At 51.6% G+C, this 69,337-nt stretch overlaps 2 protein-coding genes across 2 annotated transcripts; both read left to right on the top strand.

The window, feature by feature from the left end:
* The first annotated feature begins 17,287 nt into the window (after positions 1–17,287).
* Positions 17,288–27,109, top strand: OAF (out at first homolog). The gene is made up of 4 exons (XM_050323237.1): positions 17,288–17,541; positions 23,634–23,768; positions 24,630–24,810; positions 25,543–27,109. Exons 1-4 carry the CDS (start codon positions 17,314–17,316, stop codon positions 25,815–25,817), a joined length of 819 nt encoding a protein of 272 aa, XP_050179194.1. The 5' UTR covers positions 17,288–17,313; the 3' UTR covers positions 25,818–27,109.
* Positions 27,110–30,493: 3,384 nt separating this feature from the next.
* On the top strand, positions 30,494–69,024 carry POU2F3 (POU class 2 homeobox 3). Its single transcript, XM_050323236.1, is given in 15 exon segments — positions 30,494–30,779; positions 34,655–34,708; positions 35,358–35,426; positions 46,103–46,137; positions 59,568–59,604; positions 59,607–59,671; positions 60,663–60,765; positions 63,423–63,505; positions 63,616–63,798; positions 64,103–64,244; positions 64,808–64,944; positions 66,096–66,257; positions 67,638–67,704; positions 68,177–68,309; positions 68,897–69,024. Coding segments are annotated over 15 exon segments (1,596 nt in total). The 3' UTR covers positions 68,937–69,024.
* The last annotated feature ends 313 nt before the right edge of the window (positions 69,025–69,337 follow it).

Below are 69,337 nucleotides of genomic sequence, written 5' to 3'. Positions count from 1 at the left end.
GCTGAGCCCTGGCTGGAGCAGAGCCCGTGGCCTCCTTCCCCTCCTGTTCCCACAGAGAAAGAGGATGGGGAGAAAGGCAAAAAGAACACAAAGTGAATTAGTCTCCCAGCTGGTAGCAGAGCTTCCATGGAGCCATTCCAGAGGCCTGTCCAGCCCCTTCTCCCTTTGCCAGGTTTGTTGCAGACCCTCCCAGGGTGTCTGAGGAGCTGAGTTGTTCTCTGTGCTGATTCCTCCCGTGGGCTGGGCTGGGGTGTCTGCCCCACACGGGCACCTTCCCACCCCTCTCCCTCTTCCCTCTCGCCTCACATTTCACAAAGATATTTTTTTTCCCCCTTCCCCGTGTAAATAACACCACATATGGCCCCAAACAGCGTGTTCAGCCAGCGAGGCTGCTCCTGACAGGAGCCAGAGCTAAGCTAAGCAAACAGTATCACTGAGCAGCCTGGCCTGCTGCCCACCTGAGCAGGCTGCAGGAAAGCTTTAAAGCTCAGGGAGAAACTTCAGGAGGCAAAAGGGAAGATTTTTTTTTGTTTCTTTTTTTTTAAAGAGGAACTCAAATGCAGATTAAAAGGAGAGGAAAGCAAATCCCCTTTGTGCATGGATTGCTTTGGTTTGTTTCTTGCAGTGCTGTAAATGATGCTCGTGACACATCAAAACAAGGTGCTGGTGCACTGGGTGCTTTGTGCTACTGCCCTGTGTCCACATCAGCTCTTTGTACTCATCCAGCAGCTGCTGTTATGGTGACTGAGAGGAAAATTGAACAGAAACTACATCTTAAGCGTACCCTTGGGTTTTAAGTCTGGTTTTTGGAGCTGGAGGAATTAGAAGTGAGAGAGAAGAGTAAAACCTTGTCTATTCTGGGCTGAATCCTGGTTTCAGTGGTTCCCTAGTTGAGGGAACTGCATTTTATCAGCATTTGCAGCCTGTTCTGCTTTCCAGGCAGAGGATGTTTTACACCATGAGATGGAACGTGTCTCTGATGAGGTGCAGGAACAGCAGGAGAGCTGAAAACCCAGCTCTGAGACCACATCTGAAATAATTACAGTTCCCTGAAGGCGTCTAGAGCAGAAGGGGCAATACAGAGCTCTATAGTGAGAATCCTCCAAGTCTTGACACGCTGCAAAAAGGATCTATAAGGCTTAAGATGAGTGAGGAAAGAAAGCTGGGCTGGTCCTGACACTGGGAGGGGGCTTTGCTGTGCATTCCCAGGGTCACACTGGCACATGGGCAGAGAGTCCTGCAAAATTATTCACCTGGTACAGACTGAAAAAGTGGGTTTTTACTCAGGAAGTGAGTCCCTTATTTAGCCTGAAAACTCAATGACACTAATAACAGTAGGGAATATATTCTGGCACATGAGAGAGGGCGAGATTTCTTCACCAGTTTGCACTGAACCAGTGAGGAAAGATATTGCCCTGGCCTGGCTGTTGATAAGCAATGGGGGCACCGTACTGAGAAAGCAACCCTGGCCTCAGAGATTAACTGCTGATTGAATCAAAACCAAATGGAAAGACAAACAAAGCCTGCAAAAAAAGGTCCTTGGTTTCAAATGGGTAGAATCCTTGTTGGTTAAGAGGAATCCACAGGAATGAGAATTGGACTCAGGAGCTCAGAGGAGCAATTGCAGTTGCGATTTTGCTGAGGAAAAAAAAAAACAAGAAAACAACAACCAGAGTTCAAAACTTTTGAGAGGTGGGGGGTGAGCACACCTTCCAAGGGAGGTTTCCAGCTCTTGCTGGATGAATAACCACCTCAAAAGGATGCTAACAGTCATCAGAATGCCTGCAAGGGATGGGGAAACGGGCCAGATCAGCAGAGAGCAGTTTAGAGATTGCTGTGTGGAGGACTCAGAGCTGTCAAAAGCCAGGCTGACTAACCTTGCAGTGGGCACTAAAATAACCAGCCCTGAATTCTTCAGGTGCAGAACAAAAAAAAAAAAAAGGCAAGGAAGGAAGGAAGAATTGGTGATGCTCTGCAACCAGCACAGGGTAGAGATTAAGGCAGCTCTAATATTGCCTCAGAAGGGCTTAATCATCAGCAGGGAAAAGGGCTGAATGCAGGGCAAGTGAAGGCAGAGGTCTCCCAGGGAAAGTGCCAAGTTCCTGGTAGAAACAAAACCCAGAGCTTGCTTTCTGGTGTGTGTGGGGGGATGTAGGGGAATGCCTGCTTCCCTCTGGTTCTGAAGAGTGGAGGAAACCACGAGTCCTTCAGCAGGGTTTTTGACAGCTCTGTGTCATCTCAGCACTATCACCACAGCACCTAATTCAAGAAATGCAACTAGAAAGGGGATGGAGGTGGGAGAAATTATTGTAAATGGCTACAGAAATGCTGCACAGGATGAGTTGGGTTGGAAGGGACCTTAAAGCTCATCTTATTCCACCCCTGCCATGGGCAGGGACACCTTCCACCAGCCCAGGTTGCTCCAAGCCCCATCCAACCTGGCCTGGGACACTTCCAGGGATCCAAGGGCAGCCACAGCTTCTCTGGGCAACCTGTGCCAGGGCCTGCCCACCCTCACACAGCCAGAGCAAATTTTGCAGGAAGAGAAGTGAAAATATGACACATAAATGGAAAACGAAACTAGTTGTGGACACCAAGGAGGAGGGACAAGTTGTTTCCCTAACTAGTTGGTTTTATTTTCTAAAATAATTCAACTTGTAGATAGAGCCTGGGAGAAGAGGGAGCAACTCTCTAGCTTGCTTTAGGATGAAGCTTGAGCTGCTTTGATGTGATTTATCCTGGGACCACTGCAGCAGGTCAGAGCCCTGTTTCGGTGTCCTACTCCAAATTGTGACTCCACCTCTGAGATTCCAGAGGTCAGGGAGATGCCAAACATCTCTGCTGTCATTTCCAAGCCCAGCATATCCAGGTCTCCTCTGCTTCACTGCACACACACACACACACACACACACAAACACACACACACTCTCTGCCCCAACAGCTCCCAGTAACCCGAGTCTGTCCTTCCCCTTTCCCTTACTTTCCCTCCTCTTGCTCAGACATGTTGCTGAGGAGGGCCAAAAGTCAACCTTTGCTCCAGGAGGGAACCCCTCATGCTCCCAGCAGTGACATGGGGGGAGAGGATCCAGCTGGCCAGGGCAGGAGTCTGGGAGAGGTGGCCGGGAAAGGGGAAGGCGCGATGTGAGGGGAGAGAAAAAGCAAAGCCCTGGTTCGTGAGAAATCTCTCCACTGTCCTCTAGCAAATTTCTCCTGGTTCTGCAGCAGCTGCAGCCCCGAGCTAGAGCCTGGAAGCAGGAGAAGATGAAAGCAAAGGAAGAGGTGGGAGAGGGCCCAAGCCTTGGTGGAGCAGCGGGATGTGAAAGCCACAGCACTCACTGGGTGTCAGCGCTTCCCTCCTGCTCCCTGGCACTGCCCTGGCAGCAGTGCTGAGCCTGCAGGAGAGGGAAGGGGCTGCAGGGGAGCAGCAAGGGAGGCAGTGGAGATGGAGAGGAGGGAAAGGGTCGAATGGGAGGGGAACTGTGATGCTCAAAGTTTCCGGCAAGCCCTGCAGGCACCTCGGTCCCCAGCAGTGGCAGGGACTGCAGAGAGCTCCCTTAGGGCCTGCCTTTGCCAGGCAGCAGTTTCTCTCCAGGGCTGCCTGCTCCAGATAAAAGCTTCCTCTCTTCCTCTCCCTGCCCTGGCTGGCAGGAGCAGCTCAACTCCAGCGCCTGCGTCTCCTCTTGGCACTGGAGGAGCAGATGGGAAGATCTCCTCGCTCAGTTGGAAGTGTCTGTCCTGACTTTGGGGTTTTTGTTCCTTTTTTTTTTTTTTTTTTTTTCCTAACCACAGTTAATGTCTCCAGCGCTAAGCTGGGCTGCTCATAACTCTCCAGATCTTGCACCAAGCAGGTCTGCTCCTGCTCTGACTCAGGGGAGATGTTCAAAGTGCCCCTGCGGGGCAGGGGAGGGGGTTGGCAGCTGGTTGCTTCATCATCTCTTTCATAAGTGTTTATTGACCTTGCAGCTCTGCACTTGCTCCTGTCCACCCCAGACCGTGGCCTCTGCCTTTCCTGCACCCCCAAGAGTCACTCCTCGGTGTGTTCTGTGGGCAGAGCACACCTGGACCCTCATGGACCCTCAATGCCCTCCAGCAACGCCAAATAACGCCCAGGTCATCGCCCATCCTCACAGGTGGGCTCTGAGTGCTCGCCCCCAGCTCTCAGAGACAAAGCAATCATCCACACCTGTGCACGCCGGTTTTTATACCAGCCAACAGTCCAGGATTAATCATTACACCAGATGCAACACTTCCACCAAAACCCACACCGGCTGTTAAAAAACCCTGAGTGACTTCTGTGCCAAGTAAGGGCACTGTCCTGCCCTTCTCTGCCCTGCCCTGGCTCTGACACGGTGCATTTAATGCTGCCTGGCATCTTCTGCTGCTTTGCCTCCCAGCTGGTGGCTGTGGTGGCGGGGGAGGCTTTGCTCCAAGGCAGGGAACAGGACCGTGTCTGTTTGGAGCTCGTGTTTTGAGCGGGGCCCCTCTTTCTGACCCCACCTCCTTCCCCCCTTTTACGAGGAGCTGGCCCCTTTCAACTGACAGCAGGGCTTTCCTGCCAGGCTTGTTAGCTTTAGCTGGAACAATTTCCTTTGAACTCAGCTTGAATTAACATCTCCATGGCAATAGGATCGGGGCTTTGTCTCCTGCAACCTGCCCTTCACCCTCAACAAGAGGTTCTACCGGGAGGTGGGAAGGGAAGGGGATGGCACCCTGGCCAACACCAGCAGCCCTTCCTGGGGGAAAGCAGAGGCTGGGAGGACAAGGCAGGGATGATGCTGCTAGAACTTCCTAAGGGGAGGATGGAAGAAGCTGCAGCAGATGCTGGCAGGTCCTCACTCAGTGTAGGTCTTGGTGCATAAAGTGCCAGTGAGTGGCTTGTGTGGTGGGGAGAAAGGAAAGCCTCTTGTTTCTCTTCTCCACAAACAATCCCAGACAAACATTTTCCCTGGGACTGGGTTTCTCTGGTGCTGAGCCAAAGCAGTGGAAGGAGAGCAGTGCTCCAGCTTTCTCCAAACTCAGGGTTTTCCCTTCTGACCCTTTGTGTCTTCCCATCTGCTCCTTCACCTCCAGGGCCTGGGAATGTGCTGCTGCCCAGGGATGTTGGTTGGGTGGCTCCCCCACCCTCTCAGTGACCCTCTGGCTGTTTGCTCATCGGATACTCCTCCCCAGGAGGAAGATCCCTCTCTTTGGGCTCTTATGAAACTTGACCTTTGCAGTTCTGCTGCCTGTGCCTCACCCCCAGCCCGGGCACCAGATAAAGAGCCACTTGATTCCAGCCCTGGCCCACGTGGGTCAGTCTGTTTGGCAGCACTGGGCTCTCACCAACAATATGTTTTTTTCTCCTCTTGTAGAGTGAGAGGCTGCTTTTGCAGCCAAATCTGTAGGTGGGGAAAAAAAAAAAAAAAAGAAAAAAAGACAGGCCCTTTTCCTTGGAATGTCGGGTGAATTATTTGGGAGCTGCCTCAGGGAAATCAAATCTCAGTTTCTTCAGGGGGTGATGTAAGCAGTGCAGTAACCACTTCCCTTTCTCCTGCCCCTCCTCTTCATCCAGGTCCCTGCTCCTAAATACCCTGGGAAGGCAGTGCCCTTCCTGCTCCCCACTCCTGCCATCCTGGGATGGGCTGGAGGTGTCTGGGCAGAGTAGGAAGCCCCAGATGGATGTTGTGTGTGCAGAGAGGTTCTACTGGATGTTACATTGGTCCCCCAAAAGTCTTAGGGAGCAGGACAAGGCCCTCTCCCCCATGACACACTGGGGTCAGAGGGTGCAAGGGTTCAGAAGGGGCAACACCACAAGGCTCAGAGCTCCTGGCTCAGTTGTGCCTGTTTGATTTCCTCTTTTTTTACCTCTCTCTTCCCCCCACAGTGCTTTTCCCTCCTCCAAGGGAGGTGCTGCAGCTGGATCACAGCAGGCATTTCTCATTCCCTTGTTAATGAGAAACTCCTGCACTTTGTCCCTTGAAACAGAGCCACGCTCAGCCACGTGATGGTGGGGAAGGGCTCCAGGGAAGGTTAGGAGTGAAGGGATAAAGCAGCTCCCGTTGTACACGTGGTTCCTGAGCTGGGTGGTGGGAAGGCACCAGCTGAGCACCAGTTGCTGGGAGAATCAAAGCCTGTCTGGTTCTGCCCTGCTGACCCCGTGCTGACTCAGCTGTCTGGAGCTCCTCATCCCAGGGGAATTCATCCCCCCTCACCACATACACACACACACCACTTCCCACCTCCCCCAGCTCCATCCCGGGCTGGGATTAGCACGCAAGACCCTACACGCACGTCCCAGCCTCCACGCTGCTGTGAATCATAAATGGGAGGGATGGTTTCCTGCAACTGGACAACTGGGGTCATTCCTCACCTCCTGCTGCAGCTGGGCTGCTGTTTTCCCAGGGGAGCAGCCAGGGAAACCCCCAGACCCAGGGGCAGCTGCAAGGGGTGTCTCTGAAGGAAGGAAGGGGAGATTTCTCTTCCACAACCCAGGTTTGCTGCTAATGGTGCCACGAGCCTGCCTGGCATCAGTCCCCCTCTGTGCACCCCCCGTGGGCCTCCTGAGCTCTTCTCTCCTGCCTCTCCTCGGAGCGAGCAGAGCACAGAGTCCCTCCCTCCCTCCCGCTGCGCTTAGTGCCTCTTATCTCCAGCAAAAGGCATCTCTTTCCTTGCTAATATAGACAAGCACTGCCCTGACCCTTTTGTGGCTCCATCCCAGCCAGGAATTCATGTTTCCCTGCCATCCTGGCCCGCGAGCTGTGAAGGGAATATAATGTGATTTCTCCCGCAGCGCGAGGAGCCGCTCAATTAATTCTGGGCCGCAGGTTTCCTTCCAGCAGCGCCCCACCAACAGCAGGACGGGTTCTCTCAGGCCTGGCACTCTCCACTCGCAGGCTGCCCAGCCTGGAAGTGGTTGGCAGGGCAGCCACAAGCAGGACCATCTTTGTTTTGTCCTCAGCCAAGCTCTGAGCTTCGTGCCACGGTGCCTTGGTGCTCACAAAAGGGGCTTCCCGCTGGTAGCTTTGTCTTGCTCCAGCTCTCGTGCCCCCTCGCTGTCTTCTTTCATGCTCTTCTGCTCCCCTGAATCACTGGCTGATAGCAGCACTCCCTGCTTTTACTCCTCAGTGTGACTGAAAGGCACACCCCAAACTCCAGAGTAAGCAGCTCGAGCCAAACCTCTCCAGCCTTTGAGGTGTTCAAAATTCAGAGCCCAGTTCTTTGATGAGGGAGGGCTGGGGAGCTCTGGGATTTGGGAATCCTTTTTTGAGGGGGTTAGCTTCTCACAAAGTGCTGCTGATTCCCCTCGCATGCCACAGATGGGGAAGGCAGAAGGATCTTGCTTTTGATGTGCTGGAGAGAAGAAAATATTTCCCAGCTCTAAAAGCTTTTCAGCTCTTGCATTCCTGCTTTTCCCACCTCCTTAATGGGGGGAGGGCGAGTGAAGGGAAGCAAAGCAACAGCAAACTCTCGGCCAGCTGCGATTTTTCACCAGAATCCGAGAAACTTTGAGCTGGGTCATCAAAATGACACAGCAGCTCTGCTGGGCTGGGAGGGGAGGAGAGTTTCCCAGCATGGGGGGCCTTGGGGAGCAAGGCTGGGGGAAGCCCATTCTCTGAAATAACTGGCAGAGAGAGGAAAACCAGAAAAAAATTGGAATGACTGACCAGGGATATAGAAAATATTCCTCTGCAGTGCTGGTGCTGTGCCCAGCTGGTGAATTGCTGAGGTTTTTCACCCCTGGTCTGGGAGCAGGACAGGGGGTGTGTAAAGGGTCACCTGGAAGAATTTAGTTTCCTTTGCTGGCCTCGTGCTTCTCCAGCTTTATCAGTCCCCCAGCAGTGCTGGAACTGAGGCCAGACGGGGAAGAGATTATTTATTTTATTCTGTTTTTGCTCCAGCCCCCAAACGCCACATCAGCAGCGAGAGCAGGATGACCTCAATGAGGAACAGATTGTCCCTTGGCCTGTCTCCATCTCCCTGCCCCTGGGGACAGCAGGCAGGAGGACCTTGAGCTGGGAAGATAGAGATGAGGGAGAGTGGACTGTTTCCAGGAGCCACACACTGGGATAACAATACCAGGGAGCTGCAGCAGGGTTTGGGAGCTGCAGCAGGGTTTGGGAGCTGCAGCAGGGTTTGGGAGCTGCAGCAGGGTTTGGGAGCAGCAGGAGGGACTGCAGGAACAGGCACAGGAGGGATTTGATTCCCTCCTCTCTAGTTTGATGGCTTGTTGGCAGCGCCCAGCGAAGATTTGCAGCAAGTGTTAGTCAAGAGCTGTGCTCAGGGCAGAAGCTGCTCTGTGAGCTGGACCTGAGGTGCTTTCACTGTGCCTCAGGCTGGTCTGGACAGCACTTGTCCTCCTGTAGCCACCAGAAAGGCTTTAGTGACAGCCCAGTGAGTGTTTCATGCCTTCAGGGCTTCTGTTTGCTGACTGGATCGGCAGGGCTGTCTCACATCTGTGTGCAGTACCCACTGCAGCCACCTCAGCAAAGAGCAGGGTGAGAAACAGCCTGGTGGTGAATCCCTGCTCAGCCCCGGGGCTGGATCCGGCTTCTCTTTGTCCTGTGTGAATCCTCAGCGCCAGATCCTGCCCCCCAAATGCCCACCTGGACCAAAACTGCCCCTCCCATCTCATTCCAGGGCAGGAACAGCTGCAGAGAGAAAACCCTTCTGGGTGTAAAAGTGCACAGCTCGAGGCCAGAAGGATAACTCTGGTGACCTGGGTGATTTATGCCATCAACACAGACTGCAGCTGAGGCTTTTTGCTGTTCCCAAATTACTGGCAGGGTTATTGGCAGCCAAGGGAAAGCAGGAGGCATCCATGTGCCACTGTGGGGAGCTCGGTGTGGATTTGGTGTGTCACCTGTAGCTCTGTGTGTCACCAGACCTATTTCCCGATTTCCAGCTCAGTCAGCAATTCCAAGGGTCTCATTCCCTCCAGCCTGGGCTAAATCAGGCTTGGATTTTAGGTGATGCTGATGGTCTGCCCAGTCCTTGATTCCAGGAAATGGGTTCTGTGGGGTTTGGCTGGAGGAACCTTAAAGCAGAGATGGGTTACAAAGAGCTTGTTTGGTCACTGTCCTGGTCACCCCCAGCTCTTTAACCTGCTGATCCCCACCATTATGAGAAGAATATAATATAATATGATATAATATGAGTTTACAGAACTATTTCCTATGAGTTTTAAAACCACATTGACACGGAATGGTGTCCACAAGTGTCCCTCTGTCCACAGAAAAAGTAAACAGACATTCAGACATCAAAATAGAAATTTTAATTGATTTGGGGTGGGTTTTTTAAGCTGTTTGATTCAGTGGATTTTTAAGTCCAGCACGCTGCTGAATCATGCACTGCTGTCTCAGGAAAGCAGAGGAAATATTTCCAGCTTAATCTGCAAGAAAAATATTTGCATTTCCCTCCAGGCTGATTTCTAACATAAATTGTTGGGGTTGGGGATTTGGGGAAGGGGTTGATGCTTTCCGGGACGTTTCCACAAAACAGATATTTTCCTTTACCCTGGAAAAAAAAAAAAAAATTCAGACCACTGCAGATGCTCAAGTGCCAAATGACATTCAAGCACAGGAAAATGTTGGAATCATAAGTATAAAACATATGGCATTTTGCTTTGGAGTAAGATTGCAAGGGAAAAGCACGGTTGTAAAGCTGAAGCGAGGATGTTTTATTATTCAGAATGTGCAGCCTTTCTTTTAGCTAAAGGAAGGCAGAATTTTGAGCAGGTCTGGCTGTTTTCTGAAATGAATTTTCCCCCAAAAGACAAACAGCCTTATAAACTATTTGGATTGTGGCCGTATTAGGTCAATCATTTCAATTATTGGGTCAATCATTACATGAAAACCAAAGGATCCTTAAGGATTTATTTTATGTGCAAAGTGGGTGAAAATGGAAACTACCAAGGAGATTTTTTTCCAGTTTAAGACTAAAGTGGCCCTCACTGTCTCTTGTCTGCAAACACAGCAGATTTGGAACAGTTCTGCCTTTAAACATAGGAGGTGAAGGGGGGAGGTGGAAAAAAAATCCCCAAATACTTCTTTTTTTTTTTTTTTTTCTTTTTTGCTTCAGCATTTACAGGAAAGTTTGGGATGGGAATGAGCCCTCCCTGGGGGAGGAATTTCATGCAGGGTTGACCTGGGGCTGTGGTTCCCCACTCGTTATCCTCACCACATTCCACTCACCCTTCTTCTGCGGGCCGTGATTCTTTCAGACACGTCCATTTCATAAATCACTTTAATTAGCTGTAGATCGTCCTGTTGTATTTATATCCCTTGATTTAGGGGTCAGGTTGCCTCTGTTACGTCTTATATATTGCTTTGATTTTATTTATGGGGTTTCCAGTGCGTTTGTATTGCTTTTCCTCGGATGGATATCATTTTGGCTGGATTTACAGTGTATTTCTCCTGCTAGATTTATATCACTTTAATTAGATTTATATCCTTGTAGAATTTGAGGGCTTCACCTAGATTTATAATATCTCTTATACTCAGCTTGTCTTGCATGGAGAATTCACATCCTTTTTGTTTTAAAGGATCTCGCTCAGCTCCACACGGATGGTGCTTTATCCGGTCTTTGATCAGCCTCCCAATTAGAAACATGAGGCCAGAACTCACCACCTGGGGTTTTTCCCCCCCTAATTTCCACAGGAATTTGATTTAAATCAACCCCTTCCAAGTCAGCACCAGGAGGGCCGTGGTGGAGAACATCTCACCGACTGGATTCCTCACGAGGGGAAGGACAGTTGGTGAGATACCACTTTGATTCACAGAGTCACAGCATGGTTTGTGTTGGAAGAGACATTAAAGATCCTTCCCTACATCAGAAGCTGTCCCTGGGGGCTGTTGTTTCAGATGTTCACAGCAGGAGATCGGGTTGCTTTCCTGGGAATATGGGATTCAGGGCTCAGCTGGAGGGCAGGGCATTGCTGCTCCCAGACCTTTCCCAGTTTTACCTCCAGACCCACTGAGGGCCTGAGCTGATGGAATAACATTAATTAACCTCCTGAATCTCTTCATTCCCAAAATACAACCAGGGCCTTACTGTGTGCCCAGCTTATGAGACATCAGTCCCACAGCTGTGCTGTTGGGGGACCTGCCAACCCAAGAGCATCCCATCAGCAGTGCAGAGGCTTCCACGTGCTTCCCATCCCTGGAAATGGCAGGAAGCTTTTCACCTCTGTTCACTGTGACTGCTTGAGAACAGCTTTTCATGGAATCCCAGAATGGTTTGGGTTGGGAGGGACCCTAAAACTCATCCAGTTCCACGCCCTGCCAGGGGCAGGGACACCTTCCACTAGACCAGGTTGCTCCAACCCCTATCCAACCTGGCCTTGAACACTTCCAGGGATGGAGGGAGAGTTTTATAAGACCTTTTTCAGTGGATTTTAATGGGATTCCTGTATTTCTGCAGCATTTGGGAACCCCATGTCCCACAGGCCAAGAGCTGAGTTCAGGAAATAAAAAGGAAAAAGGCTTTTCATCTACTAACACCTTCCTCCTGCCCTGTCCTTCTTTTTGTCTCTCTGACCTCCCCCTCTTTGTGTTTATTCCCTCTGAGAACAGGACATGAAGCAGGGAGGGAGGCCAGGAATGTGTTACAGAATGCCTTCTGTTTGCTAGTTGAATCCAGATGTTAAGGGAAGCAGCAGCAGTTGTGTGAGAGGGACAGAAAAAGGCTGGAGCAGGAGAAAACAAGGAGCACCAAGATTTCCCTCCCAGTGCTCAGCCCCTGAACCTGCTCCACAGAGCAGCTCTTACTCATCTCAGGAGCTGTAGGACAGTGTTGGCCACAAGACAGATTTTTCCAGCCATTTCCTATTTAGTTCCCAAATCTTCACCAGCAGTGTGAATTCTGGAGTGTCTCCTGACAGTCCAGATTTCTCCACATTGTCCTTGCAGCTCTCGTGGCCTTTCCAAGGAAGGGCAGCCCAGATCTTGGCTGGGTGGTCTCCACCAGCTCCCACGCTTTAGGGTTTCTCTCTTTGGGATCCCTGGCTGCAGGGTTGTTATTTTTGTGGCTTTTCCCTCTTCCAACCATGGCAGGAACAGGCTCGTGCTCTTGAGTCTCTTCTCATTAATTTACCCAGCAGCAAAGGGGCACAACCCCTCCTGCACTCCCCAGGAAACATTCCAAGTGCTGTCCTCCCCCCTTCCTCTGCCTTTCTCATCCTCCCTGCAGCTGCATCCAGCCTCTGCTTAAATGAGCATGGAATCCCAATTAATGTGCCTCTAATCAGGACATCAGCATCTCTGGACAAGCATCTGCAGCAGCTTTAGGGGCTGAGCACTCAGTCAACTTCCCAGTGCTCTGCCACTGGGGCCTGTTCATCTAATTACACCCAGGCTGCTGTGCTGCTCAACCTTTTAATTGCCCAGGACAGAGAATAGGGGGGTAACCAGGTCAGAGCTGGAAATCGCTGGGCATTGTTTTAAGACAGTGAAGCTGTTTTTGACCACCATTCAGAAGCCTTGGTTTATGTAATTGCCAAGGAAAGGAGGGCATTCAGGAGGGGCAGCAGGGAACACTCAAAAGGGATGGCTGAATCGTTTTTAATTAATGAAAAATGACTTGAAGCCTGATTTCTTTCTGTAACAGTAAGATCTCAACTGAACACCACAACACAAATCCTTTCCCAGAGCTTCAGATCAAGCCATGGGTCCTTGATAGTAATATTGCTGGTAATAGCTGGGATTTAGTCTACGAGATGGGGGACTGAGAGGGTAAGAAAAAAAAATCCAATTAACTCTCCCAGAGCTCTTTTAGTTCTGTAGTGCTGGGAACAATAGTAAATAGCAGGTTTTTATGTGTTCAGATCCCCAAAATAGTTGCCCTGATTGAATCCTTCAAAAAGCACTGATGATTCTTTCATGTAGCTTTAAAAGTAGAGTTTGGCACAAAAATGAAGGATGGAGATTAAAGAGATCAAGGCAGAACATTTGGGGCTGATCCCTGACCCCAGTTACACCAACTTTACTTGGGATTAACACCAGTGAAAATCAAATGAGAGGCTTGGGGACTGGGCAGGGAGTAAAAGCTTGGGTTTGGCTGACTGTAATTTTGAAGACTGAGATCTTCCAGGCTGATCTGGGGGGTTTTCAGAGCACAACCAAAAAACCTGGTGTTGCTCCCCCTTGGCTTCACATTCCTGCCCTGAACTCCATGAGTGTGAGCTCTCAGGCAGAGCGCTGGAAGGAGAAGCCTTGCCTGGCTGAGTGACCTGAGGCTGCAAGGATGGGATGTCTCCTGGGATGTGCAGCCCCTGGGATGAGCGACCTGCAGTGTTTTCCCTGCTGGAAAGCACAGCAGGAAAGCTGCCCGTGGCTCTCAGAGAAATCCATCGCCCCAGGAGGGCAGGGAAGGCCCCTCGAGCCCCTGTTCTACCTCCTTCCAACTCCATCCTGCTTCCCAGCAGCAGCAGGGTCAGGATCTTTCAGTGGTGTCACAATCTTGCTCTTCCCATGGCAGTTTGGGAGCAATCCTGGTCTGTTATAAGTGAGCATAACACTCTTGCCTCGACCCAACAGGTGGATGCAGCAGCTTTGGTCCTACTCCATCCATCTCCTCCACACCTCAACCACGGTGCAGTTCCTCAGGCACAGCCCAATTAACCCCCTTGCAGGGGGAGGGCTGAGGCTGCACATTTAAGGCTTGTTGTTGCTTTTAGGGCCCCAGCAGTTGGGAATGGCACAGACCTTCAGAGGGTGCCCCTGCCTGGATGTGTCCCTTCCCCCAGAGCCAGAGCTGCCTGCACTGGATTCCCGTTCACAGACTCCACGGTGCCAGAGGTAGAGCAACCCAAAATGGCAAAACAAGGCCTTTTTGAAGAAGCAGGAACAATCTGGAGGACCTGCAGCTTCTTGGGAAGCGCCGTGGTTGTTGACTCAGCGGTCTGAGGGGAACCACGCCGGCGTGTTCCTGCAGCAGCAGAGCCGCGTGGGACCGAGAGAGCAGCTGAGACCTGGAAGAATTGTGGTGCTGCACCTTCATGCAAGCCCCTTGCAGCCCTCCAGGCACCCCATCCAGGCAGGGCAGAGGGTGGGAAGGGTGTGTTCTGCCCCTCCAAGGCAGCAGAGCAGCTCCCCAGCAACCTGCTCTTCAGCCTCCCACAGCCCAGCTCCATTCGCTGAGTCCCACAGGTTGTTTCTTAGAAATAAGCAGCTCGTTCACAACAAACACCCTCGCCCTTTGATGTGCCCGTGGTGCTGTTGTTGTGGTGTTTAAAACGCTTTGGTTTCATGCTGGTAATAAGCAAACTGGCCGTAGAGTCTTACTGTAAGTTGCTGAGAAAGTAGCAGTAATTATTGCTCTCTCTCCTCCACGGGAGGGGAAACTTTGGATGCTAATGGCCTCTGGAGTATTGACTGATTACTCACATCGGGGTGAAACAGCACCTTCACTCTCCTTGCTCTTAAAAGCTCCTGTGTTCAGGGCAGGAAACATCCTAGACTGTGTAAGAGAGAGTTGCGGCAGGTTTTGGATTAAGAGGGGAAAGGATTTTATTATTATTTTATTTTTGGTGGTGGGAGGGCTGACACAACACAGGTCAGATGTATTCCTGGGATGGGGGAAGGGGGAAGAAGGTGCAGGTATTTATTCCTCATCCCTGACAGCAGGCACTCAACAAGTGGGTGGCAAGTGGTGAAGTGGCTACAAACATTTTTGTTTGCCTGGTAGATTTGCATGAAAGGGAGGCAGGGCTCTTGCAAGAAGTTTACCCACAGAGCCTTGTGAGGATGCTAGAGCACTTCTCACACCCTCTGCTTCTGTTTTTCTCTGAGCTCTTCCAGCAAGGCTTTGAGTCCAGCTTTAGTGCACATCAATCCCTTCCTGGTTTTCCGAGGCACCCGTGTGACACTGAGCTGCTGTAAATGAAGTTTTGAGGTGAGGAAGAGGGAATGAAGATTTGTAGCTTGGCCAAATATTAGTGGTTTTCCCCAGGGATGACAGAGGCACCAAGGCAAACTCTGTGTCAGATTGTAATTCCCTGCTCCCACGCACTGGAACTTCACAACAAAGCACAGCGAGGAGTGTTTTCTTTTAACAGCATATTTTTTCCCTTAACCTTGTTCTCAGTCGTGGCTGAGGTATTTTAATGGAAGTTTCCTCCCAGTAGAAGAGTGCAATGTGCTCACATACCAGAAAATCTTGGCCCAGATCATTAACATTCAGGAAAATTAAAGGCAACTGATCCTGCCACGGGTGCACTGAGCGCAAGGCGTGTTTCACCTCTGCTGTAGTTCAGAAAAGAGGCTCCAGAGCAAACAGCAAAGACAGAAGAGGCTGATTGACACCAGTGAAGTATTGCTTCAGTCGCTGTCCCCAAGTCTTTGAGCTGTACCTGCTCTTCAGTAATTCCCAGTGTCACCTGCTGACCAGTCTGGTCCTTTCACTTGGCAGTTTTCAGTCTCTTCCAAACCTCAGCAAAGTTCTCACCCCTCCTTGTAACCCCTGATTGCTTGTCTCTCCCCTGCCCTCTGCGAAGAACTACTCGCTCTCTAGAATCCCCTCCCCACCCTCCAGGATTTCTTATCTTGGACATTCATTTTTGGGGCTGGCATCAAGTCCCCCATCCTCGGGTCAGAGCTGTGCCCTGCTCAAATTGCAGTCTGCAGGACTACAACATTCCTGGCGAGCTGCTGAGCCTTGGGAAGAGCTCTGCTGTCACCTCTCTGTGCCCTGGTCCTTGGGGTTCAGTTGGGAGCTGATGGACCCAGTGCCACAGGGATGTGGATTCCAAATCTGGGCCTTTGGACTGGAAGTCCTCCAAGGGTTCTTTGTGCCCACTGCCCTCGTGGCACTCTTCCTTCCAGCCCCTCCTGTCTTTTTGCATAATCTCCTCTGAATAAATTCCCTGTGAGTGGGGCCTTCTCCTTCGCAGCCTTTGTCATGAGGATCTGCCTTCCTGGGGGTTCCTACCTTGTGGGCCCTCCCTCTCTTTTTGTATCCCAGCTGAGCCACTGCTTTTTTCCCCCCCTGTTTGCACCTCTTAACTTTTTCTTCTCTTATTTGGAGCACTGCTATTGTCCTGAAAAGCACTCCAAGGAGCCAATTTGCTGGAGGGAAGCTGTGAAAATTTAGGGTTAAAACTTGTGTGAGGTCACACAAAAAGCACTATTTGGACAAGAGCGATCTCTCTGCCTGGAAGCGTGGCTTTAAATGGTTGTTTCTATTTATTTCTGTGCTTCTCCTGCAAAGCTCTTTCTCCGGGGCCCTGATCCTGCTGCCACAGTGACCTTTGTGTTTGCAGAGAGACCTTTTGAAATCAAAGGGGCCCTTCAGCAGCATCTGCCCATCTGGAAGTGATCACAGAACGGGGTGGGTGGAGGGCAGGTTGGAAGCATTTTGAGTGTGAACTGTGGAGTCTGAAGTGACCCAGGCCCACAGGCCTGTGAGGGCAATTCCAAAGGGGGCTGTGTTGCATCCTCAGGCGCAGGGATGCATCCAGCACGGCTCACACCAGACCTGTGGCACCGTCAGAGCCTGAGCAACCCTGCCAGTGCCACTTGATTTGCAACAACCACCTGCTCAGAGGGCACTGAGAGTATTTGGTTGTGCCTGGAACACAGCTGGGGGTGTTCAGGGCCAGGCTGGATGGAGCTCTGAGGGAAGGTGGGGATGATTTTCTTTAGGGTCCCTTCAAACCCGAACCGTTCTGTGATGTGCGCAGGTGAGAGAGCTGGGCTTTGGGGAAACGCTGCCCTCTCATCTCCCTCCCAGCTGCAGTTTGTGGCCAGCTGGGTACCCGAGGAAAATAAAAACACAGCGGGCGTATGGTAGAACCCTGGAGCGGGCAGGAACAGACCCCTTCTCCGTCCTCCCGGCGGGCAGGAGGGAGCGGGAATGGGGCTGGACAATGGATGCGCGTGTGTGCGGGGCCGGCATTCCGCACGATGGATCCGCGTGTGCGGGGATGGGACTCTGCAGAACGGCCCCGCGTGTACAAGGACGGGACTCCGCAGAACGGCCCCGCGTGTCTGGGGCCGGGGCCGGGGCCCGGACGATGCTCCCCCGCCGCATCCCCGCCCGTCCCGGCGCTGTTCCTTTAACGACGGGGCGGGCGCAGCTCGGCGGGGCCGTCCCGGGTCCGGGCGGGTGGAGGGGGGAGTGGGAAGTGACGGGCGGGGGGCGAGGGCAGAGCCCGCGGAGGGACGGACGGAGGGACGGACGGAGGGAGGGAGGGAGCGATCGCTGGATGAGAAGGGCGAGCGGGCGGCGCTCGGAGCCACCCCCACGGGGCCGGGGGCGCGGCGGGGCCGCCTTTCCCCCGCCGCCTTGCGCGCCCCCGCCCCACGCCCGCCCTGCCCGGAGCCCGTGGGCGCGGGGGGGATGCGGGGCCCGCGGCGCCGGCTCCCGGCGCTGCCCGCGCTGCTGTGGCTGGCGCTGGCCCCGCTGCCCGGCCCCGCGGCGCGGGCAGAGCTGCGGGTGCGGGTGCGGCTGCCCGGCGGGCAGGTGACCGAGGAGAGCCTGCAGGCCGACAGCGGGGCCGACTGCGTCAGCCTGGAGCTGCGGGCGGCGGACGGGGCGCTCGTCACGCTCACGGCTGATTTCAGACAGGTACGGGGCCCAGGGGAGCATCCCCGCGGGGTACCGCGGGGCAGGGATGCGCGGAGCGCCCGTGCCCGCCCGCCGGCCGGTCCGGGGCTCCCTCGGGGATTCCCGGAGGAGAGGAGAGGCAGAGGGATGGGAGCGCTGGCCCCTGGCACCGCGCGGGTCACGGCTCTGCGAGTGCTTTTTGTGGGATGAGCGGTCCTTCCCCTTTCTCCGTCCAGGCTGGGATGGACTCGGAACCTGAGGGTCCAAGGGCCAGAACTGTTTCATCGAGCAGGCGAGGCGGTGATCCCACACTGAGAAGGAGCCAGGATGACCATGGGGCGATGTGCTGGGGAAGGGTCCGGGCAGGCAGAGAGCGGGGAGCTGGCAGGACAGGCACGTGTAGGGGAAACTCCGTCCATCCTCACGCACGGTTGGGGTCTTTGTTTGAGGTCTCCGCAGAGCACATGAGCCGATGAACCAGGCTCGCTGTCCCCACTGGTGTCACACCCGTGACCTGGGCTGCCTCCGTGGTGGAAGTAGCTGGTGAAAGGTCCCGGTGGGATGGGTGGCGGTTCCCCTGCAGCCGGCTGACCCCGCAGCCCTGTGTCTCGCTGTGCACGGCACAGCTTTGCGTGGTTCTGCATAGTTTTGCATGGCAGGCTCAGCACAGCCGGGCACGGAGCAGGGTCAGGGCAGGAGAGTCTGCAAAGGGAGATCTCAGGTTCCTGACTCCGGGATGGGGGTGTTTGTGCTGTGCTGTATCTCTGGGATGTCTCTCTCCACGATGCCGTGGGGTACAGTTAGTTCCTTAGGTGGGCTCCTGCTGTCTCTGGGAGCTCGAGCGTGTGTATTTGTGGGGTGGGAAGTGTTTGACTGACAGCTGTCTGTGGGACTGACAACACCCTCTCCCCCCCAGCCCAGAGTGCCAGAGGTGGCCTCTCTGCAGGGAGGTGGTGCTGGCTGAGCTGGAGCCCAAAATCCCACACTTCCCAGTGGCTCCTTGGCCAGCCTGGAGCATTCCAAGCCCGGCTGGACGCAGCGAACTTCCTATTGCTCAGAGAAGAGCCGCTTGCAGCCACGTGGGTGGCACGGCTTTGTGGGTGCCAGGGCTGTGTTATCTTGTTCCAGCCCCCCTTTCAGGCTGTTTGCTCAGGTGGACTTTGCTTTGCAGCAGGAGGAAGCTCAGGCCCATGAGATAGAAAGGTGTTGTGTCCCAACCTGCTGTGAACCTTGGAGCCTTCTGCCAGGGGTTGCTCTGGTGCCTCTCCCCCTCTCAGCTGCGCTCCTTGCAAGCTCCTGGGGTCCCCTCTTCCATCTGGGAAGGGGGGGTGCAGGGGCAAGCCCACCTCTCTCTGAGGTGGCAGCAGAAGCCATGAAGATTTTGGAAGCAATGCCATGCTCCAAGTACTCCAGCACATGTGCAGGGAAGCAGCCCCATGGCTCCTATTAAAAAAACAATATTAAAACATTGCAAGAAGACATGGCCCAGCAGGGAAGCTAAGGGAGAGAGGGAGGACTCTCCAGCCTGCAGATTGCAAACTTGCACACTCCTGTGTATTCCCAGGCAATGGAAATCCAAACTCACTACAGATCCTCTAGGTAGGCCCTTGGAGAGCCTAGGATGTGACCTGGGGACTGCTGGTGTCCTGAGGTGTTGATTTTTTTTTCCCCAGCATTTTTCACTTCCTCCAGCTCTTCTGGAGAGCTCAGATCTCACCCACAAACCCAGCAGAGTGTGTGTTATCTCCTCTCTGGCTCTCATCCTTATTATAGTCGAGCTGCTTCTGGGTTCAGGTTCTCTGAAGGTATCTATCTGGCTGCAGTCTGTTAAATCCTCAGCTCCATGCATCCCCTCAGCTCCTGCTGGAGACACACAGATGGTCCCTGGAAGGCTTTGCAAGCCTCAGAACTGGCAGGAGCGCCTTCCTCATCTTCAGTTTTACAGCAGTTGGGAACTGGCTCCCTCTGCTTCGTGGCTTTGCTGGAAAAAAATAGCTGAAAAAAGCCAGGAAATCATAAAGGAGCGTGGGGAGCTGGCTGTGCAGTGAGTAATGGGGTGAGCAGCCAGCAGCCTGACCAGGCTCCCTCCTCCGCACCCAGGCAGTTCCCTGTGCTGAGCTGCTGCTCATCTCTCCAAAATTACACAACTTCTCTCCAGTGAAGGTCGTGGGGTTGGTTCTGAGTGTTCACAGAAGCAGCTGGGGTTGTTGCCCTGCTGCCCCAAGCCAGATTGCGTGGCTGTGCTGTGGCCAGGATGCTGGGGTTTTTCCACAAATGATTTTTCCACTTCCCTGGCTCAAACTGCAGGGGGTTAGTCCAAAAGGCAGGTTTTTATTTTTTTTTTTTTTTCCCCCTCCTCTCTGCTGGCAATTTGTGGTTGCCAGACCAGGGGCTGGAGAAGAAAGGAGCTAAATGAGATCACTGTTCATTGCTTTCCTCTGACACTGGTGGGACTTGAGCAGTGCCTGAGGCTTCCACAGAGCTGGGATTTTCATTTCTCTTCCACCCCTGCCTCCCCTCCAGAGCTGAACCTGGAGGAGCTGTGTCCTCAGAGCACACCAGCTTTTTTTTCTCTTTAGTGCAGCACATACTGGTCAGTGAGAGTCCTGCCTGGGACTTGCTGTTTACTGGGCAGTGCAACAGTGACCATTTATATCACATTTGCAAGAATGGGGTGAAAACACTTACTTTGCTGCATAGCAGGGGGGAAAAAAAGTAATAAAACAGTGAAGGGGGACAGCAACCCTAAATGTTGTGTCTTATCTGAAGAGCATGATCTTGCCCGTCGTTAAAAACGTCCTGAGAACAAAGTGGGTGGTTTTATTTCAAGGTCAGCACAAAGATGCAGAAAAGTTTCTTTTCCCTTTTGACTGCTGGAAAAGTTGAGTTGGAAACACAAGGGAGCAAGTCTGGGTAATGGTGTTTTAACACTTGCCCTGCCAGTCCATCCAGGGTCCTTGTTGACAAGGCTGATGTTGTGTGGTATTTTGGTGTGGTGTTTTCAGAATTTCCTTATGACCAGGGGCCATTGTGTTTGTTGACAAATGACCAGGTGACACAGGAAAGCATCTGTCCGAGATTGTTATCTGTGTGATTGGGAAAGCAGGCTGTTCTCTGGAGAGGTGCCAAAAATAGAAAGGGAGGGTCATTCAGGGCAGGAGGGATGGGGTGAGCTCGTTAAAACACGGTGCTGTTTGTTACTCTGACCTGTAGAACCTTATGGCTGTGAAAATGTGCTCTTTTTTTTTATCCCCCTCTCTCCCAGCACATCTTTGATTCACCCTGAATATGAGGCAACACACCAAAGTGACTTCATTCCAGTAAGAGAGGGGTTAAAAAACATAATCCCCACCCACTCAGGGTAACTCAGCTGGACCCCCAGTGTGGATGCAGGAACACATTGCAGTGTGCTGTCCAAGCATGTGGAATTCTGGCCAGCTGTGGCTGTTCCCTGGGGCCTTGGCCACAGCAAAGGCTGCTGACAGGGCACAGAATTTGGGCTGGTGTCATCCTGTGTCCCCTGCAGCACATCCCCTCTGCCTGTCCCCCTTCCCGGAGCAGCCACGTGACAGCAGAGACAAAAGTGGGTCCCACAGCAGCACTGAAGGTCTTAAGGGGAGGGAAAAAATGTTGCCAGGAAAGCTGAAGGGGTTGCAGGGAGGAAGGCATTGAAATAATTAATTTCCCTGGGAACTGGTTTGCTCCACTCCAAGTGGAGGGATCTGGACCACACAGGCTCGCGAGTCCCTGCTGGATGAACCCCGAACACGGGGGTTGGATTGTTCTCACCCACCAGATGACAGTCCCTGGAGGAGCTGGCTGAGGACAGCACAAGGAAGGGAGAAGCTGGGTGGTTTCCCTGCTCCTCCTTGCAGGCCAGTCTTTGCTGCAGGTCCCTTTGGTAGGCACAGGGATGTTGGGAGCTCGGATTTCCTCCCTTTGGGAGCTCGGAGCTGCTCCCCCCTTGCCGTGAGGGCCCAGGCTGTGATTACCTGCAGTGCCAGTGAACTGGCTGCCCCCTGTTACACCAAGTGTTTGCCACTCAATCCAAACAGGAGATGAGCTGTCCCTGCCACGGGAGTGCAGGTCAGGGCCGAGGATTCCCGACGCCCCCGCGGTGAGTTCACCCGGAGAGTCCCCACAACGCTCTGCTGGGACTTGTTCCCTGCTGGGAAATTTTGCAGAAACCCAGAGGTTAAGAGTGCTGTTTGTTGCCTTGGCTGGGTACCCACCTTGGCACTGATTCACTCTGCTCCTGCTGCTGGGAAAGAGGGGAGGTGGCTGAGGGGGGAAAGGTGCTCCCTGAGGAGGAGAAACTTGGGTGGCTCTTTGCAGGTGAGGTATTTTTTAAGTGACATGCTTTGGTTCTTGCTCCCCCTGAGCCATAACCAGGGCAGGGAGAGCTGGGAAGTTGAGGAAAGCCAAGCAAGGCTTTGGGACAGGCTGGGGGAAGAGAAGAGCCTGACTTCTTGCCCAGGACAGGGTGGCCACTGCAGGGTACCTGTCTCCCACAGAACATGGGCATCCCCAGCAAGGATCACTTTGGGTTTGCTTGAGAGCCAGGGAAAGGTGGGATTTCTCTCCTCAGAAGGACTCGTGCCACAGGAGCCAGGTCCTTGAACAAAACAGCTTTATTAAAGCTTGTTCTTGGCTCACTGGCTGTTTCAGTGCTGGCAGCACGGCCCGTTCCTGCCTTTTCCCAGTGCATCTCCCTCGGTGTCAGCAAATGTTTTGCTGGAAATCCCTGACACCTGGAGTTGAGGCAGGGGGAGCTGTGAATCTCTCACAGGTCTCAGCCACGAGGAGGAAGGAGTTGGCTGTCTGAAGGCTAATTCCTAAATAGACGGATCAGGAGGATTAATCAGTTGCTCAGCACGTTCTCATTTTACAGAAATTGCCTCCAACCTGGGAAGTGCTGCACTGTTTTTAATCTCCTGCCTGTAGAGGTTTTCAGCCTGAGTGCAAAACATGGTTATCCCTGTTTGCTTCTTTCCAGACTGAATGCTGATTGTTCAGAGTGAATTAACATTAAATCCACAGCTGAAGAACATGCCAGAGTCAGCTCCTGGTTTCAGTCCACTCATCTGTGGGCCGTGCTCAGTGTGGGAGCTCACAGCTGGAAGGCAGCTGGACTGAATGTTAGGTGGCAATGTGAGTCGTTCCAGTGGTGCCAGTGTCTCAGTGGGAAATCTCCCCATTAAATCTGTGAAAAAAATAATGACTCCATAGCAATTTCACAAGCATTTTTGGAATCTCTTCCTTCCCAAGCCTTCTTCGTGCCCTGCTCTTTGTTGTTCAGTCAACAAATGCACATTCCCACAGGGGGTATAAATGCCCCTGGAGCCAGAGCCGGATGAATTGATACCTGCACAGAAATCAGTGTTGATTTATGCCAGGGAGGTTTTGCTGCTGAACAAGGTGTTCTGTGGCTCTACATGAAGGTAACTGTGACTGGTTTGCAGGCTGATTTTGGAGAAGACTGTCAGGACTAGGACTATGACCAGGTCAGAAGGTCTGTAGGTAAAATGCCAAAACTGTTGACCCAGGCAGAAAAGGAGGCCTGCTGTAGCTGATCATAATGGGTTATTCTGGCTTTAACAATTCGATTTTCATTTGTGTTCCACATGCTGTTGGGTTGAGAGAAACTAATAATTTTTTTTCTCCAAGATACCAGTTGTTCAAAAGCAAGGGAGGGAAGGCTGCAGAGGAGATTTGGGACTGCTTACTCAGTGAGGCATGGAGATAAAGGCTGTGTGATACTTGCTTAACAAAACCAAACAAGGGTCCTTGGAGTGTTGCCTCCCTTCTTGGTGAAGGACAGAACCCCCAGCTGTTGTCTGAGGAAGCTGTGGATGTGGGATGTGACCTGGCAGCAATTTGTCCTTGCCACAGTGGGGTTGGGAAAAGCCTTAATTCTTTACATACACCAGTGACTCTGCTGCAGCCTTCTGGGTGGGATTGGACCTGGGACTACACCCCTGTGCTCGGGCAGCACGAGGATGAGACCTTGGACTTTGTTTTTTGGCTGGAGCCAGAAGTTCTTGGTTCACCCCACTGATGGCAAAGATTTGTGACTCTCACTCTTGTTATTTCTCTCTCTCTCTATCTGTCAGGAGGTGAAGATCTTCCGTGCCTTAATCCTGGGGGAGCTGGAGAGGGGCCAGAGCCAGTTCCAGGCTCTGTGCTTTGTGACGCGGCTCCACCGCAACGAGATCATCCCCAGCGAGTCCATGGCCAAGCTGCGCCAGGTACGAGGCTCCATCCAGGCTTTCCTGGGGCTAGACACCCTTCCCAGGCAGCTGCCTGACTGCTCAGCTCTCACACACACCTTTGACCACCCCTCCTGCTTGAGGGACTTGGTATTAAACCGAGTTCCTCAGTGGTACTGAGCCTGAGAAGGAGGCAGGGTTTAGTCCAGCCTGGATCAAGGGTAGGTGAGTGGCCATGAAAATCCTTCCCCCAGTGAAGTCAGGTCAGAGCTGGGACTGTTTATCACGAAACCATCACAGGCAAATCACAGCAGTGGTAAAACATGATGGTTTCAGCACCAACAAGTTTTTAAAGTGCCTTCCATCCAGCTGCGTTTCCAGAGGAACATCCATTCACACATCTCTGGGACAGGCTGGGGGAAGAGAAGAGCCTGACTTCTTGCCCAGGACAAGGTGGCCACTGCAGGGTACCTGTCTCCCACAGAACATGGGCATCCCCAGCAAGGATCACTTTGGCTTTGCTTGGAGCCGGGGAAAGGTGGGATTTCTCTCCTCAGAAGGCCTCGTGCCACAGGAGCCAGGTCCTTGAACAAAACAGCTTTATTAAAGCTGTTCTTGGCTCACTGGCTGTTTCAGTGCTGGCAGCACGGCCCGTTCCTGCCTTTTCCCAGTGCATCTCCCTCGGTGTCAGCAAATGTTTTGCTGGAAATCCCTGACACCTGGAGTTGAGGCAGGGGGAGCTGTGAATCTCCAGGTCTCAGCCACGAGGAGGAAGGAGTTGGCTGCCTGAAGGCCGATTCTTAAGTAGATGGATCGTGTGTTGGCGTGAAATCACAACGTGCTATGAGGGATAACCCATTGCCCCCAGGACTGAAGCTCTGATTCTTTCATCCCGAGCAGAAAAACCCCCGGACGGTGCGTCAGGCCGAGGAGGTTCGGGGGCTGGAGCACCTGAGCATGGACGTGGCTGTGAACTTCAGCAAGGGGGCCCAGCTGAGCTCCCACATCCACAACGTCTGCGCGGAGGCCAGAGAAGCCATTTACACCCGGGAAGAAGATGTCAAGTTTTGGCTGGAGAAAGGTAAGCTCCCCTCGGTTTCGCTGGAACCGCTCCTGTCAGCGCGCTGGCACGGGGCTGGCGTCTCTCCTGCCAGGTTTCCTGGGGATCAGCACAGATTGTTTTGGCTTCCTCTCCGCTGTCTTTAAGGCACGTGTGTCACATTGCACTGGCCTGTGCTGGTGCTCTCCTGCTGAGCCTGGTTAGGTATTTCCAAAGTTACTTTTCACCTGGTCCATCACCCAGAAGAAATAATCATAGAATCACAGGATACGCTGAGTTGGAAGGGACCCCACAAGGATCATCGAGTCCAACACTTATCCCTGCATAGGCTCATCCCAAGAGTCACACCCTGTGCCAGAGAGTACCATCCATGCTCTCTCCTTGAGCTCTGCCCCAGCCTTAGTGCCGTGACACCAAGAGCCTGTTCAGTGCCCAGCCACCCTCTGGGGGAAGAGCCTTTTCCTGAGATCCAGCCTGACACAACTCCAGGCCATTCCCTGGGTCCTGTCCCTGGTCCCCACAGAGCAGAGCTCAGGTCCTGCCCCTCCAGGCCCTTCACCATCTTCATTTCTGTGCCTTGTGACTTACTTTCCCCGAGGCACTTTGTTCTCCCCACGCTTCCTATTCCATCTCACGCCCAAACAGCCCCCAGAAACACCATCCAACCCCCTCCTCCTCGCCCTGGGGACTGTGCAGGGAGCAGTGCTCGGTGGCCGTCCCTCCCTTGAGCGGTGTCCCTGCTCTGTCCCGCAGGAGTGGACGGCTCCATGTTCGAGGTGCTGCCGCAGGGCTCGGACCTGCCGGAGCTGCAGCGCTGCCGGCTGTGCCCCGACCGCTGGAAGCCCTGCATCTGCAGCTACTCGCTGAGCATCGAGTGGTACCCCTGCATGCTCAAGTACTGCAAGAGCCGGGACGCCGGGGGCAAGGTCTCCTCCTACAAGTGCGGCATCCGCAGCTGCCAGAAGGGCTACACCTTCGACTACTACGTGCCGCAGAAGCAGCTCTGCCTCTGGGACGAGGAGACTTAGCTTTCCAAGGCTTTTCCGAGGGGCAGCTCGTCTCCTGCCGCTCTTCGCGATGCCAAGGGCTCCTGGAGCTGGCTGCTCCGAGGAAGGAATGCTGTTCACGGTGGTGCCTTGTGCCACAGGAGAGCTCTGTGTGCCTTTCCTTCCGGCCTCCTGCGACTCCCTCCCCGCCCGCCGCTGCCTCATCCTGTGGCAGGCAGGCTCAGCTCGCCGTGTGGGATGCTCTCCTGCCAGCTGCCAGAAATCCAGCTCCCTGGAAGCGGGGGATGCAGGTTTTTTTGGGGGTGAGGCACTGGCAAGGGGATGTGTTGCCCTGCTCTGGAGCGAAAGGGGCAGCTCTGAGCAGTCCCCAGCCTCGAGCTGCGCGCTCAGGGCAGGGAGAGAAATGCTCTTGCTGACCCGGGTTGTCAAACGTCTCTACCACTGAAGAACTCCCTTTGCTGACTTCACCACCTCCTGGTGACACAGCAGCCTTGCCCAGCGGGAAGACAGCTGATTTTTGGGACCACATCCCCTGAGCAAGGAAGGTACGAAGCCCACCCAAAGCAAGAGCCTGCCTTGTAGCTTTCTCTAGTGCCCTGCTGGCTGTTCTGTCCCTCCTGTGGCCAGAGATTTATTGGGGGGATATATCCCAGCAGGGGCTGATAATTAGGGCTCTAATTAACCCCTGTGTAGACTAGTGAAGGCCCAACTTTCTGTGCTGGTCCTGTGACTCCTCCACTAAGCAAGAAGCATCCAGAGACCTGTGACTACCATCCTAACACTGCGGTTGCAAGGGGAGAGGATGATCCCAGGTGGGTTCTGAAGGAGACAACATTCTACATCTACGTCCAGTTTTTATGTCCTACTCTGCCAGCTATTCACAAGAAGCTCTTAAATAATTGTACTGCTTTGCTGTGCCTTGATTTCCCCCCACATGATAAAGAGGGATGACACTGAAGCTGACCTTGGCCCTGGTATGTACCTGGAGGGATCAGACAAAAAGCACTGTAGCAGTGCTGCCTCAAGTTAGAACAAGGAGGGAGGGGAAAGAAACTCTTGGGGTCTTTGGGACCCCCCTGTGCCTCCTGGTGAAAAGCCTTCACAACGTGCCTTTTTGCCAAAAATACAGGAATTTTTGACAAAAAATAAAAATTTGGTCACAATTATTTTTGTATCGATCACTTAAAGGGGGGAGAAGGGAAAGGTATTTTAATATTGGAACATGAAGTAAAACACACTTGAAATGATTTTTTTTTTTAAACAAATTATTTATCGTTTGTAAGGTAAAATAAACTGATTTTTTTTTTAAAGCATCCTAGGCCTAAAAGTTTCTCTGTGCATGAAACTGTCTGTGGGTTTGTCCCATCCAGTTTGGGTTCTTAAGAATGGGTAAGTCTCAAACCTCTACCTCTTGCAGACCCACGGACTCGGGGAGAACATCCTGCCCTCAGCATGACCAGGAATTTTTGACACTCAGCCAACGTGATCCTGCATCTCAAACATTCCATGCTTTCAGCCTCTGGACAGGGAGACAAGTTTGACTCATCCCAAGCAAGTGTGGGAGCTTTGAGCTGAGCTCTGGTGACTAAAAGACCAGCAGGTCCTGGGGTTACAAGGGCTGGTTCCTGCTCCTCTCTCCAAGTGGTCCCATGGGGGGACAGGCTGGAGGCTTGTCTGGGTCCTGCAGCCTCCACAAGGTATTCCTTGTGAATTCCTCTGCAGGCACAGCTGAGGAGAAGGGAGGGAGGCAATTTTGGGCCAGCTCGGAGCTCTCAGGGGCTGGAGGGAGAAATGTGGAGCACTGATTCCCTCTAGTGTGGAGAATGCAGGGCTGGGACGAGGATTCCAGCCCTTCCCCGCTTCACCCGCCGAGGCAATTTACCCTTCCCTGGGATTTCCGGGGAAGGTGAAGTTATTTCTGTTTCACTGGCGTGGTCAGCACTGACAGGGATTTGTCCCTGGGTCTGCAGGACACCGTGGGATTTGTCCCTGTTGCCGAGTTAAACCCAACTGTGGGGGCAGGTGGGCTGTGAGAGGGTGGGAGGGGGTTATGGGCTGTCCTGTGTAGCCCATTCCCACCACTCCCTGCTGTGCAGGGATGCTGGGACGGACACAGGGAGCGTCGGGTCAGATCCCTGCGAGCTTCCATGTGCTGATTTTGTGGCTGGGAGGCTCTGGGGTACCTGGAACCTGGTGCAGGATCCTCAGCCTCCACCAGTGGGTGCTGGCGGAGCGCGGCTGTGCCCGGCCCAGGGAGGGCTGTGCGGGACAGGGATGCTCGCGGTCCAGCAGCACATCCCGCAGGATCACGCTCTCCCCCAGCCCTGCCAGAGGAGAACTGAAGCTCCTTTGCTTCCCCCAAGAAGAGTCCTTCTTGATATACTTAAATAACACCCCGGAGAGCAGGTGGTGCAGGTGGAGACAGGAAACCTCCCCGGTGCAGTTGGCCACGGGCATGTGGGGGATTTTGTAACATCTCTCTCCAGTCCAAAGGCCATACCCCATAAATCAAATGCTATCTCCAGGGCTTATCTTCCCCCAAGAGGGGAATAAACATTGGCAGCAGGACTGGAGGAGCACAGCGAGGATGAGAGCAGGAGGATCATTCACTGATGGCCATGGAAAAGAGGGGCAGCGTGTCTGCTGACAGCCAGGGGTGATCATCTCAGGTGGGGTACAAGCAAATCTGCTTTTGCTTGGTTAAGGGGATTTTATTTCAAGTGCTGATGCTGTGATCCATCCCCTATTTTTAATAAGGAGGATGAATTCTCTCTTGCCTGCACAGCACATCCCCAAAGCCCAGGGTGTCCAGGTGATGGGCTTTGCTCCCATGGCTGTTTGGGGAGAAAAAATACGGAAATACTATTTCCCCCGCTGTTTCATTGACCACTAAAAAAAAAAAAAAGTCACTCACAGCTTTGTTTGGGGCCAGGAGAGGGCACTGGTGCCCTGTCCGTGGCCAGGACAGCTTCCCTGCCAGGAGGATGCCCAGGATTCCTGTCCAGCTGGAGATGCCACCTGGAAGAAACTGCCTCCCTGGGGCTGCAGGACAGGCTGCTCGGCTCTAGAGGAAGGAAAAACAGAGAGAAAAGCCTGGTGTCGGGTAAACCTCCTGATCCATGTCCAAAAGGTGCTGTGATGTGGGAGAAGGAGAGTTCTCGTGGTCCCCAACCTCTCAAGCTGGCCTGGAGCCACCAGCGGGCTCGTGTTTGACGCAGTGAAGACACCTGATCGCCTCGGCCTCCGGGATGGGGAAAACCCAGACAAAAACACTAGAAAACGGAGCAGCAGCTGCCCAGGAACGCCCCAGGGCTCAGGGCCTGAATGGCTGGAGCTGGGGATCGGTGGCAGGAGTCCAGCCCCTCCAGCAGCTCCACAGGAGCTGCCTGTGCCAAGCACCCCGTGTCACCTCGCCGCTTCCTGGAGCAGAAATCTCCAGTCCTGACAATGTCAGTCTGACCTGGGAACTTCCCCTCTCCCACCTCTTCCCCCAGCTTCCCTCCACGTTTTCCTTGTTGGAGCTTCGTTGAAGTCACCCACCCTTTCCTCCCAAGAGCGTGTCCTCTCCCGAGGATGGGGGTCCCTGCTCCAAGGGCAGCTCCAGCCCCCTGACTCCGGACTGGGTTGGAGGTGAGGCTGGAGATCCTGCCCGCCCACCCATCTCTTCGGAGAAACCTGTCTTTCCAGGGAGGCAGAGCAGCATGTGGGAAAGCCGGGAGCCCTGGAACGTGAATTACCCAGGGAGAGATGAATGTGCGATAGCTTGTACCTGGCAGCTACCGATTGAGCGTTAACGCTTTCAGGAGGGGGCTGAGGCAGCGCTGGGCCTCGGGCTGTCACAGGGATGTCCAGGCTGTCACCGGGATGTCCTGCTGCTCTGGGGGGTGGTGGGGTCACCAAGGTGGCACATGGTGACACCTGGGGCCATCGGGGTGACTCGGTCCCTTTCACAGCGCGGAGCTGGGGCTCTGGCAGCTTCCGACAGAAGCAGCCAACATTAGGCAATCTTTTTTTTTTTACCTGTCTTCCCTGGAAGTTGGTAAATACTGCAGCTTTAAACAACGTGGATGAGGAGGAAGAGCTGTCTGCTACTTCTCCCCTCTTCCTAGGAACACAGATGTGCCCTAGAGAGCCTGTGTCAGGGGAGGGAGTCTCCATGTGCCAATCCTGACCCTGTCCCGTATCTTTAGCTGAGGCAGGTTCCATTTCTGCTTTTAACTTTCCTTTGTGTCCCATGTGGCCTCATTGAGGTTCAGGGCAGACTGAGGGGATGCAAAAAACTCGACAGCACAGGCTGGACCACCCTGAGCAGACCCCAGGGTTATCAGCGGCCAAAACGAAGTGCTCGCCGGAGGGGCCGTTCCCGCAGCTCCAACACCTTCCCTCCGGGCTGCTGGTGCTGCTGCCCAGCCTGGCTCGATGCCTCGGCCTCTCCTACCTGTGCACGGCAAAGGGCAGAGCCAAAAGCTCATCCGTGGGGACGGCTGGGAGGTGGGGCAGCCGGCAGAGCCCCCCGCTCTCTCAGCCCAGCAGGCAGGTGCTGCGGGTGCATCCGCGCAGCCGAGGGCGGGCAAACCCAACCCGCCTTTCCTTCCTCTCTCCTCTCCCTCCTTCCCACCCCACCCCACGCCCTGGCAGCGCTGCAGGGACTCATCCATCCATTCCCGAGTTACTAATATGCAAATGGGCGCTTTTGCATGGGCCTGACGCCAAGCTGCTGGGTGTCAGGGCACCCGAGGGAGCCGGAGGTGGGGCGAGGCGTGGCACCGCGCCGCATGCTCACCTGGCCCTGCATGGCAACAGGCAATGGAGCTCTAGGTCCCTTCGGGAGCGGACCCACGCCCGGTTCGAGAGGCAGCGGGTGGCAAGGGAGGGAGGGCAAACTGGCAGCCCCTGGCAACCTGGGGCTGACGGCAGGAGGCTGGGCACACCGCGGATTTCCCTCCGCCAGCAGGATGGTGAACCTGGAGTCTGTGCACGCAGGTAAAGGGCGCTCGAGGAAGGACCGGGCTGGAGCTCGCCGCGTAGCTGGGACCGTGGGCTCGGGGAGGAAATGGGGTTGCTCTGATTCCTGCCACCTTTCCTCCCTTCTTTCCCTCCTGTTTTCTCCCGCTGGAGCGCCTGGTGAAGTGCCCACATTCCTAGCTGGGGATGGATGCTGCCCCGGTTTATTTAGGGGGCTGCCAAGCCATGCCCACAGTGTGGGCGCAGTGCTCCCGCTGCCAGCCCCGACGTGGGGCTGGCAGAAAGCTTAGAAACGGCTTGGGAAATGAGTGTTTAGTGGGACCTGTGGGTCCTGCCATTGGGATAGAGCTGGGAGGAGTGAGAGGGGATAAATTCTCGGAGGGATGCAGCAAGGGTGAAGGGAGGTGTGTGTGTGTGTGAGAGAGAGATGGGACACGGGTTGGAAGGAGAAAAGTTAATGGCAAAGAGGGAAAAGGAGGGAGAAATGAATGAGGAGGGAGCTGTGGGAGGCTGGGTTGGGTGAGGAATGAATGAACAGGGATACTCAGAGAGACTCCTTCCAGAGGGGCTGATGCAGAGATAGTCTCACCTTGTCTCTGAGCAGACCTTGCTCTGCAGTTAGCTGGGCAATCCCTGCCAAATCCCTGGGAGCTGTGCTCAGCTCCAGCTCACCCTGACAGAGCTTCTGCCCTCAGCTCAAGCCCCTGAGCCCGAGGGGAGGGACCACATCCCTGGGCACACGGAGCTGAGGGCAAGGCTGGAGTGGGAGCAGCCAGATCCCGACAGCCCTGCCTGTGGCAGGGGCAGGCAGGAGGCTGTTGGGGTGCAGGAGCCACGTGCCCTGCTAGTGACCTGTGTCTGGTGCTTTGTGCAGCACAAAAGGCTCTGTTGGCCCCCAGATTGGAGGGTTGGGGAGGGTTCATCCATCAGTCTTGTCCAAGGCTCATTCCCTTGGGTGCCTATGGGCATGCTGTGGGTGCTGGGAGTCCTGCTGTGCAGGGAGAGCTGGGGAGGGTCTGTGCTCAGGGCTTGTAGCCCCTCAACAAGCCCTGCCTGCCTGTGGGCTCGCAGACAGGCCTGAGGGCAAGGCAGATGGTGCAGCAATGCCACCGCCTGCCACAGGTCAGGCTGGCAGAGGTGGCCAAAGCCTCTGCTCCAGGGCTGTTTCCAACCTCTCCAGAGCTCTGGGATGCCCACAAGCCCCTCTTCCCTCACAAAAAGATTCCCCAGATCGATACTGTGCCCTCTGCCAGAGCCAGGGGCATCACTCCCAGGGTGGGTTTGGCCAGGAGCTGCGCAGGGCTGGGTTCCATCCCCCCCGTGCTATCGAAGCTTTTCCCTTTGTGCAGGGAGGGAGCCCAACACAGGTGGGAAGGGGTTTTTTTTCACCCTTGTGCAAAGGCAGTTTAGTATATTCAGCTCTGGGGGCCCCCAAAACCTCAGGGTCCCTTTGTACCAAGCTGCTGGCAGAGGTGTGCTCCCATTTTAACGTGGTCTTTTCCAACCTCAGTGATTCTGTGGGAAGACACACAGAGTGCCAGGTGAGGGTGGGCTGCTCTGGCTCTGCACACCCTCCTCCCTGCTGAGAGAATTCCCTGGTGGGTACCACCATTTTGGATATTTCCCCTTTCCTGCAGCTTCCAGAGGGGCTCAGGCACCTAAAGCACAGAGCACTCAGCAGATTCCAGGTGATGGTCCCCCTCCTCCACCGCCGGATTTCAGTTTTAAAGTCATCAGGCTGGTTTACCCTTGCCCATGTCTGAACAGCTACGAGGAACAAGGGCTTGGGAAAGGCTTTATTTGCTGACACCGTTTGTTTCAGCAAAAATATAGATGCAGATATATCCCCAGAGAAGTGTCTGCACTGGTAGAGCTCCTTTGGTCTGGGTGAACAAACCAGCTACCCCTACTCCAGGTATGTTTGGGAGCTGAGGTGCAGCAGCACATTTTTAATATGGCCCAGGCCGCAGTGGCGGCTCCTAATAGGGCTGTGGTTTAGGATTAGGCAGTCCTAAGTTGTGTTATTTTTCCCAGAGAGGTTTGCTGGTTATTTTTTTTTTTCCCTAGCCTGCTTATTCTCTGTGCCTTGCTAACCTGGCAAAGCTGTGTGCAGTTGGACTCAGTCTCACAGCCTGCCTTGTCTCTGAGGGACTTTTCTTTTTGGATGGAGCAGAGGTCAAACCTAGATTTGCATCACTCTGTCCTGGTTATAGTGGGAGACCCTTAAATGTCAATAAAAAAGGTGTTGGCTACACTTCTATCATATTAGAAAGTGATTCCTCTGTATGTCTGCTGCTTGTTCTTAAGGATCATGGGAGGATGATCCACAGCCAGCCCCAAACCTCTCAGATCAGTAGGTTTCGATAAAAAAGATTTTCCTTTTCTTCCTTCTCTTTTTTTTTTTGTTTGTTTGTTTTTTCCCCCCACAAGATATTTAAACAGCAGTAACTTGTGCACGTTTCTGATGGGCATTTGAATCTTGGTGAAAATCAACTCCTGGTGCTGTTTTCACGGGGATCTCAGGGCATCTCAGTCATCTCCCGGCTCCGGGAGGAGGGGAGCTCACTGATGGATAACATGTGACATTGTATTCAAGTTGCAGCAGCAATTCCTCCTTCCCTCCCCACCCACCCCAGGTTATGATGGCTGAGGGGGTGGGGGATCACTCCTGCAGGAGGGACAGAGCTTCTCGTGCTTTGCTTTTTCTTCCCTCCCTCAGCTCTGTCTGAGCTCTTCCAGTTCTTGCTCTGTGCCCGTTCAGGTCTTGGGGTTTAAATATTTCCTTTCACTAACATATATTTGTTTTTGTTTGTTTGTTTGTTTTATTTTTTTGTTTTTTTTTTTTAAGCTTTCAGGCTTTCTCACCAAAGCAAGCACCAAACTTCTGCAGGCTTTTAGATTTTTCTTCCTCTATTTTATGAGAACTTGCCTCTTTTTTTTTTTTTTTTTTAAGATACTTTTTTGGCAGGCAGCAAAACTTTGTGCTTTGTAGATTGCCTAAGTTAGGGTCCCTTGGCAGTGTTACAAGACAAGAAGATGTTTATAGCTGATGGTAATTACTCTTCCTGCAGTAGAAATGCTTTAGAAGCCCCACTAAACATTCATGTCTTAATTGCAGAGGGTTTATTTGAAGGGGAAAAAAAAAAAATCCCACAACTCTTTTCTCTCTCTCTCTCTTTCCCCTTGCTCCTTAATATAATTTGAGGGAAGGAAGTTTCTGAAGTATGTGAAAGTTTCTGCACTCAGATATAAAATCCTGATTTTTTTTTCCCCTGCCTTTATTCGTTTGCTGAAGAAAGTTTCAAACATTAACTTGATCAAAGATATTAAATCTTGGCCAAAAAGCAGATTATCTGCTGTTTGAATAGGGGGGAAATAGAACCTGAACACACACAAAGCTCTGCCTGTTTTAGTGTGAGCAACAGAGGGAAATGGGTATAAAACCCTACAGGGCTCTTCCAATCCTTTTGGCCGTTTGGAAGTAATAAAAGGTGGATATAGGGAAGAGGAAAAGGTTTGCATGATGCTTTTAGATGGCTTCCACCTGCCTTCCCTACCCCAAAAAACCCACAGCAAACAGCGGCCCAGCTTCCCTGCTGTTGTTGTTCCCGATGCAAATGGGATGAGCTTGTGGCCGGGATTGGCTGCAGGAAGAACATGCAAATCACTTGGGTCTTGATTAGAAAAAAAAAAAAAATTATCTCTTTTTTTCACCCCTATCTAGTCTGGAAAGAGTTAAAATTCCCGTGCAAAAAGGTGTAAGAGCTGAGGGGGTGTCCATCTGAATTTGAATAGATATTCTCCCTTCTTTCACTGGCGTGTCCTTGGCCTCTTTTTTAAGGAGGAGATGAGCAATCCAGTGTGAAGTTGACCATTGCCACCTTTTCTTTCAGCCGTGCCCGAAGGAGAAAGTGGCCCCGGGTGTGGTGGCAGCCATCACTTCAAGGGTAAATGACAAATTTGTTGGCCTTGATAAGGATGGGAGGAGAAAATTCAGGAGCTTGGTGGGGAAGGACTCTTTGGGGACGACACTTTGGAGCAAAGCAGCTTCTCGGTGGCTTGTGGGGGGTGTGAGCACGTGAGAGAAAACAGGGAGAACGGTGGGCAAATAGGGGATTGGATGGAGTGGGGAAAACAAGCTGAGTTTGATGGGCCATCTTGAGGGACAAGGAAAGGATTTGGGAGAGGAGGGGAGAGCTGGGAGGGGTCCCCTGCCAATCCAAGTGTGGTGGAGGACGGTGTCCAAGGGAGGCCACCCCAGCAGGTTTGGGAAGCTCAGGGGAGAGGCCCGTTGGGGTGGAGGGGGCTCTCTGTGGTGACTTGACCCCTTATCCTGTAGGCTGAAGGGTGGGGACACAACAGCAAATTGGGGAGGGGGGGGTAAGGAGTGAGGGGGATGCAAAGAGCAACAGGAGGGAGAGTGCATCCTCGGAGCTGATGAATATTCTAGTGCCTGTATGTTGAGGAATCAGAAATTTGAAAGTCTGATGGTTTATTATAATTACACATTCATTTGTGCTCTTTGGTGGAAGCCACATGTGCCTGTTGCCTGGGACTGTGACCTGTTATTAAAATCAGTTGTGCCTCCTTTTGCAGAGATCAAGATGAGCGGGGATGCGGCAGATTCCACAGACACCCGGCACGAACCGGACCAGGTGGAGCCAGGTAGGGATGGTCTGGGATGCGAGGGACACGGGCAGGGGAGGGGGAAGCAAAGGGAAGCAAAGGGGAGTGTGGGTGCTGGAAGTTTCTGCTTTGCTCGGCTCCTGTTGCTGCTCCACCGAGCTCTTCCAGCCAGCCCGGGAGTCGATCAGGAATGCGCTCTGGGCTAGGATTGCGCTGCTATCTTGATCAGCATGCAAGATCCTCTCCCTTAATGCCCTCTGTGGCTTCAGCAGGGAAATGTGCTCAGGCCTTGCCAAAGGAATAGTGGCACTGGAATGGTCTGGGTCCCGCTCAGTGTCCATCGCACAGGGAATCAGGGAATCCTGGCAGGGACGTTTCCTCAGGCAAAATTAAGCCCTTTTTTTTATTTTTTTTTTTTTTTTTTCTGGTATGTGTGTAGAGAAAAATGGGAGGGACTTCAGGATTAATCAAATCCAGTTAGGTAGTTCCAGGAAAAAAAAAAGCACGCATTGCTCTGCATCTTGAGGCACGATTGGGTTGTCACCTCCTCTGACGCCTCGCTGCTCAGTGGCTGGAAGAAGCCTCAGGATTCCTTGAACAGGGAAAGCTGAGGAAGAGGGTGATGTTTTAAAGGGGATAGCACTGATTTCTGCCAGGTTACCAACCCAGAGCTGTGAGAGGCACCAGAAAAAGAAACACATTTCTGCCATCAATTCTCCCTCCCACTGCCTGCAGTGAGCTCGGAATGCAAGACTTGAACCCGGAATGTCACAAATTTAGTAGTCACGTCCCTTTTCAGGCAGAAAAGCAGCAATAAGAAATAATTTTAGCAGCCACCAGGTATAGCAAATCAAGATTATTAAAAGCTGTGCTGTAAACTTAAAAATTAAACCTTTTAAACCCAAAACTGGTAGAGAAAATGTAGAAGAATCAATTATCCCCTAGCCCTAAGCTTGGGGCAGGGGGATGTGTAAGAGCAGGTTACAACTTTAAATGGAATGATTTTACTGTTTCTCTTTCATTTATATAATTTGAGATAACTTGGGAAAAAAAATGAGATTTTGGTTAATCCAGAGAATTTTAAGCATGTTTTAAAGGGACTAAACACATCCTTTTATTTAGAAATCCTCAATGTGCTCTTGGCTATTTAGCTGGGTTATTTGACATAATCTAAGGCAGAGATAAAATCTTGTTCTATTCACGTCCATGAACTCTGATTGACTTTGGTCAGCTCAGCTTCTGCTCGGGGCTCTCAGATCACCCCGAGTTGGTTTTTGAGATCAATATTTCCAAGCTGCTGAGCAACAAACACATCCCAAACCTCCCAGGCTCTTCCAAAAAAAAAAAACCCAAACAACTCTGGTGGCTGTTACAGGGCCTTAAATCAGGAGCTGAAGCCTCCTGAAATGTTTGGCACACAGAGTTGATGGATAGCAGGGTTAATCAAGATTAGGGAAGCCGGGTATTTGATTCTGGTTATTAAATGGAGTGGGATGCTCTGGCTGCTGCTGCTCTTGGAGTCAGCAGTGTTAAAGCAGAAGGTGGCAGCGCATTTGGTTGGATAAAATATGGAGTTTTTTTCAGCCTAAGCTCCCCAGACAGCCATTAGCGTGAGCTGCAGCCCCTCTTTCGAGTGGTAATTGAGGAAAAGAAAGCGCAGAAGTGAAGTCAATTTGTTTTAAAATAACGAAAGCCTTCGCAGCAGCATTAGCTGCGCTCTAGGAGCCTTCAAACCGAGCAGGGAAATCAGAAACGAGTAAATCACCTTCATTTGCAAAGAGTGGCCCAAAGAAACCTGCTGAAATCTTGCTCTTTGGTGATCTGCTGGGTTTCTCCAGAGATCACCGAGTTGGCTGCCAGGAGACACAGCAGAGGGTCGGGAGCTGCTTTGTGGGGGTGTCCAACAACAGCCACGACCCCCTCCTGGGGGTGTCCCCCTTTGTGACCCCTCGTGGGACCCTCCCAGGGTGGGGCTGCCTGACGCTTCAACCCAAAAACCTCCTCGTGGCGTTTCCCCCCCTCCCCTCTTCTTTCAGACCATTCTGTTTATAAACAACAAAAGCTCTTTGTACTGAACTTCCCTGGAAGTTTTTATTTTCCCATGTGCACAGCAGTATTTACTGCAGCAGCACCTAATGGTTTAGTGTTTTGGTTGCCGGCTTCATGTGGGGAAAAGCTGTTTTCTGATGACTCATTAATTGAAGACCCATTTCCTACTGAATTAGACCAATCCACACAACTCCCCGGGAATCTTGTTACCCCCAAAGGAGAGGCCTGTTCCCAAACTAACAATAGTATACCTTACAAAGACTAGAAACCCTTCGAGGTGCAGATATCCACAGGCCTTTCATCACCAAGAGCTGCAGACTGGCTCCAAGAAGAATTAAATATATATATATATTATATATATATATATATATATATATATATAAAATCCTGGAGGGAGTTGGGTGCCAAAATGCTTTTGTAAACCAAGCCCTTGATCTAAACCTGATGCCCAAAGATCTGATGGGAAGTGTCAGGAGCAGAAGCATAATCTCATCCTTTCATATCTCCGCCAATTCCAGGCTTAGAGGGGGGGAAAAAAAAGGGTAATTTGGGGCATTGTTTCACTTTGAAAGTGTTTTGAAATAATTGTGGGGGGTTTTCTTTTTTGAGAAAATGGTTAAAATTGTTCTTCTTCCGTAGGAGGTTTGGAAAGATCAGGCTTTTTATTTCTTTTTTTTTTTTTTTTTAATTCAGCCCAATTTCATAGAAAATGCTTCAAAGCTTTTGAGTAAGGTATTCTCCCAAAACCCAGGTTGGTTCCATTCCAGCCTCTCTGAGTGTACTGGTTGTAATGGAATTTTGCCATTTAAAAAGAAAAAAAGGGAGAAAAAAAATAAGGAATATCACCAACCCTTCTCAACCCTGTGCATCTTAATCCTTCATTTACTTCCACTCTGCCCTTTTTTATCGCGTGTGTGAGGGGGGGAAAGGGCAACAGGCACCAGTTTCTCCCAGGGGGGCAGCGGGTTGGATGTTTCTCCATCATCCAGGAGCTTTGGGGGTCACTCCCAGCCTGACCCCTCCAGTCTGGGGGTCCCCCTTTCCCTTTCCCTGCGTGATTCCAGCCTGGTTTAACTCGTGGCTTGAGCTCCCAGGCAGTCAGTCCCGCTGACTCCATGGGGGGTAATGACAAGCAGCGAGTTTTCTGCTTGGCTCCGAGCTCTTTTCATCTCTTTAAACTGATGAAAGCCATGCCAGCAGAGCTCTGGGTTGATTTTTTTGATGGGAACTGTGGGGGCTTGGCACTGCCGAGTGTCGCCCCTGGTCTTGCAGCCCAGGGGCAGAGAGAGATCTCCCCCTTCTTGTGGTTTATCTGAGCCCTCGGTATCTGATGCAACAAAACGCTGAGGTGGGACTTGCCCCTGTCTGTCTGTTTGTTTGTGTCAGACACTTGTTCCCCCGTTTATCTGCTCGATCAAAACAGGTTACACCAAGCCGAGCTACTTCCCTTTGATTTCATCTGTTGAGGCTATGGGGGGGAAGCCAAGGCTTTTACAAAAAGGGCGATAGGGAAGCTCTTCAAACACAACCATCGGTAACTGAATAGCTGCGGGCGCTGCCGAGCATCTTCCCTCCCCACCCTGCATCCCGGGGAACTGCCCGGCCTGCCAGGAGCCCCGGGAGGGGCGTGCTGGGCACCCCAGCACAGGGAGCAGAGCCGGGCTGTGCGTGTGTGGGTGCGGTGTGGGACAGCCCTGCAGCCTCCTCGCTGCCTTGGCAGGGCTGGGATTGCTCCCCAGGACAAGGGGGGTTGGGGGTGCCAGTCAGGTCTGGCAGCTGGAGGGGCAGGAGGTGGGGAGAGGGGTGTGGCTGGATGGGGAGGGCACATGGAGCTGGGACACGGGGCTCTGGTGGCAGTGGGAGCAGGGTATGTCACCCTCACAGCCTGGGTGACCTCTGAGTGATTTGGAATATCCTGAGTTGGAAGGGACCCACAAGGATCCTCCAGCCCAACCCCTGGCCCTGCACAGACACCCCAACTATCCCACCCTGTCCCTGAGAGCGTTTCCAAACCCTCCTGGAGCTCTGGCAGCCTTGGGGCTGTGCCCACTGCCCTGGGGAGCCTGTTCAGTGCCAACCACCCTCTGGGGGAAGAACCTTTCCTGAGATCCACCCTGACCCTGCCCTGACACAGCTACAGCCATTCCTGAGTCCTGTCCCTGCTCACACTAAACAGAGATCATGAGGAAGCTGTAACAGCCATGGGGTCTCCCCTGCAGAGAGCAATAAAGCAGGTTCTCTTCTCTGCAGAGTAAGAAAGACCCTTTCTTTTAAACCTCAAGAAAATCAAGTGCTTAAGGGCTCTGATGCTTCTGCTTCCAAGTGTCCCTTTTGAGGAGACCCTGCTGAGAGTGTCAGTCTTCCCTTGCATCCTCATCTTCATCCAACCTGTGCCTGTGCAAGGATGGCAGCACCAAACACCTCTGCTGCTGGCACGGGATATCTGAGGGCCCCTGGCAGTGGAGCAGAGAGCAAGGGCAGCTCTGAAACTGGACACCAAAACTCCCACCAGAGCCAAATCCCCTCCCAGTACCCATTTTGCATGAAATCCACGTCGGGGCAGATGGAAGATCAGAGCCCTTGCCTCAGTCTGCCACTCCATGGTGCGGGCTCAGTTAAGTGTCTTCATTCCTCAGCTCCAAAGGGAGGGTCCCGGTCTCTTTTCCCACCTTTTTGACAGGGTGGAAGCCAGGGATGGGCAGAACAGAGTCCTGATCTCTGCTGGGCTCTGGGAAAGCTGCTGGTTCTTGTATTCCCACCTCAGCTGTTGGGGTAGGGTCTCTTTTCAAGGTGATGGCTCATCCTGGAAGAGGGAATGGAGGTTCTGGTCTTTGTGTCAGCTTCCAGCTGAGGTGAAAGGCAAGGGATGGCAGATGGAGCACCCACCAGCTCATCTCAGTGACACCCTCAGCATCCAAGCAAAGGGCTTGCACCACCCGAGCTTCTTCTTTTCGCTGTTACCAGGCTTGGAAACACCTTGCCAGGCCGAAGTCTTTTGAGGAAAACTTGGCCTCTCCTGGCCCTGCTCCTAATCCAGTCCTTGGCTACGCCTCTGCTCTCCAAGGCCAGCTCTCCCTCGTGAAACTTTCCTCAAAGCCTCCAGGATTTCTCTCGTCTCTTCCCCCCCGCAGCCATGCACAGCCCCGGGACAAGTCCCGAATAAATGAAAGCAGCAGCAGTTGGGCTGGAAACAGCTGGTTGCTATGGCAATTGGGGCTGCTCGGGATTTGCATAAGGCTGATGATTTTCATAGCACAGCCACATTTAAGGCGAGCAGGAGAAATTTCCATATTCCCAGCTCCGAGTCAGTTGGGGCGTGGGGGAGGCCAGGAGGGGGATATTTGAAATTCAAATGAAGGTGATTAGGGTTTGAGGTTGGGTTATTTTATTTTTTTTTTTTTTCCCCCCTTAAACATCCCATTATGGAAGAGGATAAAAAAGGATGGGGAGGGGAAAGGGGAACAAAAGGCTGGTTTGACTTGAATTAGAGGGGCAAAGGAAGAGCTGGTCTGATCTGCCTCTTGCCTCTGGTCTAAGAGAAGAGACTTGCCCTCTCCCAGCACCTGCAGGTGAAATGTTTTCCGTGGGAACAACTGCTGCCCTCGGGTTTCCTTCTGGAAGCTGCCCGAGTCTCCCACAGTTGCTGTCCTGCTCTCCCCCCTCTCCCTGCCCCACACGAAGGGAACATCACAGGGGGACGTGGGGATGGGGTTTCTCTGAGGCACCGCTGACAAAGGGAAGGCATTTTTATAACCCGGGGGTTTCCACCCAAATGAAACACTTGAGTGCTCAGTGAAAGCTTCCCCTGGAGTCTGTAGCTGTCTGAGTCAGCACAGATTCACTTTTGCCAACCAGCCTCAGCTTTCCCATGGAGATGCTCCGATGGTTTGGGCTGCTTGTGCCTCCAGAGCCTCAAAAACTCCCCATCCTGCTCACACTTTGCCCTGCTCCCTTTGAAAAGCACTTTTTGAGTGCCTTGGGAGCAGCAAGCATCCCAGCAGGATCCAGGGAACTGCTCAGCTGCAATCTCTGCTCCCCAGTGCTGGTGGGCACAGCTGGAGGGAATCAGGGGTAACCACTAGATGCAGAAAAGGTAATTTAAGTGAGCTCCCACCACCCAGGGCTCTGGGAACAGCAGCACGAGGGCTGTGACTTGGTGTTTGCTTGAGTCTCCAGAGTAAATTGAAATCCTGAGGAGTGTATTTGATGCTGAGTATCTTGTTTGCTTAATAGAACCACATCCTTCTCGGTGCAGGTGAGCATTTTTGCAGCCTTTACAGCATGTGGGTCAAGTACCGTTTATAGCTGTGTAATTGTTGCCACTCTTTTCTTTACCAGCGCTCGGGTAAATCTTTTAACTACACGTGTTGTTTGAGGTGAGAGATTTAAACAAGCTTAATTTCTCAGCCTCTAGAAAAAAGCACGTTGAAAGGCTCCCTGCAATCCTGCCTGCTCTGCCAATCTCTGCTTTATCAGCTGGGGTGCTAAAATCCTCAGGATGGGTGAGATGAATCTTAATTTCAGATATTCGATACTCTGAGGCTGGAGTCTGACCTGCTCACCCCGGGCTCCTTGTGCAGTCGCTGATGGAAATAGGTGTCTCCAGAAGGTGATTCATCTCCCTGCTCTCTATCTCGGGGGTGAGACGAATTGCCCTCTGGAAGCGCCTGCTTCCTCTCTCTCCGTGGCTGTAAAGGCAGCCTAGAGCAATTGGCTCACAATTAGACACCTAAAAGTTAGACGTCTGAGCCCAGGCAGCCGAACCCCCTGCCTGGTGTCTGCCTGGCACTTTTCCCCCATCTCCCGTTCAGCTGTTCCGAATTTCCCTCCCAAATGCGCTGCAGCAGAAAACTGATTCCCTGTGGGAATTCCCCAACACCTGTTCGAGATTGAAATCACCTCCTAATTCCCCCGGCCCTTCCAAGATCAAACCGTGGGGTGAATTAAGTGGGGTGGGGAGGGGAACGAGGTGATCCCCTCGGGTCGCAGCGCTGTTGGGGTGGCTGGGTGAGAAGCTGCCTGTCACCTCCCCCCCTCCCCGAGGTGACACTGCCTGGAGAAGATGAAGGAGCGCTGCAATCTGGATTTTCCTTCTCTCCCCATTACGGTGCTTTCATCCCCGAGTGCCTGACTGGCTCCGCAGCTCCCAGCGGGAATCGTGCTGCTCCTGGTACAGCTCCCGTCTCTCTGCTTTTCCAGAGCAAACGCCGCGTCCCGGGATTTGGGGGGGGGGGAACAGGCAGAGGGTGGGGGTGTGTAAGTTGTCCGGAACTGTTCTGCTTCTCCCATCCCCAGAGAAACCTCCCCAGGCAAACTCGCACCAGATCTGATGCCAGTGCTATGCAAAACAGCTGCCAGGTGAACCAAGGAGAGCTGCACGGTCCTAGTCTGCCCTGCTAAGCCGAGCTTATCGCTGCCTTTCCCCTCCCCACACCCTCCCCCTCCCCCAATCCTGTCCGGAACACCCAGAAAGAGCCCTGTTTGTGCGGGAAGCTCCTGGGAATTGCAGTGCAGGAGCTCAGGGCAGCCTTTCCCGGTTGAAATCTCAGGGCTTCCCCCGGTTTGATGCAATTCAAGGAGGGCAGGACTGCATCTTGCAGATGCTGGAGATTTTGGATCCCATTGTGTCTGGCTGGTGTAGCAAGAGGCAAGTTGTTGGCTGGGCTGAAGCTCCATTAAAATTAGTGGAGTTCTGGCAGTTTACAGCAGGAGAGAATCTGCTGCCACTTACACTTTTCTTTCTTTTTATCTCCTGGAGCTAGAAAAGATAAAATCTTAAGTGCAGAGTGTTTGAACAGCCCGTTCCTTTCAGGAGAGGAATGACTGCTGCAATGTGAGTCCTGAATGTTGACAGAAACTGGGAGGAAACTGAGTCTATTTTTAAAATATTTGCAGGAAAGTTACTGATTTAGCTGAAAGGGGAGAGTTGTTATCCCTATCACACCCAAACCTTGCCTTGCAGCTGGAAACACTTTAATTTTACATGAAGTGAAATAGAAAAAGACCAGATTTGTTTGCAAATAAATCTGTGCACAAACACTGGCTGGTCCTGCTGAAGCCTTGAAGAGATTTGTGTATCCAGCTCCCATTTACATAACCACTGGGAGCACAAATCACCTCGCCCACTTCTAAATATCTCACTCTTGGACATCTAAGCCCCAACTAGTTGCCCCTGGGTCCCTTGGGAGTCAATTAAGAGGAATAGTCATCTCCAGAGGGCCATTCATCTCAGCTGGAGATGGGTGTCTGAGATAGGTGGGATGAATGGCCTCTGGAGGTGCCTATTGCTCCTCACTGTCTACCCAGGCAGCCCGGGGCAGTTCTCTCAGACTGAGACACCCTGAGTTACCCCTGAGTTAGTGTCGGTCTCCAGGAATATTTGCAGTCACAGAATTCCTGGCTGAGGTGCTCCTGGTCCCCCCTGTTGACCTGCAGTGGGTAGAACTTGGAGGATGCTGTGTCTGACCTTGCAGGAGAGGCAGGGGCGAAGGCAGGTCAAAGTCTGCCTGTGCAGGGAGGAAAAAGAGGTGGGAAGCTTGGAGGAGGAGGAGGAGGAGAAAAGACTGTGCAGGAGAAGTGATGTGCATGGAAACTGTTCCAGCTGCACATCCCAGGTTCCAAGTTTTGGGGTGGATGGCGGTGACTCAGACACCTTCACCAGGACCTAGGGATCTCCCTCAAGGCCTCTGAATGTTGCCTCATCAACATGCTGCACTTGAACCGTGAGTGCAGTTCCTTTATCCAAGAAACCAGGAGATTACCTTTTCCTTCCTGTTCTATTTTAGCGACTGGGAACTTTTACTTCCTCCCTCTCTCTCCGGCTTTTCTTCCCTTTAGCTCCTGCCTTCAGATTGCATCAACCCCCCCTTTCCCCCACCCCACACCGTGGGTTTCAAAGGTAGAAACTGCAGGCCTTGAAGATCCTCCTGGAGTCCTGCTCAGGTGTGTGGATGCTGATTGTGATCATCCATTAGCACTATCAGCATTCCCATCGGTTGGATGTGCAGTTGTTGGCTCTGGAACGCAATGAATGAACCCGATGATTCCCGGGGCGGGAGCAGCTGGAGAGAGGTGGTCAGGGAGCAGATGGCTACAGGGAGGGGGAGAGCACGTGGCAAGCTGGAGGTTGTAGCAGGAGCAGGGAATTGCATGGAAGGAGATAAAGACCCGAGATTGGGAAGAGAGAAAGCTTTGAGGAGCAGGTCGGGAGGAAGGCAGGAAGCGAGGGCAGGCTGGAGCAGAGCAGAAATGCAGCCAGGCTGGGGGAGAGGGCACGGAGCTGGATCGTGGTTGAGGTGCAGATGGTGAGGAGATAGAGGGAGATCTCAGAGCTGATGGGGGCAACAGCTTGTTCTGCTGCTAAACAGCGCTGTGGCAAAGTCCTGCAGCTCAGTTTTCACAGTCAGTGCTGCTGAACATTTCAGATTAAAATCTCCAGAGCTGTTTCTAGATAGCAGAGAGCAGGCTGCCATGAAACTGTTATCGTTGACTCTCAAATATTTTGCCATCCATGAGTAATTGTACCGAGCACACTCCCCCTGAGGATCTCAGAGGGCCACGCTGATTCACCTGGGAATGCTCTGTGCATGGAAAACTGCAGGCTGGATTAGGGCAAAGGCTTGTACAGCTGAGGAGAGCAAGTCCAGGGGAGAGCTGGATTTGCACTCCTGCCTGCACAGCCTCTCCCAGCTGCTTTCCAACTTTTTTGCAGGAGACATGAACTACTGAGAAACACGATGTGTTGAAGCTTGATCAGATCACAGGGCACGGGCTCTGCTTTCTGGGGAACGTTATACTGGAAAAAACAGGAGGAGGGGCCCCCGAGGGCTTGTGTTGGTGGGATGTGAACAATTTAAGGCTGTTTATCACAAACTCGGTTGGAGTGGAAGAGAATGACTTGGGGAATGCATTGCAAAGGGAAGGGGTTTCTTGGGGTTGCCTTTGCAGCTGAAGGGCTTCGTGGAATCCCTTAAAGCATTCATATCTGTGGAGAGTACAACCTTTCCTCTGTGATGTTCTTGATGAATTTGGCAGGTGTGATGGAGGGGGGGGGGGATGTTTATCATCAAAGGGGAATGAGTGAGGGCCTGTGCGGTACCTTCAGGCTGAAACCTGTCTGATTTTTCCCCCTGTGCCTGCCAATCTCTTCTGGAATCAAGGAGACGCCTCTCGAGCACAACCCCACGGCACCCTCTGTTCCTCCAGATATCCCATAATTACCCAGTGCCACACGGGTTCCTGAAGATCCCAGGCTCACAGCCCTGGCCACCTGTTTGCTGGCCTTTCCCACAGTTAGTCCAGGCTTTGGGTGCAGTGCCTTAGTCCTGGGTTTCCCTGGATTCCTGTGATGTCCTCCCGCTCACCCCTGCTGGAATCTCCCTTGCAGTCAGGGAGATTTCCCCCACCCTTTTGTGCTTGGCCAGGTATCTCCCAGGAAGAAACACTTCTATTATCCTTCAGCAGAGGCTGATACCATTAAATGTCGTAAAAGCTGATTTCATCCTTCCACTGCTGCGTTCCCAGTGACTCCCCCTTCCTCCTCCTCTCCTTGCTCTGAGCTGAGCCAGCCCCATGGCTGTGGGTCCATGTGTTCTGAGTTCTGGAAGTCTCCCATCAGTGCTGACTGTCACCAATACTGAGATGTTTCTCTGTTTGTTTCCTTGTAGGCAATGAACAGAATGGGCTGGACTTTAACAGGCAGGTAAGACTCTCCCTGGGTTCCCAGGTATTCTCCTGCTTTCTTGAATGACTGTTTTTTAATTGCTCATCATGCCGAGTCCCAGGCAGCTCCTGCTGAGAGATAAAAACTGTTAGGGCAGAAGCTGCCATTAAACAGACCACAGAACTTCTTCCCAATTCCCCTTGTGGGATAGAATGACAGATTACACCTCTGGTTTCCCTCTTCCTATTTCATAGAAGTTCAGCTAATTACAGAGTTTCTTTAAATGACCACTTGCTCAAGGGTTTTGCTGGCCTTTTCATTTTATTTTTTTTATTATTATCACTTAGAAACAAAAGGCAGCTCAGTTAGAGTGGCAAATGTGCAAATCCCTCCCCAGAGCCCCGTGCACTGTGACAATGAAAGCGCTGTGGTATGCGAGGATAGAGGTACAGGGCTGACTCACAGGAGTATCAGCAGGGACTAAAGATGAGGTGGTTTGAGGTCTTGGAGTGTGTGTGGGTCAAGACCAGGCCTGCCTACCCCAGATTCCTCTTTGCAGGGCAGTGGGGAAAGGGACAGCAGATAAAGCTGCTCGAGTGCAGGAGGGACCGTGGTCTCTGCTGTGTTTGCTCTTCTCCTGCTCTGTGCAGCTCAAACCAACCCCTCAGTCGGTTTTTTGCTAAAAACAACTCACTGAGTGCCCGCAGATTTTCATATGTGGCTCTAAGAAATCCCTGAGTGTCACCTCAGAAGGTGACAGCTCTTCAATCTGTGCAGACATAATGTGAGGGTGGGCAGGCCCTGGCACAGGTTGCCCAGAGAAGCTGTGGCTGCTCCGTCCCTGGAAGTGTCCAAGGGAAGGCTGGACAGGGCTTGGAGCACCCTGGGCTAGTGGAAGGTGTCCCTGCTTGTGGCAGGAGGGTGGAATAATCTGATGTTTAAGGTTCCTTCCAGCCCAAACCATTCTGGAATTCTATGAAAATGCTCTCTGAGTCCAGAGCTGAGGGCTCCCGTGGCCACCAGGGCTGGGCTCAGAACCTGTGAAACAAAAGAGGAAAATCAGCCTGAGAAACCTCCCCTGAGCTGCTGCAGGACTCTGGGGGGTGGATGGGGAGCTGGTGCCAGGGAAGCAGAAGGGGCTGTAACTCCATGGACAGCCACGAGCACTCACAGCAGACGTTGGCAGCACAGCAACCTCCCTGCTCCCAGCTCTGAGCTCGAGGCTTGCATCCCTTTCCAAAGGCTCCCTGCTTGCAGCAGGGGGGCAGCTGGACCTTCTCAGGGTGGCTTTTTTTGGTCCTGCAAGCCCTGCCCCGGTGGCTCTTGCCTGACACATGTCAGAGAGCTGCTGTTTGTTTGTTTGCCTTGGCTGCTCCGGCTCTGGGTGGGTCGTAACTTCCCAATCAAAGGTGTCTTAACACGCTCAGCCATCTTCCAGGTTTTTGGAATACCCAGCTGAAAACAAAAAAAGCCTTGTGTCTCCAGCTCTGTGGATTGCAGAGCCCAGAGCACAGGCTTTCCACACGCCAGGAGAGGAATCCAATCTGCTTATAAGTGCAGCGATAAAAGAAAATTCCCTCCAGATAGAAATGAGCACGAGATCGTTCCCCCGGCGCAAACTTTTCCTATGGCAACACCACAAGGATTGTTGGGGCTGGAAGCTGGGCTGGGGTTAATCGAGGAGACTTGGTTGACTGTGGTGGAGCATCAGAAGTCATCTGACCCCCTGTTTTTAAGGTCCTGGTCCTCTTCATGTCACTGGTGGTGAAGTTTTGGGGGGGGGGGGCAGGCGGGCTTGCTCTCAGTAGAGTTGGCTGGGTAGAAACTTCTTCCTCCTGAAAAGAAGTTGTGGTTCTGTTTGCCAAAATCTGTTTTGTCAAAGGGTTTTTGTAGCATCCACTTCCCACTGCTGGTTTGGTTTTGGTTGTTTTTTTTTCCTCTTAAAACAAAGGGGCGACACAAAATCTTGTTCATTTGTGCCAGCACCTCCCTGTGAGTGAGTAGCAAACCTGACTGGGGATTTCACAAGATCTGCAGAGCAAAAGGCTGTGAACAAGCTCGTTTTATTGTTTGATTTTATTTTTAATCTGGTCCAAAGCCCCACTGTCTGCCCAAGGGGTTTTGCAGTGATGTCAGGGATGGGGGTGTAACAGTCCGGGAGTGGACACAGGGCTGTGCAAGTGGCTCTTTGTCTCCCTCTCTTGGCTCTCTCAAGGCCATGTGTAGACTTATTTAAAATTATTTAAAATAATAATTATTATTTTGAATTATTGTTATTTAAAATAATAATAATAACAACCATTATTATTATTATTTTAAATTATTATCTTAAATGAGCGTGAGCCCGAATGCACACGGGTTCCACGCTCACATTTCGGGTTGACCTCAGCTGTTGGTGAATTCATCCACAATTTAGCAAATAGATTTCAAAATGACAAGAAAAAAAAAAAGAAGGAAGAGAGGAGAGAGATGGAAATATCAAAGTGTTTTCATGTAAAATCAGGTGCTGAGCTCTTTCATTAGGGGTGGAGGTTGGTGGGTTTTTTAATTTGGTTTGGGGTTTGAGGTTGGCTTTGGGTGGCTTTTTTTTCTTTTTTTTTTCATTAGCTTGCAATTCAAGTTTTCAACCTGAAGCCAGAGAAGGATGGTTTGAAACCCAACTCCAACCTGACTGCAGGAGCTGCTGAGCTGCCTTTGACTTTATTTGGAGTGCTGGGCGCTAATCACTTTGAAGATCATAAATCTCACATCATTTAAGCCTCTCCCCCAGTCTTTGTAGATGGCCTACATTTCAGGTCTGCTTCCCTCCCATGTTACGCTCCAGGCGGGAAGAGAAGGGTGGAGTGACCTGGTTAGACCCCTTCCTTGCCTACCAATTCCCTGCTGTGGCTGCTCTCACCCTGCAAACGGGGAGGAGGGAAACTCTTTGCGGAGTTTGAGGTTTTCTTGCAGTTTGTGGGTCAGCCCTGTGCTTTATGAGAAAGCTCCTTCTGATCCCTCAACCTATTTGGCAAACGTTTCTTCCCCCCTCCTCTCCCTCCCCTCCCCTCCCCTCTTCAAAACTCTCCTCCCACCTGGATGCAACAGTAATTTGTATGTGAATGAGAGGGGAAAGGGTGTGTATGGAAAAAAGAGCATCTTCTGCCTTGCCTATCTGGTTTGGCTTTTCAGCCAGGGAGTCTAATGCTGGTTGTTTCCTGTTTATATCAAGGGAAATGCAAAGAGACAGTAATAAACTTTCACCTTCGGTGCTGGCAGCATGGATAGGGACATCTGCCTCCTGATGGTTTGGGATCGTGGCCAGAGCGTGGCAGGGACTGAACTGGGTGACTCTGCCAGCGAGGTTTGAGTTTTGCCAGGGAAGGGCATGGAGGGGGACCAGGAGAAGGGCTGGAAGTGTTGGAAATGGGAGCTTTCCCTGGCTCTAATGTGGTGATCCTCCCCAGGTGCTGCTGTGGTCTCCCCAGGTCTGGTTTGGTTTAATTCCTGGTCTCCTCAGCCTTTAGGAAATACTGTCTGGTTTGTTTTTGTAGCTGGCTCCGAAGGGAGCTGTTCTAGAGAGCCAGGTGTCTGGAGCTAATCCCTGGGATATTCCTGCCTTCTGGAGTACACACACGGAGCTGGGGCTGATGGTTTTTGGGAGATGCCAGGGCTTGTGTGCCTGGTGTGAGGGTTGCAGCCCAGCACGCAGGGATGAGCATTGATCTGCAGCTGGAGGAGGAAAAGGCACAGCTGCTGAATCCCCCATGGCTTTTCCATCAGCAAAGTGATGTGCAGGACCACGCTGGTCCTTGCAGTGGCACAGCCTGGGTGCCAGGGAGGGAATGCAGGCTCAGATCTCCTCTCCTCTCCAAGCCCTTCCTGCTCTCAAGCCCTGAGCTGCTTTCAGTGCTGGGAGAGAACATGTCCCTTTGGAAACCAAGCTGAAAGGTTCTGTGTGAGCAGGGGCTGGCAGGGCTGAGCAGGATCTGCATCTGCTCCATATCCAAATATGCCATGCACCTTCATTCCAGCAAAAGGCTGACCCTTGCAAGACAGGCTGTCATTTGTTTATCCAACCTGTCATTACCATTAATCAGATCGATGTGAAGGTGCTCCTGCTGTGAGACCTGACAATATTTAAGGCAGTCAAGCAGGCACTGATGTCCTTGAGCAGGACTCAGCACAGCTTCAATTTTACTGTTGGCTCTTTGCTGCCATTCTTTGTTTTCCTTGGTTGACACCAATCAGGGAATGCAATGAGGATAAATAGCTCTTTCTAACAGGCTTCCTAGAAAGCCTTTCCAACCGGGTCTGTTGAAAAATTCCCCCCTTCTAAAACCAGGTGAAGGATCCTGCGTGTTACTGCCCTGCAAGAGGGCTCCCCTCCCTCAGGACCTCCTTGTCCCAACTCATCTCCCTGCTCTGTTCATATCTGACAGTCACTGTCCGAGGAAACTTTAATTTTTTAATTTATGTGGGATTTTCAACGGTCGCTTTGAGGTAAAGAGGGTGGGTTATCTCAGGTCCTCCCAGCTGATGTCCTGTAGACACACATGATGTGAGAAAATAAAGTGGGCAAACTGCACCTGAGATCCGGAATCTCTGGTGGCTCGTTTTTCAGTGCCATTAATAACACTCTGACCTTGTTTGGTGCTTTCCACCCACACGTCTGAAGGCACTTTTGCTAATGGATTTTAGCATCCCTGTGCCTCTGGAAGGTGGGGAGGTGTTTTAGCCCTGTCTTACAGACACAGACTGGCTTTTCCCAAAGATGCTGAGCGCTGTGATTGCAGTTGAAATCAGGGGATGCTTTTATGGGACAGTTGCCTGTGGTCATTGGGGTGTATTGAAATCCAGGGACCTGCTCCCTGGCAGAGCTGGGAGATGGACTCTGGTTCTCTGATTCATAGTCTTGTGCTCAACCACAGACGAGTTCTTCCTCCCCTCCATCCTTTTGAAGGTGGAAAGAAGGGCCTACCTTGCTGGGTAGTTTGTTATTAATATCTGGGATGCAAAACTCCCTGCAGATTTAATTTTGCTCCACCAGGGCTTCCCTCCCCCCCGGGGATCTCTCTCATAGCTCTTCATTCCCACCTCCCCCTAATCTCATGTGCTCCCTGGATGTCATTTCTGTTCCTGCTTGGCTCTTCCCTGTGGGGAGTTCAGGTTTCAGTCTGCCCTCCAGATTTCCATCCCAGTCCTGTTTTGCCCTCCTCTCAAGGGGAGGTTCACATCCTGCTTCCTTCTCCCCTCTGGGGATCAATTCAGATTTCACTCTCTCTTCTCTGCATCGCCCCAGGGATCAGCCTAAGTCTTGCATCTGCTTTTCATCTCTTGAGCCTCCACTGCCTGGAGATCAGCCTGGCTGTCCTATCTGCCTTGACTGACACTGGATCTAAGCTGAGCACTGCCTTGGCCTTTCCCTTTTGAAGTTTCCCTGTCCTAGGAACAGACTGATTGCATAAATTTGTTTGTGTGCTGGTTCCTCATTGAAATGCAGCCCTTTGGGAAAGCATCAGAGAAAGCCCTGGCTCGAGGGGAAGCCCTCTGTGTCTATATATGGCCCTGCTTTGCTTAGGACAGATATGCAGAGGAACCCCTTCTTCAAGCTGGTTTTGTTCTGGCACTTTGCAAGGGCCCTCAGATGAGATTGCTGGGAATGAACTCCCAAAAGAGGCCAGTGAGTCCCTGGGGAAGCTTATGAGGGAAAGGGGGGTGGGATTAAGAGCCAGGATTTGGTTCTTTTAATTTTTTTTTTCCTTAAGAGGTGGAATGAAACCACTGAACTAATTTTAGGCCAGCCAATAAGAGTTGACAACAACCCAGAGTTGGCTGGATTCTCTCTGCTCCTTAGGATCCAGCTGCAGTCCATTCCCAAAGTCCTGCTTTCCTGCTTCTATAGAGCAACCTGCATTTACAAGGCAATTCCTACACCTGTTGCCTTGCTCCACTGGCAAAATATCCTGCAGAGCTGTTTCAAAGCCGTCTTGGAGATGAGGGAGAGGCAGATCTCCTCTTGGTGCTAATTCCCTGCTCCAGCTGGGCTCCAGCCATCCTTTGGGAAGTGTTTCCTAGGCTCACAGGGTGACAAGCCCTAGTGCTTCATGGACCTGCCTAAAGGGTCACAACACTTGTCTCCACAACAGAAACTCAGCTCAGGGCATGTGGTTGTCACTGTCCAACCACTGCCGAGGTTGCCCGGCACCTTTTCGAGCGATGAGTTGCGCGAGCTGCCGTGCAGGGCCGTGACTCTGCTGGAGTCCTGGCTAATGAGGAGAGGACTCCCGAGTTCTTGAAGGCCTTTCATCTGGTGAGCTCCAAGAATTCAATCCAAACCCTGCACCGCCCAGCCAGGGTGGGGCCCTGCACCCGTTTCTGCAGGAGGGCAAGTCATAGCACACAAGAGGTGAAGGCGATGGGTTCCGAGCAAGGCCTCTAATTTTGGAAGCCTGACATCAGAGTGCACCTTTCTCTCTTCCCAGAGGTGCTGATCTGCTCCCTGTGAAACCAGGTGGGGGTTCAGAATCAGGTGGTGGGTTTATCCTGCCCTGCTCCCCCAGCACATGGATTTGTTGGAGCAGAGAAGCTCCAGGTGGGAGCAGAGAACTGGCTCTGAGCTTCCTCTTCCCCTCGGTCACCAGGCTTCATCCCCTCCACCCAAAGCTGATCTTTCTCACTCTCCCTTTCTTGTTTAATTATATTACTTAGTGTATTTAATGCAATCCCTCTAGCTGCTCTTCTCGTGTCCCAGTTCCCCGGGGCACAGCAGCTGGTGCCAAAACTACCACGAACCAGTGAGAGAGACCTGTGGGGCTGGGCTGGGGCCAGCCCCAGTCACGGGAGCCGTCTGATTCCAAGCTAATTCCTCACAAACGTGGGACGGGGTGGGAAGTGCCTTACTGCCAGGGGCTACCTGGGTGGACACCACTCTGCTCTCCTCCTGGGTGACTAATCCAGGGAAATCTGCACTGTACAGCAGTGCCAGGTGTTTGGATTTGTCACTGGTTGGTAGCCAGAAGGCACAGAGAGTCCAGAACAAACACAGCTCCCTCCCCGTAGACAAGAGATCCATGGAAAGAGGGAATTCTTCACGCAGGGAATCTGGAGAACTGTTAAGGGTCAGATTCTGGCCACAGAGAAACCAGAATAAGGCAGCTTTGCTGCTGACTTCAACAGGGACATGATTAGGCTCCAGGGGAACCTGTGTGAGCACGCAGGAGGGCATGGGAGAATCCATGGAGCCTGGTGAAATCACATTGATAAGGAAAGGGGCAGGGATGCAGCCCAGGGTGGGAGCAGAGCAGATAAGCACGAAGGTGTAGGCAGAGGTGGAGTTCTGGAGAGCTCTGGGAGTTGGGCAAGTGGAACTGGAAGAGATGCAGGGAGCAGTGCTGCAACTGCATGGGAAGGTTGGGGCAGGAGGGCAGGGATGAGGATGGCTAAGGGGGAGAGTCCTGGTGTGGAGACAGGAGAGAAATCACAGCCTTGGTGGTGGTAAAATTGTTTTCCCTGCTTTGATTGGAGGTTCTCTGACCAAGGAAATGGCACCTTCCCCTCCTTGCTTTTAAAATACTTCCAATTTGGGAAGTCCACAGGCCTGGGCAGGGGAGGTACCAGGTGAGTGGTGAAGTACCAACAGCAAGAGTGGAGATGCTCCAAGAGGTTGCTTTGCAGTATTTTTTTTAACCATCTCTGTGCTCCCTGAGCACAGATCACCTTGTGAAATCGCTGCCCATCCCCTGTGCTCCCGAGGCTCTTGCAGGGGCTGTGGGGAGCAGCCCTTGGTCAGGGTGCTCCCACCTGAGCAGGTGTCGATGGGAGTTTTGGCTGTTCCAGGGCAGGTGCTCTTCCCACCTCTGGTTTTGGCTCTCCTCTCCCTCACCCAGCACCTGCTTTTGAAGCCTGGTGTGCCACATGTGATCGTTTGAGGTTTATCCCTCAGCACAGGGGGGGTGACTTCTCTCTCTTCCCTGTTTGTTTGGAAGCAAAAATCCCAGGGAAATGCTGCATCAGCCCGTGAATGCAAAGCTGCCTGTGCTTCTGTTTGTTTTCCTTTGGGAACCAGGCAAACCCTTAAAGTTTTGATTTCCCACCCCCACTTTTACACCAGCACAACTATTTACAGCCAGAGCTGAAGCTCAGAGGACAAACCATATCAAATCAGGCCTCAGTTAATAAACTCCACGGCCTCATGTAGCTGTGCTGCAGGTGTGCTGAGGTTAGGGATTGTACATGAGTTTTTCAGTGTGCTGTCATGGCTGAGTTTTAGGACACAGCCTGTTAGGAATTCAGCACGGGATTAACTCCCTTCCTGTCGTGCTGACAGCTGCCAAAAATCCCCAGCCTTCAGTGTGATACAAATGTTAAAGGTGAATATCGTGGCATTGCCACGAAGATCCTCTGCCTCCTCCCTTGCCGGGTGTCTGTTAAGGCCCTACTTGCAGGATAGTACATGTGGAAATAGTAATTGCAAGCCCATTATTATTATTATTGCCATAATTTATTATTAGTGTGTTTTTTATTTTTATGGTGCCCACGTGTGCAGGTAATTCACTGCAGTGCACTTACGCCATCGGAAGGTGGGAAGGCTTAGTGAGCCTCACATCCAGCTCTGGGACGCGTTTCCAGCGTCAAACTTCCTCCCTTGGCTTCCAGGCAAATGGTTTTGGGGCAGCTCCAGGCAGTGCTGATGTGTTGAAGGGCGTTTTTTGGGGTGACTCAGCCCTGGGAGAGCTGTGCTGTTGCTTTTCAGCAAGGGGCAGGTGGTTCAGACCCTCTGCGTGCACCTGATCCTCTTCCCTCTGGAGGGAGGGATGTGAGTAACTCAAGCTCTTAAAAGGGCTGTGAGTTGCTGACTGTGAGATAAGCCAGATACAGAGGCAGATAAATGGGTTTCAAAGGAGGTTACTGCCTAAACAGAAACATCACAACAAATAGGATCGTCTCCCATCTCACACTCACGGCCACTAATAATTGCTGCTGGAGGAGCTCATCTGCCATGGCTATAAGGGCCTGGCTCTGCCAGGGCATGGGCACCCCTCATCTGGATTTTGGGAGTGCTCTGGGGGCTGGATCAGTGGCTCCCACCGTGGCGAGGAGGGTGATGGAGCGGTTACACCAAAGCTCATCCTCACAAAAAGGAGGTGCTGCATTTGGGGGGCTGCATTCAGCTTCTTAGGGGGAAGTTCTTTGCAGAAGTGATCAGACATCAGAATTTAAGTGACCAGACATTGGAATGGGCTGCCCAAGGAGGTGGTGGAGTACCCATCCCTGGGGGTGTTTAAGAAGACATTGGATGTGGCATCAGTGCCATGATCTGGGTGACAAGGTGGTGTTGGGTCAAATGTTGGCCTCGATGATCTCAGAGGTCTTTTCCAACCTGGTTGATTCTGTGACTCTGTGCTTTTGGTGCCTGATAGATGAGGAAACCCAGCTGAGATTACCAGTGAGCCTACACTGGGTTTACACTGAGAGTCCTGCCCACCCAGTGGGATCTGACCACTCGGTCCATCACCTCAAACATGGACCAGTCTTTGCAAAAGGTTATCACCTTCCCATGGTGCCATCAGACCTTCTGGGGTGAATCCTTCCAACTTCCTGCCTTTTTACTGCTCTGCAATATGTCTGCAGGATGTTTTCACGAGCCGAACGTTTGCCAGAAGTTCACAGATCAGTTACAAAACAGATGTACTTTTTTCTTTCTTCTTTTTTTTTTTTTTTTCCTCTCCCCTTCTTCCTACTGGTAAGGAAGAGTTTGTGCAGTAATTGCAGGCAGGTTGGGAGATGTTTTCTTCATAATTCTCCTTCTTATGAAATGTTTATGAAACACCTTCCACAAATCAGTTACGCAAGCAAGCTCAGGAGCTTTGATCATTTTCCATCACCCTCAATGTGTTTCTTAGTTTGTTTTGCTTTTTGTTTCTGTGTTTAGGCCAGAGATAGGTAAGAAACCATCCATCCTTGCCCAGGCCCAGCAGATGTTCAAGCCAACTACGGAAGGGACTCTCTCTCTACCCTGTCACCCTTCCTGTGTTTTTCACTCAGATTGCTCGGGGGCAGCTGACCCCGTTTTAAGGCTGTGAAAACATCCACTTGAGATTTGCAAGTGTGATTCCTTTCCTATCCTGGCGCTCCCGTGCCACCACCTGCCGTTACCTGCTCCAGAGGGAGCTGGAAGCGGCTCCCAGCCCTGCCTGGGGACTCCCCTCCGGCCCCAAAGGGAGGGTGAAGGTGTCTGTAAATTCACAGCCAACAGCCCAGGCCCCTTTCCTCACCTCCTGGCAGGGTGTGTTTGCAGGGCATTGCTTGGTCCTGTTCATTTTTCATGGGATCATGGAATGGTTGGCGTTGGAAGGGGCCTTAAAGATCATCTCGCTCCAATCTCCCATCCGCAGGCAGGGAACCTTCCCCTAAACCAGGTTGCTTTCCTTATATATTGTTATTTCCACAAATAATATTCAATGGGAGCGAACTTAGACCTGCTCTTGTTCCCCATTTCCCATCTGTCACATTGGTCATGTAAAACCCAAGTCCTGAGCGATCCCAGTGGGATCTAATCCCGGTTTTACTGAACCAACGTTGCTCACTCGAAGGTCTCACAGCTCTCATCGAATATCTACATGAGGTGATTCTGTGATGACTTCAACCTTTTTTTTTTGCAGTTCCCCAATGAAAACTCTTCCCAGATTTGCAGGCGTTTTCTCCAAATGCGAGGCACACGCACCGGGAAAAGAAGGAGGCAACTCCTCCCCTCGTTTGATTAATTTGAAATTCACATTATTTTATTACGGGAATCTCATGATATTGAGCGGCCTCGCCCACAATGTGTGTGGTTTTTTGGGGTTTTTGGGGTTGGTTTTTTGTTTTCCAGGCACAGTTGGTGATATTGCCGGTTTGGCCAGGGAAAAAAAAAAAAAAATCAAAAAAACCACGAAGGTGCGGGATTTGCATAAAACCATCCCAAAAGTTTTGGATATACCCCCAACTCCTGCTAAGGAACAATTAACCAGCTGCAGGCCTGGTGGGGAGAGGAAGAGGAGGGAGAGGTAAATTCGAGCCTAAACCCAATGGAAATAGGTGCAAAGGGGGGGTGGGGGGGGGAGAAGGATTTGTCAAGAACCCGCAGGTTCCCGCCCACTGCGCAGGAGGGAGCCAGAGAATTCCAGGGACGGGGGAAGGAGCAGTGGGAGATGTTGTTGTTTTTACATCGGGAACCGGTCCTTTGCCAAACCCACCTCCCGTTCCCATCTTGTGCGATGCCGGGGTGCAGCAACACACCCCTTTCTCCCTGGAACGAGTCCAGATCATCCCGCTTGGCAGCTGGAAAAATTGATTTCAGTTTGGAAATGGCTTGTGCTCCTTCAACACCCCGCTCCTATCGGGATCGGAACTCAGGCGGGACCCGGCGCCTTGTTCTCTGAGACCTGCAAGACTTCATTATTATTTTTCTGGGGACTGTTTTGTTCTTTGTTTTTTTGTTTTTTTTGTTTTTTTTTCTGGAGGACTACGTGGCATGAGGCGCACGCACACATGAACTGCAAGCGAAATTATTGATTTTTTTTAATTATTATTTATATTTTTTCCTTTTTTTTTCTTTTTTTTGGCTTTTTTTTTTCATACACCCTCAGAAAGGAAAACACCCATAAATCCCCTTGCCTGCAATGACTCAGGGGTAACGGTGTGTTCTCCTGAACCTTTTGTGTATCCTTCACTGATTTAGACACTATCACTTGATAGTGATCGAGAAGATCTTTCCATCTTTTTTTTTTTTTTTTTTTCCCACCGGGCTAAGAGGGAATGATCATGCCAACCTGAAAGGTAGGAAAGAGCTGGAATTCGCAGCGTGTCTGCCCCTTGTTGCAAGGAGCTGGGGTTATTGCAAAACTGGTTTCGGCGGTGGCCAGAGCTGTAGCTGTTAATGAAAGGGGGTGTTGAAATCACCTTCCCTTCCAAAATGCAGAGGTGAAGGTTGCAGCTCCCCGCTCTGGAGCTTCTTGTGATCCCGTTTTCCTCTCCTTTGGAGGTCGGTCAGAGAGGTTGGACTCGACGATCTCGGAGGTCTTTTCCGACCTCAGCGGTTCTGTGGCTTTGTTTGCTGTGGTCAGGTGGGGGAGAGGAGGAGAGGAACGTCCCCTGACCCAAAAGAGTCTCTTGGGATGTTGTTTTTAAGGCTGAAATTCTTGTCCCCCTCTGCTGGTGGGAGGTTGTAGGGCCTGAAGGCCCCATCAGTTGGACAAAGCCCCCTCCGAGGTGACCCTGCCCACCTCTGGTGGGGATGTGGGGCTTGGGAGTAATTTGGTGGGAGATGGAGAGGGTTAATCCTACCAGTGAGTGAGGGTCTGCAGTGCTGAGCCCACGGACAGGGGTTTCAAGACCTGTCCTTTCTGGTGTCCTCCTGGTTTTCCCAGTTTGTGGCATCTTAGAGGCTCTTGGATGGGACTCCTGGTCTGAGCCTTGTTCCTGGATTTGTCAGGCTTGAGAGGAACTTGAGCTGAAGTTTCCTTGACTCTTTCCTTAGTTAGAGTGTGTTCTAACAGCTCTGTAGGACTTCTCTGCCTCCTGTGCATAGACACTCCTCACACAGCTTTCAGGAATGAACCTAAAAACCTCTAAAATCTGCCTTCCCTCCTGTTCCAGTCAGTATTACTGAAGGATTTCAACAAGTACAAAGTGATGTAAGAGGTTATTATTATGATATTTCTAATAAATGTGTATTTTTAAATGTAGTAGCAGTGTTAGACATTAACATGGAGACTAAGGAATAAGCCAGAAACAAGGATTTGCTGTTGGTCCTTGGGCAAATTCATCTCTTAATAATGCTGACAGAGAAACTAAGATTATTTTTATTTGGCCTTGTAGACAAGAACCTTTCCTGAACATTCAAGTAGCTCAAAATGACCAATTAAATGACACCAATTAAATGAAGTTTTCCAGTTCTTTTTCCACAGCTTGTTGTAACTAAGGAAGGAGATTTTTTTTTTCCTTAAAACTTTTTGGTTTTTTTTTTTTTTTTTTTGGTAGAAGCGAAGCAAATGCTTTTGGTGCCTGGAGTGCTGCATTTTCTAGACTGGAAGATTACTCTGCTTTTTTTCTTTTTTTTTTTTTTTCCCCATCCCCTTGTACCATTCTCTGCTCCCTGAACCAAATGAGAGGCTCTCCACGACCAGCCCTGCCAAGGGGGGATCTGTCAGTCGTGATCTGTGAAGAGGAATTGCTTCTTGTCTTCATTATAACTCCACAAAACGCTTTCAGCCTTGCACTTGGTGGCTTCCTGAAGTGTTTCAACTGGTGTGTTTTAACTGAGCAAACTGCCCTAGGCTTGGCAGAGCAGGAGAACTCTGTCCCTGTGATGGGGAGCAGAGGTGGGAGATGATCCTGCCTTTCAGCCATGGAAGCAGCAGGTCCTGACCCTTAAATGTCCCTGAAAGGAGCCTCTTTTGGACCTCTCCCAGCCTAACTCTGCAATTGCTTTGCTCTTTCTTTTTCAGATTAAAACCGAAGACCTCAGCGACTCCTTGCAATCTGCCATCCCCCCAGGTCAGGTCACCTCGTGCAGGGATCATCAATGATGCCTGGAAGCCAAATTGCAGGGGTGAGTGGCTGGGCTGCTCCAGGGATCCACGAGACCTTTGCCAAAGCCCTGGGGACGCTGACACTTTTCCACCAGGCTGTGCCAGTAAAATTCAGCTTCCTCCTCAGCCTTTCTTCTCTGCAGGTGGATTCTAAAGTAGACTGGACACATCCTCGGATGGGATTTCCTCTGAGGGCTTGCTAAGCAGGCAAACCACACCATGGTCAGGAAATCCCTTGAATTGGAAATAGTTGGAGGCTGAGACAACACCAAGGGGGAGTGTCAGATGTGTTTGCTCTGCTCTTCCTCATTCATGGGTGCCTGCTAATGCCATTGTTGCAGATAACATTCTAGGCTAGATTAACTCTTAATCTCAACCAGTAGTTTGCCTCAAATTGATTTACACCAGAGAAGAAATTAATTCCTTGAGGGGAATTTTTTTTTTCCCCAGGTAAAAAGATTGGAGTTTAGCACTTAACTCTTGTTAAATTCTAGTAGGAGTTGGATGCCAGAAGGTCACACAAATGCTCAGCAATCTCTTCCCTTGTTCTTTCGTGGAGTATTCAGATCCATTATACAATTTAGGGACTCTTAAATTCCCCCCAAAATTTAAAACAGTGCTGTGGAAAAGCAGGCTCTGGGACAGTCTGCTGCAATTTGCTGTGTAATTTTAGGGAGTTCACTCCCTGAAAATGCATTATCTGGAAGAAACTGAAATCCAAGAGGTTTCGCTGCTCCTTCTTAACAACCAGGGCTTGATTGCCTCAAAAATGTCATTTCCAAGGAGGAATTTTTTTTTTTCAGGTAAAAAGCAGACAGTTCTCCACGTGTATGTGTGCACAGAATTCCTCTTACACAGCTGCAACCTTCAGACCCTGCAGTGCCTCTGGATCTGTGCCCTCAAATCACACACATCCAGTGTGTTGGCAGTTCAATGGAAGGTGTGAAGGGGGTCAAGAAGAGGAGATGTTTCAGCAGTTTTACTGTTCCCTTTGCTTTTTTTTCCCCTTAGGATATGAGCTCCCTCCACACCCTGCAGCAGCTTGTGTTGCTTCCTGGACACATGCAGTCAGTTCCCCAATTTCTTCTGTCCCAGTCTCAGGCAGGACAACAAGGTAAGAGCCACAAAAGCTGAAATGGGCATCGTTAGAAGCAGATAAATACCGAGGAGAAACATCTCTTCTCAAAGGGGTGTTGCTTTTAATCAACCTGTTGGGTTTTCCCAGCGTGTTCCCCCCCCGCCCGTGGTACCCGATGCTTCCCACCCATCCCGGGCTGTTCCCACGCCGGGGGATGATCCCAGATCCACGTGGAAGGGTCCAGCTCTGGAGATGCTCCTGGAACCTGCACCTTGTGCGCTCCAAGAGTGCCACCTTGGGGCCAGGCTGAATTCCCACCGGGAATTCAGGACACTGCCTGATTCCCAGCAACACAGCAAGGAGATGCTCCCTGGGGACAAATGCAGGCTTTGATCCATCACCCGACAGATACAAAGTGATTTAGGTCCTTGGCTCGTCTTCTTGATTTATTCCAGCACAGAGCTCACTCTGTGGGGACCAAAATTCAGAATGAAACCCTTAAATCTCTGCAGCTCAAACCCACTGGTACATACCCTGTACGTGGGCAAATGGGAATTTTATTTCCTACTGACAGCCCATAAACTCTTCTCTCTGCCAAATGATGCTGAGTGATGTGTAAAGAAACTACATGATGTGTATTTACCAAGAATCTTGAATATAGTTTGTTTGAAATCGGATCAGGGCAATCTGTTGCTTGCTGCCAGCTTTTATTCAGGTATAATAAGTATATTATACTTCAAAGCAGAACTTGCTGCCTTTTACAGATTAGAATTTCTTCTGTTCAGTGACTTTTTTTGGCAGCTTTAACTCCCCACAGATGGCCACTGGTTTGGCTGTGACTCCTTCCAGTTCCAGACTTGCTCAAGACTGGATTTTTTCTGGCCAGGAGCTGGGTTTCTGTGCAGGAGCACTTGCATTTGCATAAGTGATTGCCAGGTTTTAACGATCCTTTGCTGTGTCCATGCACAGCCAAGGGGGAGTGGAAGGGAAGGCACAGCTTGGTTTTGTAGAATTAGTTGTTTGGCACAGACACAGGAGGAGTTTTCTGCCTGCTGAAGAGATGCACAAAATATTCCTCGAGTTGTCCCTGGAGCCATCAGGGAACACCCTCAGAGTTCTGACTGATGGGCACCTCAGTCCATGGATTTTTATGGCCAAAGGGGCTCGTGGGCTCAGCCTTCCCAAGGATTTCAGTGTGGGTTTGCTGGTTTAAAGGTGGTTTTAGGGCAGAGAAACCCCCAGCTCTGGTTCCTCGTGGCCTGATGTGATTCCCCTGCGCAGCCCTGAGCTCCGTGCTCTGAAGGTGGGAATGAGCAGCCAGGGAGATGCTGGGAATACTGGCAGTCAAAATATTGCTGCTGAAGTCTTCATCTTGTGAAAACAGCCTCAAATCTCATCAGCTGTCAGACCGGTGATTCCTGAATCCAGCCCATAATTTTCATTTGAGCTCCAGCTTAGCTTTCACCAAGGTGTTCAATCATGATTTTAAAGACTCCAAATGACAGAGCATCTGCCATGTCCCTAGGCAAGCCATTCCTGTGATTAATTACCTGCTCTGTTAAAAATGTGCACCTCATTACCAGCCTGGATTTGAAATTCAAAGTTGTTCCAGCGTTAGGGAAGGCTTATTGAAACCCCAGCCTAAATAAATAAAGGGGACAGTGCACATTAAGAGCTAAATTCAACAAGGAAAAGGCAGAAAAAGAGAGAGGGGGAGAGATTGATCCTGGAGATTATCTGTTTTCCTATTTATTAGCAGAAGTCCATAAATTTCTATGGATTTCCCTGTAATTGTCAGTTAAAATCAATTAATTATATTGATTGTTTGTAGAGAGGTGATAAATCCTCTCTGCATTCCAGAGGTTTCACTCACAATGGACTTGATCCAAACTAAATTTCTGGGGAACTACACAACTTAGTCCTGTAGGACATTCCCTGTAAGAGATATGGGCTTGTACTTGGCAGTTTGTCAACCAAACAATTACACAGGCTCCATAAATACTAGTTTTTTGCTGGGTTTATAGATTTCCCTTCCTTTTTTCCCCTTCATCATTTTTGTGCCTGTCCATATATATTCCACAAGAAATTCAATTTATATGAAATACACTGGGGCAGAGAAGAAAGGGTCAGATGGCTTCAGAATGACACTTGAAAATGAAATGTATAATAGAAAGCAGAGTGGGAGGGCTCACGAGATTAACTGTGGGATCAGGGTTTTTTTTTTTAACGAGATCAAGTGGCTGAAAGTTGGGAGTCAGAAAAGCTTATGTTGGAAATAAGATGTACATTTTGTCTAACAGCTACAATGATTAAGCACTGGGAGAGATCACCACACAGGGTGGAGTGAATTCTCTGCTGCTTGGCCCCTAAAATCAAAGTTAGAGGTCTATAAAAAGCTCTGGTTCAGCCTTAGGGTGATGAGCTCCACGCAGGGATCAGCAGATGAGATATTTTACTTATATAATTATTGCAATAATCCCTTTCAGGCTAAAGAGCCATGAGAAGAACCTTTTCTTTCTCATATTCCAGCTCAGGACCAGGCACTTTGGTGATGGCTGAAATGCTTGTGTTTTGAGCAAGAACTGACTACTGGAGCTGAACACCCAGAGCTCCACGAGCCTTTCCTGGGCAGGGATGTCCAGCTGATGGAGGAGCTGCCCTGACCAGACGTGTCTCTCTTTTTCTCTCCTCAGCTTTGCAGCCAAACCTCCTCTCCTTCCCTCAGCAGCAGGGCAGCCTCCTCCTCTCCCAGCCAGGACCCAGCCTGGCATCACAGGTAACCCCCACCTGCAGGGTGCTGCTTCGTGGAGGGCAAAGGGCGCAGAAAATTGGGTGTTTTCCCGTCGTTGTCACCCTGAACATCCTTTTCTGGGGCTGTTTTCACAGGCTGTGGGTCGTTCTGGGCTCCCTGGCTCATCAGTTGAGCCCCACCTGGATGTCCCCCAGCATTTGCAAGTGGCAAAGCACCTGACTCCCTCAGGGGCATCAGAGGAGCCAAGTGACCTGGAGGAGCTGGAAAAGTTTGCCAAGACCTTCAAACAGAGGCGGATCAAGCTGGGGTTCACACAGGTGGGAGGGGTGGGGTGGCTTGTGGTTGGGGGACAGGTTGGGATGGTGGAAGGGCTGGGTTAGATACAGTTTGGCTCATTTTGCAGCATCCCCTTCCAAATACAGGAAGGGACAAACCCTTCCTAACACTTCATTACCTCGTGATCTGCACCTTCTCCAACAGATGGGGTGTGGGGCAGATCCCTGTGGGGAAAAAATGAAGCCACTTTCCCTGGCAAGGCAGGTCACGGAAACAAGGCCTGAGGGCAGGAATCTGTGAGGGGCTTTGCTGAGCTCATGGTGGGGTTTGGGTGTTCCCTGGCAGGGGGATGTTGGACTGGCCATGGGGAAGCTCTACGGCAACGACTTCAGCCAGACCACCATTTCCCGCTTCGAGGCCCTCAACCTCAGCTTCAAGAACATGTGCAAGCTCAAACCCTTGCTGGAGAAGTGGCTGAGCGATGCAGGTGGGTGACATTAGGTGCAGAAATGCCACCAAGGGCGAGAGGATCCATCCAGGAACCTCCGGGAAAAGGATAATCCCTTCAATCCCGCCCTGCGTAAACTGGAAGGAATGGGAAGGAGCTCGAGGTGCTCAGAGATCAGCCCAGGAGCTGTGATTTAGAAAAGGAAGATATCACTGGGAGGGGAAATCCCCAGTGGCAGCAGGACTGGCCTGGTGTCCTCTGTGGACTGATATTGACTAATTTATCCAAGTGGTTTAGCCAACATCTTTAACTGTGTGAAATTAAACCCCTGGAAAATCCCCATCAGGGCAGGCTGGACAAAGGAAAAGCAGTGTGTGGATTAAGATGTTAGCACTCCTCTTTCTTCCCTGATTTGGACAAGCTCAGTGATGGATCTGGGGCCGCTGGAGCAATTTTGATCTTCATCAGAGGAAGGATCTACAATGTGGGAACATTTTACATATTTTAGGAGGTGCCTTAATGCACAGAAAGGATCTGGGGATGGAAACAACTCATCATCTCCTTGAATATCTCTTTTTTTTTTTCTCTCCTTCTTTCCCTAGAATCTGCTCCTTTGGATTCTTCCATGAGCACCCCCAATTCCTACCCCTCAGTGAACGAGATGTTTGGACGGAAAAGGAAGAAGAGAACCAGCATCGAGACCAACATTCGCTCCACGCTGGAGAAGAGATTCCAAGATGTGAGGGCAAAATCTTCCCCTGTGTTGGGAACTCTCTCTGAGTTCAGTATTTTCCAGGCCGTGGTAGCACTGAATCCTCTTTAAAAAAAAAAAAAAATTAAAAAAAATAGGCATCTCTTTTGGTTTGGTTTGAAAGCAGGTTAGAAAATGCTTGAAGGGGTTACCAGGGAAAGCGTTAAAACCAAAGAAATTCCCCATTGTTTCCTTGGTAAATGTTGTTTTAAGGGAATTACAATTGTATCACCACATTTTCCCCATTATCACCCACCCAGCTGACCTCCTGCACCCACCTCTTCTCTTTTTGAGCTGCAGGTTTGTGTCACAGGAGCTCTGTGGCAGCTATTGTAAGCCCACAGTCGCTCCAAATACTGCAGCTGAAACCATTCAGAAGTGGAGCCTTCTGCTTTTTCAGCATCAGGAACGTCAAGGAAAATCACCACAGAAAGCAAACGGAGCTTTAATCAGCAGGACTAAATTGTGCATGGAAAATTTCTCATCAAAACTGTTTCTGATCAGCCCTTGTGGTTTTTTTTTTTTTTCCTTGGCTTCTCCCTCATATCAAAATTTGCTCAGCCACCCTCAGATCACTTTGGCACCTCATTTTCAGCTGGTAGAAGGCGTCCTTTGTGATGGGAACTGCTGCCTTGGCACCTCCGTGCCGGGAGTTTTTTTGACCTTGGAGTCTCCAACTGAGATCAAACCCCCACAGAGCTGAAACTGCTGTCAGAATGCACCAGGAAATAAATGAGTTGCTATCATTTCCCTCTGTAAACGAGGGATGGAGGAGGCAAGAGGAGCAGTGGCTTTTCTGAGATGGTGCACAACCAGCACTCAGAGCTGGCTGATAAGACCACCAGGCTTCAGGTGCCCCCCCCCCCAGCAATGATTTAGGGGCTGTTAAAGAGTGTGTGGGGCTTTGTGCAGTATCAGGGATGGGTGACCCACCCCACACGGATTCCCTGAGGCTTGCTGTCCAAGCTGGTTCACAGAACATGATCTCTCACTCAAATATTTACCCTTTATCTTAAGAGCAAGTTTTGTCCCCTCCCCAGTTCGCAGCCAACCCCGCCCTTGTCCTGCCAGCACCAGACACTGATGCTCTAAGGTGCAGCTCTCTGGGGCCTTCTTTAACCTCCTGCCTCTCTCAGCAGAACCCCAAGCCCAGTTCAGAGGAGATATCCTTGATAGCAGAGCAGCTCTCCATGGAAAAGGAGGTGGTTCGGGTCTGGTTCTGCAACCGGCGCCAGAAGGAAAAGCGGATCAGCTGCCCGATGCCATCCCCCATCAAATCACCCATCTACAACTCCAGACTGGTGAGACACTTGGGAGCAAGGAGTTCTGTGTGCCATCCCAGAAGAGGAGGGCAAAGGGTGTGGGGAGGCAGAAGGGTTTGCAGGAAAAGGGACGTTTCCTTTGTACACACACCCTGTATTCCCTGATCCCACTGTCCAGTGGGGAGATACACCTGCAGCAGTGCCCAGAGAGGCACCTGGGCTAGTCAGGGATTGGGCATGTAATCAGCATCCCAACTCAGGTGGAATCCCAGTCAGAACGTTTATTTTTTTATTCTATTATTGAAAACAGTAGGAAGAAAATGCAAGTTTCCCAGAAGGAACAGTTTAGTTTAATTGTAGGATCATTTATTTAAATAGGGGATGCTGTCCCAAAACTTTTCCCCCTGAGATTGGTAAGGAAAACCTTTCCAAAGCTAATGGAGGAGGCATCAGCATTCTGGAGTTTGAGACTTACATCCACTCCCATCAATTTAGTTGTTAACTCTGGAACATAATGACAACCATTTATGTATCAGTCTGTTGTTTTACATCTGTGCAGGAGCACAGAATACACTCAACTAGTGCTGGTTGTTCTTCTCTCATGTTGTACATTCACATTTTGGGCAAGTGCATTTTCACTGCCAGGGAGGATGGGGAAAAGATGAGGAAAATGTTGTGAGACCTGTTGAAAGCGTGTCCTTGTAATCCACTGTCAGTGGACAACGAGCTGCTGTTGCATTTCTGCCGGCTAATTTAGTAGTTGCTTGGTTGCTTTGACATTTAAAAGTGGCAGGAACCTCCCTGCAGAGATGTGTGAGTGGGAGGGAGAGTCTGTACTCACAGGCAACACTTTATCTTGAAAATCTTCTGGGCTTTGGAATTATCCATCAGAAGGCAGGAAAGCACCACAAGGAGTTGGGCCTGCCTTCAGCATCAAGGCTGAACAACAAACACCCCAGACCTGCTTGGGTTGCAGCTCCCAAATCACTGACTGAGAATTCTCACCCCTCCACAACCCCCTCAAGGCCATAATCAAGGGATTATTTGTGCCCAGGACCAGAGGGAGCTGGTAAGCTTCAGGCAGAACATCCAAAGGGCAGCCACTCCTGCAGCGGGGATCTTGGGACTTCTAGAAAATTTGGGCTTGACTTTGATCACTTCAGGCTTTTCCATGGCTGGTCCATGAGTTTAGATGGATGTAGAGGATGCCAGCAACATGTAAAACTAATTCTGGTTTCTTTTCGTGGCCCTGGGTATGGGAATGGTGCTTCTGCACTGGAGTGGGAAGAGAAATATCCATGATATAGGTGATAAGTGTGCCTGGGAGCCAGCACACTCCAAAGGGAATGGGAAAGGAGTGGCATTATGTGATTTATACACTCACAGTGCCAACTGCTGTCTGCTTCTGTCTCTCCCCAGGTCTCTACCTCAGGGTCCTTGGGGCCCCTCTCTGTCAATCCAGTGCACAGCACCATGCCTGGGACTGGTAAGCCTTGGGAATCCTGCCCTATCCACCTTCCTTCCCTCCTCCCTCTGCCCTTGCTCCCTGACTACTTGATTTCGGGGTCACCTTGGCAGGATACTCTTCATAAGACCCTTGGGTTTGGCCAGGGAAAGTATCCCCATATAACATGGGATAAGAGCAGCCAAGTCTTTTCTCTTGGCTGAGATAAAGAATTCCCAGGATAATCCCAGGCAAATTTTGGTGGGGTGTTGAGGTTTGGGAGCCAGACACACGTAGGAGCCAAGCAAGGGGAGTGCCTGGGGGAGATAGGTCAGGGTGTCAGATCTCCTCTGAGAAGGGAGGAATAGGGAGCAGTCCTGGGGTCCCCCAATTTCCCCCTGCAGGGCCAGGCAGTGAATCAGAGGGACAGCAGGACGTGGTGGGATCGTTTGGGCCTGGGCTGTCCTTGGCAGGAGGAGGAGACCCCAGCCTTACTGTGCTTTCTCACACGCAGTAACATCATCGTGTTCCCCAGGGAACTCCAGCAGGCCCTCGTCCCCTGGCAGTGCCCTCCATGCCAGCAGCCCCGGCACAGCCCAGAGCAACTCCAAAGCTGCCATGAACTCTTCTGGTTTCAACTCTTCAGGGTAAGGCAGAGCTCACCAGGGCACTGGGGAGGGCAGCACTGGGATATTTTGCTGTTTCTGCTTGGATAACCCCCTCCACAGCCAATTTTCTCTCCTGCAGTGCCACCCAGAGAGCTGTGCTGGGAGTGACTCTTTCACAGTGGCAGAACAGAGATTTTTTTTTTTATTATTTTATTTTTTTTAATGTTTTTTTTCCTCTGTCCTGCCTTCAGATGCTGCAAAAGCATCGAGGCAGACACGGGCTCAGAGCCCTCCTGGTTATTCACTGAAGGTGCCTGTGCTGCTCAGGGCTCTCTGCACTTGCAGCTTCTGCCCCATCACATCAGGGGTGGTGTGTGAGGAAGGAAACGGAGCAGAGGGTGGGATTTGAGTCATGGATCACCCTGTGCCTCCTCTTACATGGGGCAGGTCCAACAGCCAGGTAGCACATGGAGTCATGAAGATCTTACCTAGAAAGGCAGGGGGTTGCTGAGGGAGCAAAGGGTCGTTTGCCAAGTGAAGTAAGGTTAGAAATGGAATAATAAAGATTTTTATTTCAAGGGGGAAGCGTCACCAACTGTAGCTCTTGTTCCCTGTGTTGCAAACAGATCCTGGTACCGATGGAACCAACCTACCTACCTCCACTGAGACCACCCCTCCACCGTGTGTCAAAGGAGCTCTGACTCCGAGCCATGGACCAACTCCTCCAGGAACAATTCCTGGGGCAACACCCGGCCTTCCAGTGCCTTCCAAGTGCTGCCACGCGAAGGTCTTGTCCAAGGGAACCCCTTGGAGCAGCGGAACTCTCCAGGGACTCAAACTGCAGCCGCTTTCCCCCGAGGATTCCCAGCCCCACGAACGTTCCCTCCACGAGCGAGCCCTTGCTTAGCCCTGCCCGCATGTCACACACTGCCCTCTGCTTGCAAGCCTCTGCATCCTCGCTGGAACTGCCTGGCAGGCTCTAACCTGGAAGGATTTCTTGTGTCAGGACTCTCCTTTCTCCCCCTAAACCCCGTTCCCCACGAGGAGGGTCCCTCCTGCTGTTGCTG

This window comes from Myiozetetes cayanensis, unplaced genomic scaffold, assembly GCF_022539395.1.
Source record: "Myiozetetes cayanensis isolate MyiCay16 unplaced genomic scaffold, myiCay2020 scf29, whole genome shotgun sequence".
NCBI classification, from domain to species: domain Eukaryota; kingdom Metazoa; phylum Chordata; class Aves; order Passeriformes; family Tyrannidae; genus Myiozetetes; species Myiozetetes cayanensis.
This window is presented reverse-complemented; position numbering and strand designations above follow the sequence as displayed.

Bases quoted from the DNA above. Each gene is read 5' to 3' on its own strand.
- OAF (XM_050323237.1), top strand. From the start codon at position 17,314: ATGCGGGGCCCGCGGCGCCGGCTCCCGGCGCTGCCCGCGCTGCTGTGG. The intron at 17,542-23,633 runs GTACGGGGCCCA...TCTATCTGTCAG, and splicing joins TCACGGCTGATTTCAGACAG to GAGGTGAAGATCTTCCGTGC. The intron at 24,811-25,542 runs GTAAGCTCCCCT...TCTGTCCCGCAG, and splicing joins CAAGTTTTGGCTGGAGAAAG to GAGTGGACGGCTCCATGTTC.